Source organism: Nicotiana tabacum, chromosome 24 (assembly GCF_000715075.1).
Source record: "Nicotiana tabacum cultivar K326 chromosome 24, ASM71507v2, whole genome shotgun sequence".
Taxonomy (NCBI): domain Eukaryota; kingdom Viridiplantae; phylum Streptophyta; class Magnoliopsida; order Solanales; family Solanaceae; genus Nicotiana; species Nicotiana tabacum.
The window spans coordinates 100,452,049-100,524,137 of record NC_134103.1 but is presented as its reverse complement, the minus strand read 5'-3'; the positions used below and the strand labels follow the sequence as shown (position 1 = coordinate 100,524,137).

Here is a 72,089-nt window from a genome sequence, read left to right as displayed (position 1 = left end):
CAAAAATTAAAACTGACAGGTTAGCACCACACAACTGCACGAAAAACCTCCAGTCATAGCTACCGGTCAACACGTTTTTGGAAAACTTCTCCTTTTTGTCAAACTATTAACAAAATAGTTTTTTTATCTTCCTCCGAAACTAGTTTGAGTACGTCTACCTTTGGTTTTTTCTTCTTGCTCTATTCCAGCTTCCTCATCTTGCTTGCATAAATTGGAGTATTCCTCAGTCTGCTTTGCAATCTTGTAACTCTGTACCAAGGTGACTCAACTACTTTAGAAGGGCTCTCATTTTGATTTTGCATCTCCCTAAGGATCTTCAACACCTTATCCAATTTCTTATTCATAACCTTTTAACTCTTCACGCACGTCTATATCACTAGGCTAAGCATTGCACATCCCGCATGGTCCTCCTATACCAATATCAGAAAAATCACCAATCAGTGGTGAACCAGGAATACTCCCACCTAAAGGGTCATAATCATCAATGTCAGCTTCATCATTAGTCTCTAATCTCGCTACACCAGGTACTTTTTAATGGCAATCACCCATTCTAAATCAACCGCTAGCTGGTCGATTATAGGATCCGCTACCTCATCGTCGTATGGTACCAATCTCTTAATATAGTCCATATCCATATCATGTAGGGTAAGAATAAGGTAAAGGTTCACCTCCTGAAATATAGCATAGATATAAGTCATTATACAAGCAATACAAAACAATAGACACGAGGTCTATGATAATCTCCTACTTTAGTTGATTCTAAACTACTGGTGGAGTGTTATTGCACTCTTTATCCTACCACACCAGGATCATCAACTCTCTGCGTAAAAGGATCCTAATCAAGGTCAGATGTCACTTTCTTGTGTGCTATCTCAATATCCTTGACAATGGCATCGGTACGACCTTTGATTTCTCGGCACTACGACCAAATAGCGAAATTGTTTCGTACGCCCATGCCTATATTTTTTTGTGAACCAAAAAGTATTAATTTATGTATACAGTAAATAAAATAATAGTACTCAACTGCAAAGAAATCTGAGAAGGTTGTTTTAATACTTACCATGAATGCCCATGGGAAGCCGTGCAGGGCACAACTAGCCGATTTGGACTTTTTAGCAGAGATATTATTTTCCTTCCTCTTGCTCACATATGATTTGTACATTGGAAACATGTCCATCCTCATGTACTCAATTGTAATATCAAAACACTCCTTGCCCCATGGATATTTCATGAAAAATTCCAGATTGTTAGCAAATACGAATCCACTTTTTATCGACGCGCGCTATCTTATCCCTTGCAAGCAACACTGAATGGACAAACCATACCTATGAAATCTTAAACCTATCGATTGTGTCAAACCTCTTGGACTTGAACTATTTCAAAAGCAACTCTGCATCCACCCTTTTCCTGCTAGATTGACAAACTTTGTCGTAGAATGCTTGGCCATCATCCATCACTTTCTTCATTGCTTCTTTACTTGGTTTGGCACCATAGTTCAATCCAGTCATCATAGCAAATTTATTCAATCCCAAGTGAAGAGGCTTGTCTCCAACTAAAAATCACAACTTGTGCTTCTTCGCGCAATAAATTTGGCGAAGCAGCAGGGAATGACCAAGTTGTCTATTGAACTGTGTCTAGTGCTCTGAACGTTTTGCAAACTGACCAAACCAACTACTATTAAACTTTTCTATCAATTTGATTGTTCTAAGTTTATCCTTGAACTCGTGAAATACATTGATCCTAGACCTCACACTTGTCTTGGCCGGGAAACGTCTATGCTTTCTTAGAAAAGTCCTGAATCTGTATTTGGATGCGTCGATCGCCCTTACAAACACAGGAATTGACAGAGCATCCCGGTCACCTTCAATTGCTGCATTTGTTTTACTTTCTAGTCCATCTTCAAGTTGTTCATCATCTTCGTCATCTTCTTCATCATCTTCTTCTTTTGTTACTTCTTTTTCTTCTGCTACATCTTCTTCTTTTTCTTCTTTGGCATCTTTATCAACCTCCTAAACAGCGTCATCACCATTTTTATCATCATCCACACCTAAAACTTTATCATCATTGTCATTTTCTTCTTCAACAATTATTTTTTCAGAAACATGTTCTTCCATTTGAGTTTGTGTTGCGTTTATGTACAAGTCTTCTTCCTCCTCCTCAACTACACCCTCTAATGCTAACCTCCTTGAAACAAATTTTTTACTAACAGGTATGTCCTCGTCAACTAATCAAGACTTTGATCTTGTTCTTTTTTCACTGATAGACTGTGATGGCTCTTTGTTCTTTTTTCTCCTATCACGCTTAGAAATCTTAGCATTTCATTTACTAGGGGAAGTTTTAGAAGTATCTACTTTTTGTTTTCTAGTAGCAGTTTTTGAAGGCTCAGCAATTGCTTTACTTGGCATTGCTTCTTTTTCTGCATTTTTTCCCATGTTTGAAGGTTGTGAAGGCTTTGTCAAAGGAATCTGCTTCTTAGCAACTGATTTCCTCCTCATGTTACCTACATCAAAATATGCAATGTCACATTTAATAATTTTAAACTTATGATCAAAATAAGAAAAATAAGCCCCAATTCCAGCAAACATCTATGACGAGAAAACAATCGACCACATGTTTATCAATAAACATTAGGTCGGCAATTATGATGAAATTCGAATATGCAGAGCACAGAGCTAGTCCAAGAAGTAAATATAACCACTCACGCCATATAAGATATGGTTATTCATAACTCAATCGATCTTGAACATGCACATGAACGAATCATTCTACAAAATCCAAAATAAAAAATGTAAGAAACGGAAAAAGAAAAATTTAGGATCTACCAAAATTGACGCTTTCTTAGCTTTAATACAGTGCTTGTTGGGTCTATAGAACGATTACACCCAGAATCGCCGCTTGATTCTTGTCTAGTCCCGCTGGAAACCACATTCTCGATGGGTTGAGAGAAAGAGAGAAGAGAGAGAAACTTAGTGGAAAAATGAGAGAGGAAGCAAGTTTTTCAAATTTTATATGTGATCCACAAGTTTCTAAAAAATTAAAAAGGCCCCATCCACCCTAACCCACTCATTTAACAATTTTTCAAACTAAAAGAAATTGAGAAAGAAAATGGGAGGTCACTTGACCAATTCAAGTGGGAGGTCTTCTTGACAATTCCTCTCTAATATCATTATCTATTTATATCATTTAATATAATATAGATAAATGTGTATTTGTTAATCTTGATATAAATAATTATATTATTTTAAATTAGTACTCAAAATTATTAAATTATTTAAATTTATTAATAATATTTTTAAGTATTATATAGTAAATTTTCTAATATTTTTATTTAGTTATTTAAATTTAATTAATTAAGAAATAAGTTATATGTGGCTTTTATGGTTATGCAATATGGCTAAATTAGTTATTAGTTAATAGTTAATTAGTTAATATATTACATGTGACTAATTTTAAGGCTGCCACTTGGTTTAAGAGGAGGGCTTTTTCCTCTCCTTTTAATAATATATAGATTAATAATGTTTTTAAGTATTATATAGTAAATTTTCTAATATTTTGATTTAGTTATTTATTATTAACTAATTAAGAAATAAGTTATATGTGGCCTTTTCTAGTTATGCCATATGGCTAAATTATTATTAGTTAATAGTTAATTAGTTAACACATTACATGTGGCTAATTTTAAGGTTATCACTTGGCTTAAGAGGAGGGTTTTTCCCTATCCTCTTAATAATATATAGATATAAATTAATAATGTTTTAAAGTATTATATAGTAAATTTTCTAATATTTTGATTTAGTTATTTATTATTAATTAATTAAGAAATAAGTTATATGTGGCTTTTTCTGGTTATTCCATATGACTAAATTAGTTATTAGTTAATAGCTAATTAGTTAATACAATACATGTGACTAATTTTAAGGCTGCCACTTGGCTTAAGAGGAGGGCTTTTTTCTCTCCTTTTAATAATATATAGATTAATAATATTTTTAAGTATTATATAGTAAATTTTTTCATATTTTGATTTAGTTATTTATTATTAATTAATTAAGAAATAAGTTATATGTGGCTTTTTCTAGTTATGCCCTTGTCACGACCCAAAATTTCCCACCGACGGGACCGTGATAGCGCCTAACATTTCACTTGCCAGGCAAGCCAACGTTAGAGAATAATTAAAATAATTCCTTATTTTCATTCATTAAGTAACAATAATTAACTAAAATAAAATATAATAAGTGCGGAATATCATAAAAATTGTATTAATTACTACCACCCGGAACTGGAGTCACAATTCACGAGCATTCTAGAATTTACTACAAATAATAGTCTGAAAGAAATATAGCTGTCTGAATAAAAGAAAACAGTAGGACATAAAAAGATAGACGGGGACTTCAAGGTCTGGGAATGCCGACAGATCTACCTTGAGTCTCCGGACAGCGGACCAACAGCAAATCTCGATCAACCTGAGCCGGTATCAAAATCTGCACAGAAAGTGCAGAGTGCAGCATCAGTACAACCAACCCCATGTACTAGTACGTGTCGAGCCTAACCTCGACAAAGTAGTGACGAGGCTAAGGCAAGGCACCTACAATCAACCTGTACAATTTAACAGTGTATACGCAAATAACCGGAATGAAGAACTAAACAGGAAATGTCGGGAGGGAAAAACATACTGAGGGGAATACAAGATAAAGAACTACAACTGAATGATCACCAGAGCAGTCAATATACCATGAATCAACAGGAATAGTGAATACAGTAAGGAAAAATGCATGGCATCACCCTTCATGCTTTTACTCTCAATCTCACCATAAAATTAATAGAAACGGCACGGCATCACCCTTCGTGCTTTTACTCTCATATCGTGGCACGGCATCACCCTTCGTGCATTAACACTCACAATATGGCACGGCATCACCCTTCGTGCATTAACACTCACAATATGGCACGCCATCACCCTTCGTGCATTAATACTCACAATATGGCACGACGTCGCCCTTCGTGCATTAACACTCACAATATGGCACGGCATCACCCTTCGTGCATTAACACTCACAATATGGCACGACATCACCCTTCGTGCATTAACACTCACAATATGGCACGCCATCACCCTTCGTGCATTAATACTCACAATATGGCACGACGTCGCCCTTCGTGCATTAACACTCACAATATGACACGGCATCACCCTTCGTGCATTAACACTTACAATATGGCACGGCATCATCCTTCATGTATTAACACTCTCCCTTACCATAATGCAATGCATAAATAACAACAGGGAGATAGAATAACAAGTACAAACCGTACTTCAATATTTGGTTCCATAATATCAATCTCATCTTGAAATAAAAACTCAATTATCACCAGAAAATCCGTAAACATAATAAGAACGATAATTTGGATAACACTAGTATAACACGTAGCAATTTGGCATAGAAATGAGACAATGTTAGAAAAACAAATAAATGTGGAAAAACAGGTAAATTAGCGGTGCATTGGTACTCGTCACCTCACATATACGCCGCTCACAAGAATTTCACTTAGCAAGTAATCTAAGGTTCCTAATTCCCTCAAGTCAGGGTTAGACACAACACTTACCTTGCTCTGAAGACTACTTAATTCTCAATCACAGCTTTTCCCTTGGAATTCACCTCCAAACCACTCGTATCTATTCAAAAATGACTCAATAATATCAAATTTTGCTAAAGGAATCAATTACATTGCATAAATTTAGATTTCCTAAATTTTCCTCCAAAAAGTCAAAAATTAACCCCATGCCCGCTTGGTCAAAACCTGAGGTTCGGACCAAATTCCATTTACCCATTCACCCCGAAGCCCGAATATATAATTGGTTTTGGAATCCGACCTCAAACTGAGGTCTAAATCCCCAAATTTCCAAAATCCCTTCTTTCTACCCAAAACCCCTAATTCTACCATAAAAACCTTAGATTTTTGGTTGAAATCTTGTAAAATGTAGTGAAAAATTGAAAGAAATCAGTTTAGAATCACTTACCTAAGATTTGGGGAAGAGATGGTCTTTGGAAAATCACCTCTTGTATTTTAGGTCTTGAAAATTTGGGAACTGAATGAAAATTCCCGTCCAAAAGTCATTTTGTTCAACTGCAGACGTCGCATTTGCGACCTGAGCTTCGCAAATTGCGAAGGGGCTATCGCAATTGCGAAGCCTTCACAATCCCGCTGCCCTTCGCAAATGCGTGGAAAGTATCGCAATTGCGATCACTGACCTCGCAAATACAGACAAAATATCACATTTGCGATATATACCCCTCCCAGACTCCCTTCGCAAATGCAAAGAAAAGTTCGCATTTGCGAACACATGCTGGCCCAGCTTCTCTTCACATTTGCGATGAGAAGTTCGCAAATGCGACCTCAACAGTGATCACAAATGCCAACCATGACCTCGCATTTGCGAGGTCTGAGGCCTGCAACATAGCTGAAGCACACCAGCTATTTTTTTCTAAGTCCAAATCACTCTGTAGCCTATCCAAAACTCACCCGAGCCCTCAGGGCTCCAAACCAAATATGCACGCAAGTCTAAAAATATCATACGAACTTGCTCGCGCGATCAAATCGCCAAAATAACACCTAGAACTACGAATTTAGTACCAAATCAAATGAAATTCTCAAGAACACTTTAAAATTTCTATTTTCTCAACTGGACGTCCGAATCACGTCAAATCAACTCTGTTTCTCACCAAATTTCACAGACAAGTCTTAAATATCATAATGAACCTGTACCGGGCTCTGGGACCAAAATACGGATCCGATACTAACAGTGCCAAATATCAATCAATTCTTAAAAACAAATAATTTCCAAACTTTTAATTTTTATCAAAAATTCATAACTCAAGCTAGGGACCTCCAAATTCGATTCCGGGCATACGCCCAGGTCCCATAATTTGATACGGACCCACCGGGACCGTCAAAGTACGGATCCAGGCCCGTTTACCAAAAATGTTGAACAAAGTCAACTAAAATTAACTTTTAAGGCAAAAAATCTTATTTTCATTAGTTTTCAACATAAAAGCTTTCCGGAAACCTGCCCGAACAGCGCACGCAAATCGATGAGGGTAAAAATGAGATTTTTAAGGCTTAAGAGCGACGATTCGAGTTCTAAAACATAAGATGACCTTTTGGGTCATCACATTCTCCACCTCTAAAACAACCGTTCGTCCTCGAACGGACATAGAAAAATTCCTGGGCTGGTGAAAAGGTGGGGATATCTACTCCGCATATCGGACTCGAATTTCCAAGTAGCTGCCTCAATAGGCTGACCTCTCTACTGCACTCGAACTAAAGGGTAACTCTTTGACCTCAACTGACGAACCTGTCGGTCTAGAATGGCCACCGGTTCCTCCTCGTAAGTCAAATCCCTGTCCAACTGGACATAGCTGAAATCTAACACGTGGGACGGGTCACCATGATATTTTCGGAGCATAGACACATGAAATACCGAATGAACCGAGGATAACCCTAGAGGTAACGCAAGTCGATAAGCTACCTCCCCCACTCTCTCGAGGATCTCAAATGGCCTGATAAACCTAGGGCTCAACTTTCCCTTCTTCCTAAATCTCAAAACACCCTTCATGGGCGATACCCGAAGCAATATTCTTTCTCCAACCATGAATGCAATATCACGAACTTTACGGTCAGCATAACTCTTTTGCCTGGACTGAGCTGTACGAAGTCGATCCTGTATAATCTTGACCTTGTCCAAGGCCTCCTGAACTAAATCTGTACCCAATAACCGAGCCTCCCCCGGCTCGAACCACCCAACTGGCGACCTACACCGTCTACCATATAATGCCTCATAGGGAGCCATCTGAATGCTCGACTGGTAGCTGTTATTGTAGGCCAACTCCGCTAAAGGCAAAAATTGATCCCAAGAACCTCCAAAGTCAATAACACATGCGCGAAGCATATCCTCCAAAATCTGAATAGTACACTCAGACTGCCCGTCCATCTGAGGATGAAATGTTATGCTCAACTCAATTCGCGTACCCAACTCGCACTGAACTGCCCTCCAAAAGTACGAGGTAAACTGCGTACCTCGATCAGAAATGATAGAAACGGGCACACCGTGAAGACGGACGATCTCACGAATATAAATCTCTACCAACCGCTCCGTGGAATAGGTAACTACCACAGGAATAAAATGCGCTGACTTAGTCAGCCTGTCCACAATGACACAAACTGCATCGAACTTCCTCTGAGTCAGTGGGAGTCCAACAACAAAGTCCATATTGATACGCTCCCACTTCCGCTAAGGAATATCTAACCTCTGAAGTAAACCACCAGGTCTCTCATGCTCACACTTTACCTGCTGGCAATTTAGGCACCGAGCTATTTAGGCAACTATGTCCTTCTTTATTCGCCTCCACCAATAATGCTGCCTCAAGTCTTGATACATCTTGGCGGCGCCCAGATGAATAGAATATCGGGAACTGTGGGACTCCTCAAGGATCAACTCACGAATTCCATCTATATTAGGCACACAAATATGACCCTGCATCCTCAAAACTCCGTCATCTCTAACAGTAACCTGCTTGGTACCACCGTGCCGCACTGTGTCTCTAAGGACAAGTAAATGCAGATCGTCATCCTGCCGATCTCTGATGCGCTCAAACAAGGAATACCGAACGACTGTACAAGCTAGAACACGACTGGGCTCAGAAACATCTAACCTCACGAACTGGTTGGCCAAGGCCTGAACATCCAATGCAAGCGGTCTCTCACCAACTGGAATATATGCAAGGCTACCTATGCTGACTGGCTTTCTACTTAAAGCATCGGCCATCACATTGGCCTTCCCGGGATGATACAATATAGTGATATCATAGTCTTTCAATAGTTCCAGCCACCTCCTCTGCCTCAAATTGAGTTCCTTCTGCTTGAACAAATACTGCAAGCTCCAATGATCAGTAAATACCTCACATGGCACGCCGTAAAGATAGTGCCTCCAAATCTTCAGCGCGCGAACAATGGTTGCCAGCTCTAGATCATGAACATGGTAATTCTTCTCGTGAACCTTCACCTGCCGTGACACATATGCAATAACCTTGCCACCCTGCATTAATACCGCACCCAGACCAATACGAGATGCATCATAATATACTGTATAAGATCCTGAACCTATGGGTAACACCAATACCGGTGCTGTAGTCAAAGCTATCTTGAGCTTCTGAAAGCTCGCTTCACACTCGTCTGGCCACCTAAATGGGGCACCTTTCTGGGTCAATTTGGTCAACGGGGCTGCTATAGATGAAAACCCCTCCACAAATCGACGATAATAGCCTGCCAAACCCAGGAAACTATGGATCTCTGTAGCTGATGTGGGTCTAGGCCAGTTCTGGACTGCCTCAATCTTCTTAGGATCCACCTGAATACCCTCTGCTGATACAACGTGACCCAAGAAAGCAACTGAACTTAACCAAAACTCACATTTTGAGAACTTAGCATATAACTGGCTGTCTTTCAGAGTCTGAAGAACGATCCGAAGGTGCTGCCCATGCTCCTCTCGACTGTGGGAGTAGATCAAGATATCATCAATAAACACAGCCACAAAGGAATCCAAGTAGGTTTTAAACACCCGGTTCATCAAATCCATGAATGTTGCTGGGGCATTTGTCAGCCCAAATGACATCACTAGGAACTCATAATGCCCATACCGAGTCTGAACAGCTGTTTTAGGGATATCAGATGCCCTAATCTTCAACTGATGGTAACTAGACCTCAAATCAATCTTCGAAAATACCTTGGCACCCTGAAATTGATCAAATAAGTCATCAATTCTTGGCAACGGATATTTATTTTTTATAGTGGCCTTGTTCAACTGCTGATAATCTATACACATCCACATAGAGCCATCTTTCTTCCTTACAAATAATACTGGTGCACCCCAGGGCGAGACACTAGGTCTAATGAATACCTGATCAAGCAAGTCTTGTAACTGCTCTTTCAATTCTTTCAACTCTGGCGGGGCCATACAGTATGGTGGAATAGAAATGGGCTGAGTGCCCAAATCAATACAGAAGTCAATATCTCTGCCGGGTGGCATCCCCGGTAAATCTGCAGGAAATACTTCTGGAAATTCACGAACAACTGGTACTGAGTCCATAGAAGGGGCATCCGCACTAGGATCGCGAATATAACCCAAATAGGCTAGACACCCTTTCTCTACCATACGCCGAGCTTTCATATAAGAAATAACCCTGCTGGCAGAATGGCCAAGATTCCCTCTCCACTCTAATCGAGGCAACCCCTGCAAGGCTAAGGTCACTGTCTTGGCGTGACAATCTAATATAGCATGATAAGGTGACAGCCAATCTATACCCAGTATGACATCAAAATCAACCATGTCGAGAAGTAGGAGATCTACACGAGTCTCAAGACTCCCAATACTGACCACACACGAATGATAAACACAATCTACAACAATAGCATTTTCAACTGAAGTGGACACATACACAGGAGCACCTAAAGGATCACGGGGCACAACTAAATAGGAAGCAAAATAGGATGAAACATAGGAGTAAGTAGATCCCAGATCAAATAGAACTGAAGCATCTCTACTGCAAACTGAAATAGTACCTGTGATAACAGTGTCAGATGACTCAGCCTCAGGCCTGGCTGCGAAAGCATAACACCGAGGCTGGGTCCCACCACCCTGAACTACGTCCCTGGGACGGCCTCTAGTTGGCTGGTCTCTACCTCTAACAGCCTGACCTCCACCTCTAACTGTTTGGCCCCTACCTCTGGCTGCCTGACCCTTGCCTCTAGCTGGCTGAGCAGGTGGTGCAGCAACTGGTGCAGGAACCATGGTACGAGAACTCTGATACTGTGAGCTGCCTGTTGCCCGAGGGCAAAATCTAGCAATATGCCTCGGATCATCACAAGTATAACATAACCTCGGCTGCTGTGACTGCTGACCTTGAAACTGACCTTGTCGACATGAATAACCACCCTGATAACTTTGGAGTGGAGGTGCACTAATAGGACCTGGTGGTGCACTGTAGGCTAGCTGGTCGGAATAATGCATCTGAGGGCCACGACCACCTGAGGCACCGTGGGATGCCTTAAGCGCTGAATGAAACGGCCTGGGAGGATGGCCTCTACCAAAAGTACTCATGCCTCTAGATGAGGCATCGCTGAACTCACCGGAATGACGAGGCCTCTTGTCAGACCCCTGACCTCCCTGAGTAAGAACCATCTCGACTCGTCTGGCGACATTAGCAGCCGCCTGAAAAGAAATCTCACTCCCAGTCTCCTTAGCTATCTGCAATCTGATAGGCTGAGCAAGTCCATCAATAAACCTCCTCACCCTCTCTCTCTCTCTCTCGGTGGGAAGCAGAAGAATAGCATGACGGGCCAAATCCACAAAACGGGTCTTATACTGAGTAACCGTCATACCGCCCTGCTGGAGATGCTCAAATTGACGGTGACGCTCCTCTCTCAATGTGATAGGCAGAAACTTATCTATGAAGAGCTGAGAGAACTGGTCCCAAGTAAGAGCAGGCGACCCAGCTGGTCTGGTCAACAAGTAATATCTCCACCATTTCTTGGCGGAACCAGTCATCTGAAATATAGCAAAATCGACCCCATTGGTCTCAACTATACCCATGTTCCGCAGCAACCTCGTGAAAACTGTCAAGATACTCCTAGGGGTCCTCTGAAGGAGCACCACTGAAGTGAACAGGAAAGAGCTTGGTAAACCTGTCCAATCTCCATAAAGCCTCAGAAGACATAGCTGGCCCATCTCCGACCTGTGCCGCAATAACCGGCTGAACTAACCCGATTGGCTGAGCTGCTGGAGCCTGATACTGGGGAGCTATCTGCTCCGGAGCAGGAGTGGTAGGAGTCTGGGCTTCTCCTCCAGCCTGAGAGACTGGTGGTGCAATGGGAAATGTGCCAGTCTGGGCCACACTCTCCATAAGGCCCACCAAACGGACCAAGCGTTATGAAGTACTGGGGTAGCAATGAACCCCTCAGGAACCTAAGCTGGTCCGACAGGAACAGTCTGGGCTGGAACCTCCTCGTCAATCTCTAGCTGAGGCTGCTGCTCAGGCCCTAGGCTGAGCCCTGCCCCTGCCTCGGTCTCTGGCACGGCCTCGGCCTCGACCTCTGCCCCACGTAGGAGCTATCACTGAAGGCTCTGGTTGCTGCTCAGTTGAGGAAGCGGTACGTGTTCTTGCCATCTGCGAGAGAATAAGAGTAGAAGAGTTCAATCAGTATTGAGAAAGAAAAATCGCACGACAAGGAAGAATAGAAGTGAAACTTGTTCCTAAACTTCATAGTCTCTGGAAGATAAGAACAGACGTCTCCGAACCGATCCTCCAGACTCTACTAAGCTTGCTCGTGAATCGTGAGACCTAGGCAACCTAGTGCTCTGATACCAACTGTCACGACCCAAAATTTCTCACCGACGGGACCATGATGACGCCTAACATTTCACTTGCCAGGCAAGCCAACGTTAGAGAATCATTAAACCAATCCCTTATTTTCATTCATTAAGTAACAATAATTAGCTAAAATAAAATATAATAAGTGCTAAATATCATAAAAATTATATTAATTACTACCATCCGGATCTGGAGTCACAATTCACGAGCATTCTAGAATTTACTACAAGTAATAGTCTAAAAGAAATACAACTGTCTGAATAAAAGAAACAGTAGAACAGAAATGATAGACGGGGACTTCAAGGTTTGTGGACGCCGACAGATCTACCTTGAGTCTCTGGACAGCGGACCAATAGCAAAATCCCGATCAACCAGAGCCGGTATCAAAATCTGCACAGAAAGTGCAGAGTGCAGCATCAGTACAACCGACCCCATGTACTGGTAAGTGTCGAGCCTAACCTCGACGAAGTAGTGACGAGGCTAAGGCAAGGCACCTACAATCAACCTGTATAATTTAACAATGTATACGCAAATAATAGGAATGAAGAACTAAACAGAAATGTCGGGAGGAAAAAACATACTGAGGGGAATACAAGATAAAGAACTACAACAGAATGATCACCGGAGCAGTTAATATACCATGAATCAACAGGAATAGTGAATACGGTAAGAAAAAATGCACGGCATCACCATTCGTGCATTTACTCTCAATCTCACCATAAAATTAATAGAAATGGCACGGCATCACCTTTCGTGTTTTTACTCTCATATCGTGGCACGACATCACCCTTCGTGCATTAACACTCACAATATGGCACGCCATCACCCTTCGTGCATTAATACTCACAATATGGAACGGTGTCGCCCTTCGTGCATTAACACTCACAATATGGCACGACATCACCCTTCGTGCATTAACACTCTCCCTTACCATAATGCAATGCATAAATAGCAACAGGGAGATAGAATAACAAGTACAAACCGTACTTCAATATTTAGTTCCATAATATCAATCTTATCTTGAAATAAAAACTCAATTATCACCAAAAAATCCGTAAACATAATAAGAACGATAATTTGGATAACACTAGTATAACACGTAGCAATTTGGCATAGGAATGAGACAATGTTAGAAAAACAGAGAAACATGGAAAAACATGTAAATTGGCAGCGCATAGGTACTCGTCACCTCACATATACGCCGCTCACAAGAATTTCACTTAGCAAGTAATCTAAGGTTCCTAATTCCCTCAAGTCAGGGTTAGACACAATACTTACCTTACTCTGAACGCCACTTAATTCTCAATCACAGCTTTTTCCTTGGAATTCACCCCCAAACCACTCGTATCTATTAAAAAATGACTCAATAATATCAAATTTTGCTAAAGGAATCAATTACATTGCATAATTTTAGATTTTCTAAATGTTCCTCCAAAAAGCCAAAAATCAACCCCGGGCCCACCTGGTCAAAACTCGATGTTCGGACCAAATTTTATTTACCCATTCACCCTCGAGCCTGAATATATAATTGGTTTTGGAATCCGACCTCAAATTGAGGTCTAAATCCAAAAAAATTCCGAAATCCCTACTTTCTACCCAAAACCTCTAATTCTACCATGAAAACCTTAGATTTTTGGTTGAAATCTTGTAAAATGTAGTGAAAGATTGAAAGAAACCAGTTTAGAATCACTTACCTAAGATTTGGGGAAGAGATGGTCTTTGAAAAATCGCCTCTTGTGTTTTAGGTCTTGAAAATTTGGGAATTGAATGAAAATTTCCGTCCAAAAGTCATTTTGTTCGGCTGCAGACGTCGCATTTGCGACCTGAGCTTCGCAAATGCGAAGCTCGCAATTGCGAAGGGGCTATCACAATTGCGAAGCCTTCATATTCCCACTGCCCTTAGCAAATGCGAGGAAAGTGTCGCAATTGCGATCACTGACCTCACAAATGAGGACAAAATATCGCATTTGCGATTTATACCCCTCCCAGACTCAGTTCGCAAATGCGAAGAAAAGTTCGCATTTGCGAACACAGGCTGGCCCAGCTTCTCTTCGCATTTGCGATGAGAAGTTCGCAAATGTGACCACAACAGTGATCATAAATACCAACTATGACCTCGCATTTGCGAGGTCTGAGGCCTGCAACACAGCTGAAGCACACCAGCTATTTTTTTTTCTAAGTCCAAATCACTCTGTAGCCTATCCAAAACTCACCCGAGCGCTCGGGACTCCAAACCAAACATGCACGCAAGTCTAAAAATATCATACAAACTTGCTTGCGTGATCAAATCGCCAAAATAACACCTAGAACTACGAATTTAGTACCAAATCAAATGACATTCTCAAGAACACTTTAAAATTTTTATTTTCTCAACTGGACGTCCGAATCACGTCAAATCAACTCTGTTTCTCACCAAATTTCACAGACAAGTCTTAAATATCATAATGAACCTGTACCGAGCTCCGAAACCAAAATACGGACCCGATACTAACAATGCCAAATATCAATCAATTCTTAAAAATAAATAATTTCTAAATTTTTAATTTTCATCAAAAATTCATAACTCAAGCTAGAGACCTTCAAATTCGATTCCGGGTATACGCCCAGGTCCCATAATTCGATACGGACCCATCGGGACTGTCAAAGCACGGATCCGAGCCCGTTTACCAAAAATATTGACCGAAGTCAACTAAAATTAACTTTTAAGGCAAAAATTCTTATTTTCATTAGTTTTCAACATAAAAGCTTTCAGGAAACCTGCCCGGACTGCGCACGCAAATTGAGGAGGGGTAAAAATGAGATTTTAAAGGCTTAAGAGCGCCGATTCGAGTTCTAAAACATAAGATGACCTTTTGGGTCAACACAACCATATGGCTAAATTATTATTAGTTAATAGTTAATTAGTTAACACATTACATGTGGCTAATTTTAAGGTTATCACTTGGCTTAAGAGAGGGTTTTTTCCTCTCCTTTTAATAATATATAGATATAAATTAATAATGTTTTTAAGTATTATATAGTAAATTTTCTAATATTTTGATTTAGTTATTTATTATTAATTAATTAAGAAATAAATTATATGTGGCTTTTTCTGGTTGTGCCATATGACTAAATTAGTTATTAGTTAATAGTTAATTAGTTAATACATTACATGTGACTAATTTTAAAGGTGCCACTTGGCTAAAGAAGAGAGCTTTTTTCAATCCTTTTAATAATAATATATAGAATATAAATATAGATTGGTGCAGAGAAATAATAAATGTGAAAAAGGCTTTAAAAAGATAAAAATGGAAGCATTTTTTTTAATCAGATATGATCTATTACAAAGGACTTTTCATTATAAAGCTCATTTCACATGAGATCTTTCTATTACACGACATAGAAGATCCGTAATATAATACACATGAAAATTTTATAAGATCAGGGTAAATTTGCTAAATTTGTGGCATTGAATGAGATCTTATGTCTTGTAATATGAATTCCTTAGACAAGAAGCCAAGACAGTAGTAGCATTGATTTTGTTTTTACTCAAATGCTGGAAAAACCATAGTATTGGCATCATTAACTGTCGTGACTTCTAACTAATGATGCACCGACAAGCAAAGGTTTTGAAGCTAAATATGTAGATCGAGTTTTGCTCTTTGCCACTTGACAAAGTATGTTTACTCAGTCGAAAAACTTTATTCACGTACAACCTTTGTATCAAACAAATAAATATATTTATATGTATCGTAAATATCTATCACCTACAATAATAACTCAATAAACTTTCACAAGTGAAATTTGAGAACAATAGTGTATGCATACATTATTTTTATCCCGGAAATTAGAGAAGGTACTGATAGGCCTTCGGATTACGAAGACATATCTATCACCTAATTATGTTAAATTAATACTATATTGAGAATGAAGGGATATCCTCATCATTCTTTACGATTCTAGCCTTCTAGGGGTAGGTATTAGGCACCACACCCAACTTTCACAATCAAGATATGGCGTTGCACTTTTATAGATTCATAGTGCAATTATTTTTGTCTCCTAACAATACATATAATCTTATTATAGGTAATTTATAAATCTACACTTGGTGTAGACCATTTCTTGTAATTATCTTTTAATAACTGATAGTGAAGAAAAATGTGAAAATTTCAACAATTAGTTTGTACAGTCAGTCTATATAGTAAAATATATATATATTACTTAAATTTGTATAGGTTCATATTCAACTTCAAACATCTCAAACTCGAATTTCTGTAAGGTAATTTTTTTTTTCAACTTCAACTTAAAATTTGAATTTACTCCTGCATGATCAAATCACTTTAGAGTCAATTAAATTCAACCGTCTATAAAACAAATTGATTGGTCCCCATAAAGTATAATATATGATCTGTTACAGCTGTAATTATATTAATATAGTAATTTTTAAAGTTGACTGTTTATAAATTAATGAATATATAACACGCGTATTCACGTAATGGTTATTATTATATATTTAATTATTACATATTTTTACATTAATTTATTAAGTATTTAATTAGGTAAATTAATATAATTTGGAAAAATACCATGTATATATGAGTAAAGTTTTTACCTTGCTTATAAGAATTTTAATCAATTTTTATATTCCCATGCCAGATCTACCACACGACACCAACTTTTTGTACAACCCTTTCTATATAAACCAAATCATCTTCCGCTTCAAACTCGCGTCCTCCCTTTTCTTCTTCTTCTTCTTCATTCTACGACCAAGAACCACTCTTCACCGGTTCCTATATTTTGCTAAAGGTACGCTCTGTCGTTCGTCCTAATTCTGTTATTTAACCTTTCATTTCTTGTATTCCTGTTGCCATATTCCCTTTACAACACTTCATTTGAAGTTGGATTCTTTTTTGGTTTTGTTTTCCCCCCTCAAGATTCCGTTTTTGTTTCTTCCCCAATTGGTATGGATTTAGTGTTAATTCTTGAATCCAAATTGTTTTTTTGTGTGTTGGTTTAGTACTATATGGTTATGGGCCCATTTGATGTTATGTGTCATTTTTCCTCTTTAGCTCTTAATGGATTGCAATTATATACTACTCACCGTTTTTGTTTCGAGGTTTTAGGCTTCATGGCTTTTTACAATGTTCTAAATTAAGAAAGTGTCTTTTTTAGATCTGGTTATTTCAAATCTATTATGTGTAAAAGTAAATTTCTTTATAAAAAATGAAACGAGGTCATAAAACTAAAAACAAGTCTTGTAACGGGCCACAAAACCATTTGACCCTTTTGTCTCTGGGTTGTGAATCTTTATGCATGGATATTGAGTTTTAGATCTGTGTAATTATGGGATGGTGAGGGTAGAGGGGCGAGCCCATTATCCACTGTGTTTAGAACTGTGCGCCACTGTCCCTTGGGATCTGTTTTAAAAGAAAAATATGAGGTGGTGAGAAGTTGCAGATCTGTATTAAGGTCTTTGTTCTCTCGTTAGATCTGATTTGAGGTGGGTATTGGGTGTTTGTGAACCAACTTTTATTGCTTGATGTAATGCAGATCTGGTTTTCTGAAGTTCATATATGTTATATATATGATGAATAATTGCCTTATTTAACTGAGTGTTGATTTTTGTTTGGGAAATCAGCATTGTGTACTTGTTTTGCTTTTGTATCATTGTTTTAAGGTTTCATTCTCTGTTTGTTAGTTGTACTTGGAAAAGAGCCAAGCTCTGCTTTTTGTAATAATGCACTTTCTAATTATATACATTTAATACAACACGTGGCAATGCTCAACCACCCCCAACCACCTTCCAAAAAATTTATAAAAAAAGAAGAATGAATCTTTAAGCATTTTAAGTATCTTCATTAACCATCAACGACACCTGATTTGGGTCAGCTATATAATCCTTTATATCCATTCCCCTCTAATCAAGGGCGTTTTGGTGGAACCTTTACCAAAACTAGATCTATTCAAAGTGTGTGAATAAAGAATGAGTTTGGTTTAAGTTCATGTCTTATTGAGTGTTTTTTGTTGAAGCAGAAAAATGGCATCTCACATTGTTGGATACCCTCGTATGGGCCCAAAGAGAGAGCTCAAATTTGCTCTCGAGTCTTTCTGGGATGGAAAGAGCAGTGCCGAGGACTTGAAGAAGGTGTCTGCTGACCTCAGGTCATCTATCTGGAAACAGATGGCTGATGCTGGCATTAAGTATATTCCCAGCAACACCTTCTCTTACTATGATCAAGTGCTCGACACAACCGCAATGCTTGGTGCCGTCCCTTCTAGGTACAACTGGACCGGTGGTGAGATCGGGTTTGACACTTACTTCTCCATGGCCAGAGGAAACGCCTCTGTCCCTGCAATGGAGATGACAAAGTGGTTTGATACCAACTAGTAAGTGATACATCCACTTTTTCTTTTTATCGGATATATGATTATCTTGTCCGCGTGTTGATTTATGGTTTTTCGATGTTTGATCCAGCCACTTCATTGTCCCTGAGTTGGGACCTGATGTTAACTTTTCTTATGCTTCTCACAAGGCAGTAGATGAGTACAAAGAGGCCAAGGGGGTATGTTCTTTTATATATACTTTTTCATTTCACAATACATCTGATTTTTGAACTATTGAAAGGGGAATATAATTAATGGATGTGATCATTCATCATCATGGACTTCACTTTTTTGTTTTATTTAATTTTCTAAGAGAGCAGATACAAATTTGGATTTGTGGTCTAGACTCTAGAAAGACTGATTGTTCATTTCTTTTATGTTTTCATTTTGTTTTGGTGCATACTTGGTTACAACATTTACATTGTCTTGTCAAATCTACTGTGCTTATGCATGGAAATAAAAGATTAGATGATTTATTTATTTATCTTGATCTTTTTACTCACGCAGCTTGGAGTAGATACTGTTCCAGTACTTGTTGGTCCAGTTTCATATTTGTTGCTGTCCAAACCTGCTAAGGGTGTTGAGAAATCTTTCCCCCTTTTGTCACTTCTGGACAAAATCCTTCCAATCTACAAGTAAGTATTCTTTTTTCACGCCCTCTATATCTGAATGGACATAGTCTAACTTAAATTGTCAATGTAGGGAAGTTATTGCGGAGTTGAAGGCAGCTGGCGCTTCTTGGATTCAGTTTGACGAGCCTACACTTGTGTTGGATCTAGAGGCTCTCAAATTGGAAGCATTCACTAAGGCCTATGCTGAGTTGGAGTCATCTCTATCTGGCCTCAATGTTATCGTTGAGACCTACTTTGCTGATGTTCCTGCCGAGGCATTCAAAACCCTCACTGCTTTGAAAGGAGTTACCGGCTTTGGTTTTGACTTGGTCCGTGGAACTCAGGCCCTCGATTTAATCAAGGGTGGTTTCCCTTCCGGCAAGTACTTGTTTGCTGGAGTGGTTGACGGGAGAAACATTTGGGCTAATGATCTTGCTGCATCTCTTAACCTCCTGCAATCTCTTGAGGGCATTGTAGGAAAAGGTAATGTATTTCCTATCTCATCACTTGATAGTTGGTAGTGATTTTGTCAGCAGAAGATGATTAATTTTTTCATTCAATTATGCAGACAAGCTTGTCGTCTCTACATCTTGCTCCCTACTCCACACTGCTGTTGATCTGGTCAACGAGCCAAAGCTAGACAATGAAATCAAATCATGGCTCGCATTTGCTGCCCAAAAGGTTGTTGAAGTGAATGCTTTAGCCAAGGCATTGGCTGGTACCAAGGATGAGGTATAGTTTGTTCTTAACTAAATGGTCTTCATAAAATCACTTCGGAAAATGAGTCTTTTTTACTTTTACTCTCGGCAAGTTTTTCGCATATCACGGCTAAATGTGTTCATTGTACTTACAGGCATTTTTCTCTGCTAATGCTGCTGCTCAAGCTTCCAGAAAGTCCTCCCCAAGAGTGACAAATGAAGCTGTTCAAAAGGCTGTAAGTGTTGAACTGAAGGATCGTCTTCTCTTTCTAATGACTTGTATCATATTGTACTTACTACTTTTTACTCTTGTGTGATATCTCAGTCCGCTGCTCTTCAAGGATCTGACCACCGCCGGGCTACAAATGTTAGTGCTAGACTTGATGCCCAACAACAGAAACTTAACCTACCAATTCTGCCTACAACCACCATTGGATCCTTCCCTCAGACAGTGGAGCTTAGAAGAGTTCGTCGTGAATACAAGGCCAAGAAGTCAGTGTTATACTTATTTTCTGCTTCTTATTGTTGGTCTTGTTGAACATCTCTTCTCATAATTCATTTATTTATAGGATCTCTGAGGAGGAATATGTTAAAGCCATCAAGGAGGAAATCAAGAAGGTTGTCGATCTCCAAGAAGAGCTTGACATTGATGTCTTGGTTCACGGAGAGCCTGAGGTAGGACAATTACCTACTTAACTTGCATGCATATGCATGTATTAGCATTTTTTGTGTCCATATACACACGCTCGCATGCGTAAATATGGATTAGTAAGTTTGAATGCTTGATGTATGCAGAGGAACGATATGGTTGAGTACTTTGGAGAGCAGCTATCTGGTTTTGCCTTCACTGCTAATGGATGGGTTCAATCGTATGGATCTCGATGTGTGAAGCCACCTATCATCTATGGTGATGTGAGCCGCCCAAAGCCAATGACTGTCTTCTGGTCCTCAGCTGCTCAAAGCATGACCAAGAGGCCAATGAAGGGAATGCTTACCGGCCCTGTCACCATTCTCAACTGGTCTTTTGTCAGAAATGACCAGCCAAGGTAACTTTTAATTTATGCCCTCCTAATTTGAGTTTTATACCTTCTCCAATTATGTGTAATGTTGACTGCCATCATCGCTTTTTCTAGGTTTGAGACCTGCTACCAGATTGCTTTGGCCATTAAGGATGAAGTGGAGGATTTGGAGAAGGCAGGAATCACTGTGATCCAAATCGATGAAGCTGCTTTGAGAGAAGGCTTGCCTCTGAGGAAGTCTGAACACGCATTCTACTTGAACTGGGCTGTCCACTCCTTCAGAATCACCAACGTCGGTATCCAGGACACTACACAGGTTCGATTCTGATCTTGTTGTTTTAACTTCAGAACTTATTTTAAACCGATATCTGCTTGTTAATGAGCTTATCTTTTGTGGCTTGCAGATCCACACCCACATGTGCTACTCCAACTTCAACGACATTATCCACTCCATCATAGACATGGATGCGGATGTGATCACTATTGAGAACTCACGTTCTGATGAGAAACTCCTCTCAGTTTTCAGGGAGGGAGTGAAGTACGGAGCTGGCATTGGTCCCGGTGTCTATGACATCCACTCTCCAAGAATACCATCCACAGAGGAGATAGCTGATAGAGTTAACAAGATGCTTGCAGTTCTTGACACCAACATCTTGTGGGTCAACCCCGACTGTGGTCTCAAGACTCGCAAGTACACCGAGGTGAAACCAGCCCTGCAAAACATGGTGTCTGCAGCCAAGGCAATCCGCACTCAGCTCGCCAGTGCCAAGTGAACTGAATGAGCTAGAGGATTCTTGAATCAACTATAACATGGTGTTCTTTGAACTTGAATGAGAAATTTCTCTGTTGATTTTAGTAATTGTGCTTGTGATGAAATATTATTGTGTAGGTTAGTCTGCCCTCTGAGCCTTATGCTGATTTTTTTTCTTTGGAGCTATCTTTTTCTTGAAAATCATTTATCTACTGTATTTGATGGTTTTTGGATTTCTTTATTACAATACCAGCAAGCGGATTGATGTATTTTGGAGAAGAAATCAGAGAAATCTTGTTGTCAGTTTATGCTCACTTTTCTGCTTCCTTTTTTTATTTTATTTTATTATTACATCATGTTTAAATCGTTATTCGAGATGAACTTCCAGAGTTGCCATTCCAAATGTCAAATTTCCTGCAAACCATCATTTACGTAGTTCTCAGAATCAAAATTTAAGAAGCTTTATGTCTTCTCGCCTTACATTCACAAAATTATTTATTATTCAAAAAACAAAAAAAAAAAAAAAAACCTGTCCCAAAATTGTTAACGATTAAGCTTATGTTTTGACCATGCAAACCATTCTGAATGTGTTTGTTACTACACGTATCTTTTTCCAAAAGAGTTTTCCTGTAGTCTTCTGGAATTCAAATAGCAAACAACAACGTCAAACATGTGATAATCTCTAAGTTTTTGAGAGTGTATTCTCTGAAATCTTTTCTAGGATAAAAATAAAAACACATAAGAACATAACAGTATCAACACATACCTCGATAACAACAATAAATTAGTTCAGCTTAGTGTCTACACGAATATAATCATAAAAAGACAGTGTTACGCACAAATCATCTCGTATTTACACAAGATCTAGGGGAGGATCGCAAGTTAAGAGGATATGATGTAGGTTAGCTATAGACAAATATAAGTAAAAAAGAATGGCAATGTACTTCTAACTCGCCGAAGAAATTAGTGTTTCATATCAAGCCCGTGCCCCATAATTTAAGTGAAAGTACAAGAGGGGGGAGGGGGTGAATTGTCGATTGTTTTTTATATATCATAAGTAATTGACTAGTTTATCAAATAGTTGACTAAAGTAAAAGCAGAATAAAACTAAAGACAGAAGTAAAGTGCAGGAATTAAAGACACCTAAAAATTTTATACTAGTTCAGATTCAATGAATCCTACCCCGGTCCCCTTGGGTTGCACGTGTGTTCTCTCTTCAAAGCTCCTTGAATAACTTCGTACAATTATGTTGATGTTGTCTCCGAACACCAACTCACTCTTGGTTCTAAGTACACTCGTAATAATTGTGATACAATGCCTCACCAAGGTTTTTCTCTCTTTTTTCTCTCTACTGATTACACAGTAAACTATACTTAGATTACAATGCTTGTTTAGAGTAGAACAAAGAGCATGAAGTTGGTTTGATCAAAGTATATCATTATTTCTTGATAATTTGCAATATATACTTGAAGATTATTCAGGAATACACATTGAATGCTGAGATTACGCATTGAATTTCTCGTAGTAGATCTATAATCAAAAAAATATTTGTGATTGTTCCAAAAGAAAGGAAACAAAAGATATGGTAGTGTTAGGACAATTATAGTATGAGGTCTACCCAATACTAGATGCAGGGGCGCATATTTGGCTTGGTTGATTTCAGTAGATCGTTGAGAGATTTGCGATCTCAAAGGAATTGATCCTTGGAGTTGAATCTGTTATGATTCATTCCAAGAATAAGTGCGGAGCTTCCTTAGCTGGTTCATGATTGCCGGTCTTTCCTTCTTGTAAGTGAATCTTCCTTGTAAGTGGTCCTTAGATTGTTTCTTGATCTAAGGGATTGATAGCCTTCCCTTGCGACGCATATCTTCAGCAATCTAAGCAGGCGCAATTTCAGCAGTTTAGATCTCCTCAGATCTTGGTCCTTTCTTCTTTATACTCTGTCATCCTGGTTGTCGTATCTTATACAAATCTCTTTATTCTTAGGCCTTCCTTTCTTGTTTCTATTGACAGATCTTTGCATTCTTCCTTTCTTTTACTCCTTCATTTTTTGTCTTCTTTCGTACATCATTGATATACTTGCTTGCATCCTTCTTTGCATCTTGAATGATCCTGCAAATAACAATATGTTATTTTTTTCATCATTGAAATCTAGATCTAACAATCTCCCCCTTTTTGATGATGATAAAATAACATATATAAAAATAGTCTACTTCCCTGTTTACCCGTCTCTCTTCTTGCTGTAGCTGACTCCTCATTGATTGGGCATCACGTGGTAGTTGACTCCCCCCAACAGAACAGTCATGAAGATGTGTATACTTGCTGAATACTCGTAGCAGTCGACTCCCCCTCAACATGACAGTCATAAAAAATTGCTACCTGTACTGTAAACTCATTTCTCCAACTTTTGGCATCAGCAAAAAGGATTATAACAATATGTAATCATAAAGAAGCACTGCAAACTATGCAAACATAAGTACAGTGATAGATATGCAGTGATAGCGAGTGTCCTACAAAAACATCCAAAGACTGGTGAACCAGTCAAAAATAGCAAAACGAAAACAACAGAAAGAAAATATTGTATTAAACATTCACCTATTCACAACTAACGACGCAGAAAATGAGTGAGAGTATTGCAGATAGCCTCCTTCAGATGATTAAAGCTAGTATTCACTATAACAGATACCCCATCAATCTTGTCATGCACCTCCTTGAAAGCTTTGACTGCATTCTCTGCTAACTTGAGAATCTTGACCTTTATCTTTGATACATCTGACCATGTCTCATTAGAAATGTCATGGATGTCCCCAATGGTTGATTGAGTCGAGACAAGAAGGTCCTTGATGATGGTCAACTTGTTGTCCATATCAGTCAATTTCTCCACAAGCTCGCGATCACACACACCATGATGGGAACCAGATGTTCTAGCTTTGGATTCAGTATGAACAACCTTAATCTTTCCTTCTTGTTTCTTCACCCAGGTACCCTTAGCACAAACATACCCCATACTGCCAAAGCCTCTAGAATTGTAAGATTTTGTGACAGAGACAAAGGGGTAATTGGAAATAGTGATGTTATGAGGTTCTAAGAGATGAGTGATAACCATATCATAAGGAAGACTAGTGGGATCATCAACACTTTCAATCATATTATGACCCAAGAAGACAGTTTGACTTTACGCTTGGTCACTAGGCAATAAACAAGAAAGGTATCTTATTGAGAACATGTGGAGAATGAACCAATGCGAGGGAGAAGGGTTGTTGCTACAATGTGTGCGAGACCCAGATTTCAAAACTAACATTACTGGGGCCTAACTGGTTAGGAAGGGAATCAGAGGGAGACTCAGCTATGCAACGCTTTGCTTGATCAAAAGTAATTTCAAAATCTTCAGGCCATGTATTTTTGAAAAGCATAGAGAAACCAGAATACTTACACTGAAAAATCGAGTCAAACAGGGCACAATCTAGAATAGTGCGCTTCCTTAGAACTAGAGATTCCAACTTATCAGGCTTGGGAGAACGGAGATTAGCATAAAACACCCTAACTAGGGAATAGATTTTAGGGGGCGGTAGAGAGAGGAAGTTTGACCAACCTTGGAGATCAAAAAGCTCTTTTACCTTACAGTTGAGGCTTCCATATCATTTAAATCGATCACTCTGCCATGAGCTATAGGCTTGTCATTGAGGGCAACGAAGGTGTCTCTATTTGGAGTATCCCAGAAGTTAATGTCTGACTCTAGAGAGATCGAAAGGTCTACTTTAGGTTTCTTTGGGGTGAAAGATTCAGGAGGTTCTTCCATGGGTCGTTTTCCAAGGGCTTTCTCGTTCAGGCTACGAGTGTTGTCAGAGAGCTCTGCCTGAGAGGAGGCAAAGCCTTCAGAATGATCGGAACCTAAATCTACTGATTTTGGGGGCTGAGAGAAAGGTTTTGCCCTGAAACAAGTGCTTTTTCGAGTGGAGGCAAAGGGGTTTTTGAGCTTTTCGCCATTGATGAGTTTTGGATGAGGGTTTCTGAGCGATAGGACCGATGAATGAAGAATGGAAGTGATTTAGAAGGTTAAAAGGAATGAATTTGACGGTTGAGTACAGGAAAGGAAAATGCGTTAGTGAAAGGACATAATGATTGATTTTCATTTCTAGAGAGTTGTGACTAATGCGAAAAGGGAGGAAAAATGGAGGCGCACAATTAACTACTTCTTACAAAAAAACAGTAACCATATAAAGAATTAAAAATAACACATAAGTCCTAATTTTTTATACTAAGTGAAATAATGCCAAGTAATTTCCTTAGAGTACATAATCTATCTTCAAGCAAGGGCTTTGTAAAAGTATCTGCAAATTGATCAGTAGTGCTAACAAACATCAATTCTATATCTCCTTTAAGGACATGATCTCTAATGAAATGATGCTTAATATCTATATGCTTAGCTCTAGAATAATGCACAGGGTTCTTTGAAAGACATATAACACTAGAATTATCACAGAATATTTGAATAAGTTTAAATTATGGTTCATAGTCGACTAGTTGACAAGACATCCAGAGTAATTGAGCATAACATTGTCCAATAGCAATATATTCGTCCTCAGTTGTGGACAGTGCTACTGAACCTTGTTTCTTGTTGTTCCAGGAAATTAATATTTTTTCCAATAATTGACATGTTCCACTGGTGCTTTTTTTGGTCTTCTTTATCCCCTGCAAGATCAGCATCTGAAAAGCTTTCAAGCTTAAAATTGTTAGATGCCGGATACCATAGTCCATAAGAAATAATTCTGATAAGATAGCGAATTATCCGCTTTACTGTTGTCAGATGTGATTAATTAGGAGCTGACTAAAATCCGGCACACTTACACACATCGAACATAATATATGGTCGACTAGTAGTTAAATAAAGTAAGGATCCAATCATCCCACGGTACTTTGTTTCATCCACTGAATTTCCCTTCTCATCTTTGTCAAGACCTGTTGAAGGGCTCATGGGTGTACCAATTGCTTATGCCGAATTTTTGAATCAATTCCTTTGTATACTTGGTCTGACATATAAATGTTCCCTTCTTAGATTGTTGAATTTGAAGTCCAAGAAAAAATGTGAGTTCTCCCATCATACTCATTTCCAACTCACTTTGCATGAGATTAGAAAATTCCTCGCACAGGAGAGAGTTAGCTCTTCCAAAAATAATATAACCAACATAGACTTGGATAGTGAGATTACCTTCCGAGGATCTTTTGATAAATAATGTAGTATCAACTTTATCTCTTGTGAATCCATGATCAGTTAGGAATGAGCTAAGCCTTTCATACCAGGTTCGAGGAGCTTGTTTGAGTCCATACAAAGGCTTTAGTCAACTTATACACATAGTAAGAAAATTTTGAGTTTTCAAAACCAGGAGATTATTTTAATATACCTCCTCATCAATAAAGCCATTTAAGAAAGCGCTTTTAATATCCATTTGAAAAAGTTTAAAACCTTTAAAAGATGCATATGCAAGCAGTATACGAATTGATTCTAACCGGGCTACCGAAGCAAAAGTTTCATCATAGTAGACTCCTTCCCGTTGTGAGTAGCCTTGGACCACCAATCTGGCTTTCTGATTACCTTTCCATCCTCAACTTATTTCTGAATACCTATTTTGTTCCAATGATTGTAGTATTTGCTGGCTTAGGCACTGATTTCAGCAGATCGTTGAGAGATTTGTGATCGCAAGGGAATTGATCCTTGGAGTTGAATTTGTTATGATTCATTCCACGAATAAGTGCGGAGCTTCCTTAGTTAGTTCATGATTGCCAGTCTTTCCTTCTTGTAAGTGAATCTTCCTTGTAAGTGGTCCTTAGATTGTTCCTTAATCTAAGGGATTGATAATCTTCCTTTGCGACGCATATCTTCAGCAATCTGAGCAGGCATAATTTCAGCCGTCTAGATCTCCTCAAATCTTGGTCCTTCCTTCTTTATACTCTGTCATCATGGTTGTCGTATCTTTTACAAATCTCTTTATTCTTAGGCCTTCCTTTCTTATTTCTGTTGACAGATCTTTGCCTTCTTCCTTTCTTTTACTCCTTCTTTTCTTGTCTTCTTTCGTACATCATTGATAGACTTGCTCGCATCCTTCTTTACATCTTGGGTGATCATGCAAACAACAATATATTATTGTGTAGGTTAGACTGCACTCTGAGCCTTTTGCTGATTTTTTTCTTGGAGTTGTCTTTTTCTTGAAAATCATTTATTTTGATGGTTTTTGGATTTCCTTATTATAATACCAGGAAGCGGATTGGTGTATTTTGAGAAGAAATCTTGTTGTCAGTTTATGCTCCCCTTTCCTCTCCCCCCCCCCCCCCAAACAATCCCCACCCTTTTTTTGTTTTTTTAATTACACCATGTTTAAATCTTTAAGAAAAAAACTTCCGGAGTTGCCATTCCATGTCAACTTTCCTGCAAACCATCATTTAAGTAGTGCTTGGTCAGAATCAAAATTTAAGAAGTTTTATCTCTTATCTCCTTACATTCAGAAAAATATTTAGAATCACAATTATTCAAAAAAACCTGTACGAAATAGCGTGTGGTTAAGCTTATGTTTTGACCATGCAAACTATTCTGAATGTGCTTGTTAGTACAAGTATCTTTTTCCAAAAGAGCTTTCCTGCAGTCTTTTCTAAATCAAAGGCAAATAACAACCAGTCAAACATGTGATATATCTCTTAAGTTTTTAAGAATGTATTCTCTGAGGTCTTTTTTAGGATAAAGATAAAAACACATAAGAACAAAACAGTATCAACACATACCTCGATAGCAAGTTAACAACAATAATTTAGTTCAGCTTAGTGTCCTCGAATATAAGCATAAAAGAGCAGTTTTATGCACGATGCATCCCGCATTCACATAAGGTCCTGAAAAGGATTACAACTTAGGAAGATATGATATAGGCATCTTATTCCGACTTATCAGTGGTTGTAGATAAATATAAATAAAAAAGAATGGCAATGTACTTCTAACTCGCCGAAGAAATTAGTGTTTCATATCAAGCATACGCTCCACAATTTAAGAGTATGGAGACATATTATTTCCAATATGAGTGACACTATAGCTTGAAACATGATTAACAATGGTCATATTTGTATTCTCTTTTTTAGCTTTAATTTTGGGTATGATAAAATTCCTTATAAATGCTAACAACCTACTCCGTCCGGTCCCAAATAGTAATCGTTTTAGCAAACTAAATTTGCTTCGAAATATTTGACGTTTTAGAAAAATAAAATACAGTTGTTATTTTTTATTACCCTTACTACTCCAATTAATAAGATGAAACATTTAAGAGAAAATAATAACGATAAGTTAGACAAATAATCTTGTAATTAAAGCCATTAGTAATCTTATAAATAACTAAGGTATTCTTATTTTTCTTTTCTTTGAACTTTACGAGAACAATAGTGGAATATTTGCCAGGCTAATTCATTGGAGTTCACGTACTTAGGATTCAAAGTAATCAATCACTTTGTGATCCTCGGAAACCTCGATTAACTTTCTTGTTAAGTAAAGCTATAAATAGCCATACCAATTTTTCTTCTAACAACTCATCCTTAAAGTTTTCTATTTTAGTAAGCTCCTAAGAAAAAATTTCAATGGCTTCCAAGATTTTGTGTTTAATAATTATGATTGCAGGATTTCTGCCTGCAATCACAATGGCAACTGAGTATTGGGTAGGGGGTGACAAAGGATGGACCCTTGATGTTGATTATCAAGCTTGGGCCAAGGACAAAACTTTCAAAGTTGGAGACACCTTAGGTATGACATATTTAAGATATATATTGATAATGTAAATTATTTTTACACTGTTAGTGAACATTCAATTAGTTGCATCATACTTCTGTAGCTATCATAACTTTCTTATGGGTGCGAAGCTATATGTGGTCAAGGGTGGTTAACTGAACACATTTCGCCGAAAAATTATATTATGTTCAAGATAAAATATTACTTGTTATTAATAAAAAAATAGACTTTGAACACCCTTGCATAGTCCACTAGCAAAAAGTGTGAATTTTCTAGCTTCAGCACTGGTATCTTAGACATGAAACATGTATTCTTTTCACTTTTTCAATTTATTACTACATGCCGTTCATTTAAATGTCGTTTTAGCCAAATAAATTTGGCTGGAAATAAGTCTTACTTTAGGAAAATAAGAATGCATTAGTTATTTATTTTTTTTTCAAATTTATCGTTACTCCATTAGTGATTTATATAGTTTTCAGAAAAGTCTCTCAACAACTATTACTCATTTTTAGAACAGATAAAATGGCCATTTAGTCAAATAAACCTAAAACATAATGCTACTAAATGATTTTCCCTAGAGCCGTCAAAATGGACTTGATCCGTGAGCCGGCCAACTCAGCCTGCTTATTTGCTTGAGTTGGGCTAGGATTTTTAGCTCAATTTGAACAGTGGGTGTGCCACAGACCTTAAATGACATTTAAAATGGATAGGAGGTAGTATTAAAACAAGGTGTTACCAGTTAAATGGTGACTATTACTTATAACTTTTTCCTATCTTCTTTTTATTTGGTGCAGTTTTTAAGTATACCAAAGGGCATCATAATGTGTTCAAAGTGAACCAAACAGCTTTCCAAAGTTGCATAGCTGGTCCACAAAGTGAAGCTTTAACTACTGGCCATGATGTGATAACATTGGCTAAGCCTGGTAAAAAATGGTACATTTGTGGTGTTCCAACACATTGCTCTGACTTTAGCCAAAAGCTTGTCATCACCGTCGAAGATGGAGCTCCGGCACCGGCACCCGCCGCTCCGGCACCGCCAACTGAGTATTGGGTAGGGGGTGATAAAGGCTGGACCATTGATGTTGATTATCAAGCTTGGGCCAAAAACAAAACTTTCAAGGTTGGAGATACCTTAGGTATGACATATATAACCATTATATTCTATTATTCTTATACTTTTAACCCGTGTGACCTATATGTCACGAGTTGTGGAAGCAGCCACTAATGCTTGCATTAAGATAAGCTGTCTACATCACACCCCTTGGGGAGGGTGCAGTCCTTCCTCGAACTCTGCGTGAATACGGGATGTCTCGTGCACCGGACTGCCCATAATCTTATAAAGTGGTCAAGAAAGAAAATAAAGTTAATGTTCTTAAGAATTAAAGTTTTGTTTAATATAAAAGTGGATCCTACATTACATTTTGTATAGGGTCTCTGGTCTCAAATATTAGTCATTTCTGTAAAGTGTCATATTAGAAAAACAAGGTCTTTTATTACTTTTCTTCTGATCTACTCTTATTGCTGTCAGAGGCGGATCCAGGATTTAAATCTTATGGGTTCAATTTTAAGATTTTTAACATTGAACCCATTATATTTATAAAGTTATGGGTTCATATCTACTATTTTTGCAATTTTAATGAATTTTTACATACAAATTTTTACTCCGCGTCGAAAGTTATGGGTTCAGTTGAACCCGTAGCTAGTAAGCTACATCCGCCTCTGATTGCTGTGTTAATTTAGTGAGATACTTAAGGAGAGATAAATAGTAATTTAGACAAATACTCTTATGATTAAAACTATTAAATATCTTTTCTACGGAATATGCAAAAACCTTAAAAGATAGAAACATGAACGAAAAGTAGTAAAGGACTATCAAGAACTTTGTGGAGTGTCCGAAGTAACTTCTCTTTTATTGACTTAGTGCAATTTCTCTGTTCTATTTCTCTTCATTAATCAATAGGAAGAATGTAATTTCCACTTCTTTTCTTTTCTCAACTAGTTAATGGAATGCAGAATTATTATTCGACTTAAAGGAAGCTATATTTAACTGGTTAAATGGTGACTATTACTTGAACTATTTTCTATCTTTTTCTTTGTCTTTGATGCAGTTTTTAAGTATACCAAAGGTCATCATAATGTGTTCAAAGTGAACCAAACTGGTTTCCAAAACTGCATAGCTCCTCCACCAAGTGAAGGATTAACTACTGGCCATGATGTGATTACATTGGCTAAGCCTGGTAAAAAATGGTACATTTGTGGTGTTCCAACACATTGCTCCGACCATAACCAAAAGCTTGTCATCACCGTAGAAGGTGGAGCTCCGGCACCGGCAGCTCCGGTACCGGCACCGGCAGCCCTGGCACCGGCACCGGCAGCTCCGGCTCCGGGACCGGCACCAAAAAAGGATGACTCAAACAACTCATACAAGGTTACTACATCTGCGTACAAGATATTTGTTGGGGGTGTCGTTTTAATTTGGACAATTCTAATATAAGTTTGATCCATGCTGAGTGGCCTTTGGATGCTACAATTGTGTTGGAACACAAAACTTGCCTTCATCTAGGCCGGAATAAATGAATGAATAACTGGTAACTTTTGGGTAAAGATTGTATTTTGTGAGGACGGGATGGTCCTAATAATGTATAAGTTGTCGATTGGCTTTTAACAACGTTTCAACATGTATGCTTACTTGGAATAAAAACTCTGATTCCATCACGTTGGATCCATTTTTATAAGTTTGTTTCATTTGGTTTTTCTACTTGTATTTATACTTGTCAGCATCTTTCCTATTAAATATTTGGTCTAAGGGAAGAGAGGAGGTTGTGAGAATAGGGGAAAATAATCTAGTTATTGCTTTATCTTATGTTATTTGGTTCGATTAGAAATAGAATAGATGAGTCTGACTTGGAAGGAATGTTTTAAACATATAACAAAAAAAGAATTATTTTGAGAAAAGAACGCTCTCTCTAACCCACCTTCTTTCAATGTCCAACACATGAAGGTATTAGAACTTTAGAAGACATTGTTGAATCACCTAATTCGAAGAAAAAGATCAATCAGAAAGAATATATCATCACCAATATGAATTTTTTTCAAAACTGAAAACAGAGGAAAACTTTCAGTTTTTTATATCAACAACAAATGGTCATTCTCCTCTACTGCGGTTTCTAATGGTTCAGCTCTGCAAGTTCAAGCAGGTATTTTGTAACTCATCGCTTTACCAAAGGAAATTACCCATATAGTTAAATCCCGGTAATTCAAGTAAATGACAGCAGCAAAACTCAATAAATAGTGATACATTGATACACATCAATCCAAGTATTGTTCCAGATGACAAATTTAACCAACATACAATGACTTATTAAGTTGCAAACGAACGAGTAATATCCACTTCCTACGGCTTTGGAAGGGCATAGGGGAGATATGGTAAGTTCCAAGGAGAATGGCCTCACAATTACTGTAACCCCCGTCCTACGGCTGGGTTCAGGCCTTCTTAACCAAAAACTCATAGTTATCAACAAATGGTCGTGCAAATCAAATTTACAGATGAGCATGGAGAACACATCATCTCAAATATGGCTTAATTACTAAAATATTAAAACAACACTGTCATGGACTCTGGATTTTTGGTTTTGAGAGACGCATTCAGAAATCCACATTAAGTTCCTGATCTCCTGCTCTCTCAGCCTTATATATGCAAAAAATACACCATAGTGGAACTGCAATGAAAAGAAAAGAAAATATCAATCGGGAAGCAGATGGATGGTCCTTCTGCTTCTGCTCCCTATTCACTTTCTTGGAGGAACATTTTGGGGTGGGAAATTTTTTGAAATTGTCCTGTACAAGTAAGAGACATTAACAGTATAAGATTTTTATACAGAGAGCTCAAATGAACAAACCTGTTGTTCAAAAGCTAAGCAGAGGCGTTTGACTTCCTCTTCATAGAAAGCCTTGTCGAGCATCTGGCTCTCCCCATATGCCAACTTAGCAAAAATGGATTGGTAAGGGGGGTACTTTTCCATGACACCACGGACCTACAACAAGTAGTAAAAGGACACTTAGAAGACACGAAAAATATTACTCTCTCTGTTTCAATTTATGTGACGTAGTTTGACACGGCATGGAGTTTAAGAAAAAAAGGAAGAATTGTTTTGCTATAAGACATTTGAATTTTTTTTAGTTAAATGGTTTCCAAATCAGAAATGTGTTATTTCTTTTGGAGTAGACTAATAAGAAAAATGCGTCACATAAATTAAAACGGAGAGAGAAATAGCTTGTACCCTTTACACTACAAACAAAATTCTGTATTTGTTTTCTCTTCTTTTCCTCGTCTCTCCGCTCCCTTCAAATAGTATTTAAACCTTCCGCCATTGCCACCACTGCACTCCCCCCACCCAAAAAAGAATTAGGGAAAGGATTTCTTGCCCACTTCCAGGCACTATATGATGCTCCAGTCTTCTCCTTTTAAAGGCAAGGTGGGGGAAAGAGAACTGCATGCGATGTAGCACCCCAACAAGACTACTGATTCATCGTATCTAGCTAACTATTATTTAACCAACGCAAGCATATTTCACACGCATAAAAGAGCAACAAGAAGAATAAAGAAAAGTTGCTCATACAATACCTGATCGATGTCTTCGCATATAGCAAGTTCCTCATGACCGTATGGATAACTATTTAACATAGACTGTGTCAGAAAGAGATGTTTCACGGCATATGCCATCAAGAATATAAAAGACTGAGCTACATGAACTTACAGTAAGCCAAAATTAGAGTACAACTTCCTGCGGTCATCACGTGTTAGCTCAGTGCCGATGCTGCAAATGAAAAATGTTTGTTAATAGTAGAAACATTATGACAAGGTCCGATAAACGTTGTCCAGCAAGATTATGAGAAATTCTGAAACAGTGACATGCCTGTTTATGGTAATATTAACTGCTCTTCTGTCGGCCTCAAAAGCAAGCAAATCAGACATGATCTCTGCAGTAGCACCCCCTAGTTTCTATTTGCAAAATTTTCATATTAGACAAGTGAAGTGAGTGTTAAACTTTTATTAAAATGAAGAGTAGGAAAATATGATAGAAATTGTACAACAGATTGTACCTGGCAAAATCTATAGAAATCTTCAAGGTACGCCTTGTATAGTGTGTTTCTCATAATCTCAATGTTCATGTCATCCAAGTCCTGCTCAAAAGTAAGTCCCATATATGAAAGGATATGTTCATACATGGAAGAAAAAAGACTGATAAAAGCAACTGATGCATGATGAAAGATACTCCGAAATTATGAACCAATTCTACTTGGAATGCACAAAAACAGAAAAGATAACTATCATCCTCAAAACTGCAAGCAATCAATGACAAAATACTAGGGCCCTGTAATGCGGGGAGAGGATACTGGTTAACTACATATGAAGTGCATGGAGCTACAACCATTTACTTGATATTGATTCTTCAAAGGGACAGCATGAAATGAAAAGGCCGATACTCAAGAAAACTAAGGGGTCATTTGGTACATGGGATAAGGAATTAAGGATAATAATCCCAGGATAGAATTTGGGATTAACTTTATCCCATGTTTGGTTTGGGGTATTAGCTAATCCCGGGACAACTTGTACACTAAAATGGTGGGATTAGTTATCCCATATAAAAGGTGGGATAACTAATCCCATGGGATATCCCACTACAACTACATGGGATATTTTGGATATCCCACCATTGTACCAAACGACCCCTAAAAGCATATGCAACCTTTTCTTATTTGGAAACGGCAATAGGTAGTTTCTGATTACCATATCAAAGTTAAAAGAAAAGGGTGAAGTATTTGATACCTCGGAAGTAATGCACTCAGAGAAGTATGGGGCCAAGGGTGTGTCAACAAGCACCAGCCTGTATAGCTCCCTCATATTCTGGGCAACTGCCAGAGAAGCAATGCTGCAAAATATTAAAATGGTTAATACATATTTCATTTAGCTATAAAAATCCAAGGCATGCATTTGGAACAATACCTGTCAAACATGCCCAAAGGATGGCATTTCTCCAACAATTCTTGGACATCTCTCTCATGCAAAGTTCCGGTGACAATTAAGACAACATTATCAATCATGTGACCATATCTGAACCATGTGAAGGAACACCACAATTTAGATTCAATCACATTGCAGAAGTGGAGCTATGTTAATGAGCTTTAGATCATGAAGTTAATGAGCTATGTTTCAAATCGAATTAAACTTTCCAAGTCTATCATCTTCTCTGACAGTCTTTCCAACAACATAAGATAACTTGCAGAAATGGGAGAAGACATGGTGTAATAAGTATTCTCTGTGTGAAAAACATGAAGAGTCAGCCAACTATATGCTTTTAGATTATGAGGTGGCGAATGAGCAGCAGCAAATGTTCCTTTTGCTGTATGGGGCATCTTGTGTAATGCTAACACTGGGAGATTGCTAAACTATCTGGAGAGGCTGCCTAATCTGCATTAATGTTAGGGAACTTTAGGACATAACTCCTTTCTGCATCTCTTGGAAGCTCTGGGAAGAAAGGAATAGAATATGGTTCAAAGGGGTTAAGAACAAAGCTGGAAAGATAGACGCATTATAACTTTAATTATTTATTTGTGAAATAAAAATAACGTATATAGTATAAATGATCGTATCAATATCTTTAAGCTCTTTAGGGCTGTAACTAATTGTAAGGATGCGTAACACCCACGTTGCTATTTACGACTAAAATATTCATTAAGGAAGTAATAGTTGATCTTTCTTAAACAGCAGCACCAATTTGGTATTGTTTCATCTTTTTCTTAATACAAAATTTTTCATGCATTTTCCTGAATAGTGAATAATACATGAAAAAGTTAAGGGTATGAGACTAACTGTGTATGTGATATACAGCCATACAGCCTAATGCAACATAATAAACCGTATGTTAATGGAGCAGTAAAATGAGTTCTCAGTTCTATTATACAAAAATGTGTCCTTTAATGTAAAAAGGTAATATTTCAAATATCATGCACTGCAGGATAACTTGTTATCATATTTCTCTAAGATAATTCACCATGCATAGCAAAACAGAAAAGTGGTATATAGATAAAGAGACAATTTTTCCCAGCAACACAAATAATATGTACCTGATGTACTCCAGAAAGGTTGACAAGGGCTCGGTGGCTTGGCAGAGCATGTGGTTAAACTCATCGACAAGTTTAAGAGTGCATTTCTCCACAATCGTAGTTGTATGTAAAGGGGAAGGCTCTGCAAATTGCAAAAGGCCAGCAAAACTAGAATAAGGAAAAGTGTCAAAGTGCTCTCTGTTGAGCATTGCACAAGAGCAGAGTGCTTTGAAAAATTCCTAAAATATTGGCATTTAAACAACTGCCTAGTATAGGCTGCTTAGAATTCCTCCTGCCTATCCAGCATATTCTGGAATCTAGACATTTTGAAGACAAAATCATCTTGAGGAATGATTTCAGGCTATTGGCTTCCATTTCACAACATTGGTAACATGAACATTTTACCCACAAGGTTTAAAGAAATTCAATTAGTACAGAAAACATATACTCCCTCCGTTCCAAAAAAGGATGATCCAGTTTGAGAGTCAACCTTCTTAACTTTGACCATGAATTCAGACATAAAATCAATAAAAAATTTAAAATAAACTTTACATTTTTGGAAGCTACATAAAAAGTACTATAAATCACAATAATTAACAATTCAAAATATTTAAAAGTTATATGAAAAATCATGATCAAAGAACAACTCATTTGACTCTCGAAATCTGAAAAGTATCATTATTTTTTGGGATAGAGGGAGTAGGATAAAGTGAGCCGGTCAAAACAATAAAACAAAATTGATATCCCGAAACACTGAGAAACTTAAAATACAAGCGCTTGCTTCATCTCAAATGCTTATCACCTAATTTTTTTTGTTTTTTGAGATGCTTCTCTCAACTACACAATACTGTCCACCCAAAAAAATATTGAATTATGGAGTACAAAAGAACGTTGCCTCCGTCAAATGAGAATATCAGTCTAATTTGACAAGTACTCCAACTAATATTTCTATATCTATTCCAAATCCAATATCATAGGAAACAAGCTCCAATAAAATTTCTAAGCACAGGACAACAAAGTTTTTTGAAGCAAGTTGATCTTTTCAAATAGGAGATTCGGTCTTCACTTTATTTGACATCCAATAACTCATCTAGTGAGCATCACTGCATCAGGTAGCTTGTCTTCGTGGTAGATTATGAATTGGGGTTTATGGAGCAGCTCTAAAGCAAGGATAATAGTGTTCCATGATCATAATACACAACAGTACTGCACTAAAAGCAAGAATTAGATTCTTATTGCAACATAGGTGGCCAAACTAAAACCCTTCCTAAATGCATCAATTAACTCAATCCCTTTCCTCATAAAACTAATTTCACTTCAATTCCCAACTAAAGGAAAACCTCGTATCATATATGCCTTTCACATTGCCAACTAATCCCAGATAAAAGATGAGTGTTGTACTAGGTTGCCAGCCAGCGTAAAACTAGTAATTTAAAGTTGGTACCTCATAATAATGAAGATTTTCACGTCAAGGTACTGATAAATGCGAGATTTAGAGAACCTCTAGTGCCATAGAACCCCTAATTTGACTTAAATGACCAACTAGTGAGTATTGGATGAGTATAGAGAATTCAAATACTTCCATAGGACAAAAACAAACTGCCTCATATCTTTTTATAACAAATCTACGTCAAACTTCAAATTTATAAGATATCCACAATACAAAAATCAATTGGTTCCACTAAACCAGCTATACGCTGTGCATTATCAACGACTTCTACTGTACATAAGGTAAACAAATTTCAAGCCAATTCCGAAACTACAAAATCAAACTACCTCACTACCTTTTACATACAAATCTGAGTCAAAATTCAATTAATTAACGATCATAATTAGGAAGAAGAAAGTTTTACCGTTTTGGAGAAAAGGACCGTATTCAGTAGCGGAGAGGTGCATTTTGATGTCATCTAGGGTTTCGCATTGGCAGAGGTTGTTATAATCGGCGGCGGTGAGAAGGCCAGATCGATGACCTCTGACGATGGCTTCCAAATAGCCACTGTGAGTGTTGAAGGTAAGCGCTTCGAATCCGTACATATTTGTGCTGTTTTAGTAGAATGAATCCCCCACGAAAATTGGAAGATCCAGAATACAGATCTGAAGCGGAATTTGGAGATATTTTCTACAGAGAAGATGCTGAATTGAATTATGAGATGTTTTTTTTGTGTGTTAGTGGTCGATGCGTTGGGGGTAACGAACAAAGGAGATCGATCAACTTCTCAGCCTATCTCACGTGTTCCGTTGACAAAACGACATGTATATATCTATTCTATTTTTTTTATTCTTTTTATATCATTAAATCTAACTTTATTTAACGACCTATTTCAGTGATACAGAGAAGATGCTGAATTGGATGCATGACGTCATAAAACTATATCAAACAACACAATTTATTCAATTAATATATATATTAAAATAATACAGTACAATATAATAAAATAAAATACAATACATTATGAAACAATACATAATAACTATCCAAATAAGCTGTTAATTAGTATTTGATATTCGAAAGTCACTAGTCTTACTAATTCATATTGCGCGTGTGCCCCTATTTATGAGAATATTTTTTTATAAAATAACAAAATAATATTTAAAATATGTGTTTGAATTATAGAATAAAATTTAGATAAAAATATTTAAAATTATTAATGTTTGATCATCTATAGCTAACATCTCCAAATACCGGGAAAAGTGAGGATCCAATCCTATTTCATTGTTGAAGAAGAAGATTGTCTTGTTTATTTTATCATTCTGATAATTTAATTAATAAAGGTTGTCTCGGCTTTCTAATTGATAGTAACTGTGACACCTAGACGTGCCAAGAGGGCTAAAAATAAAAGGGATCTTTACGCGAATAGGCGGTCATATTCATTGTTTACTTTTATTAATTACATGCATAATTTATACATTGATTATACATAATTATACACATATAATACATAAACTAGTATCTATGAACGTGCGTTGCACGTTAATAATGGCACGTGATGGCTTAAACATTTATTTATATGAAGGAATAATAAATTTAATTAATGAGAGAAATTTTATGTATAATAATACAACAATTATCTAAATGCCGAAAAATATTATTACATTAGCATAATACAAGAATTTAAAATAAAAGAACATCATCAAAACGTACGCAAATGATCAATTTTATCATGTTAGTTAGATAATTATGTATTACTTCCTCTGGTCCACTTTAAGTGATTTTTTGGGTGCTTTCACACATATTAAGGAATTCACATTTTAACATTAATTAACAATATAATTGACCATATTAACCTTAAGTGAATTGGAGGGAGTATAGTTTAAAAGTATTTAATGGATGGTATCTTACCGAATATTTCTTTTTGAACGGAATTTTTTTGTAGTATGTTTCCTCCTAATGATTTGGTTACTCTACCTTAACCAGAACTCTTGTTGTCGATCTTGATATCCCTCTTGAAAGTGCAACATACAATTGTTCGTGCAAAAAATTATATTGCGATAAATATAGTCTAATATTTAGGATGTTTGTCCTTGTGCTTTATTTAGTATATTTGCAAAACATAAATATACTAAAAATTATTTTTACACAAATTTAAAAGGATATTCCTTAGTTTCGGAAGTCCAAAGTTGTATTCAGGGATAAGAATATACTTAGAAGCACATTGACCAGTATTGTCACGACCCAATTTCAGCTATAAGTCCTGATGGCGCCCAACAGTACAGCTAGGCAAGCCAACAAATAAATTAAACATATATCAATTATTTTCAGAATAATTTTCTAAGTAATTTTATTATTTTACTAGCAATATTAAAGAAATTAGAAAAAATACCATTTAACTTAAATCCAAGAAAATAATACAATTCCAAACTCTACCAATGTGTGTGCCAAGACCTGGTGTCACAAGTGTATGAGCATCTAGTAGATTATACAAAAATTATAAATACTGTCTGAAATAAAGTAGACAGAAATAAGTTTTTAGGAAGAGGCACTGGTTGCTGCAGAACGACCTAGAAAGCAGCTCACCACTACGCCTCTGGATAACGTGGATGTACGATGATAGGTCCTCCACTAGTATATGCCTCAGATCCTGCACAAAAAGTGCAGCAAGTGTAGCATGAGTACGTAAACAACGTGTACCCAGTAAGTATCAAGCCTAATCTCGAAGTGGTAGAGACGAGATGACCGACTTTGACACTCACTAAGAGTCAATAATAATAAATAAAATAAAAATAGCAATATCTAGATCAACATGATTTATAGAATTTACAATGATTTTCTTTAACCAGCAGAAATAATTAAATTCCTTCAAATGCAACAATTCTCAATATATTAATTAAATTCCTTCAATTACAATAAATTTCCAATTATCAACTGACCTCATTTATAGGAATAACAATAATTTCTTAACAAGTAGAGATAATAATTCTTTAAATTTTAAAGATTTCTAATTTATCAATTAGCTTTACAAGCTGCAATAAACTATCAAAGTATCGTGTAATTATTATTATTAGGCACGATTTCTGCCGAGGTCGTACGACCCGATCCAGAGTGTCATGTACACTGCCGAGGGACGTGCGGCGCGATCCATAGATGCATCTATCCTGCCGAGGCATTCGGCCCGCTCCACAAGGAAGGAGGACATTTTCTTATGTACCTCCGGAAGGAGAGTATTTTTATTATAAGATAAATTCGGGAGGATGAACAATTTCTTTTAACAATTAATTAATTTAAACATAAAATTAAGCATATGAGATTTTTATCTTTTAATATTTTTTCATATTTTTTTCTACCTTTCATAACAATTCACAATATATATACATCAATTATTTTAATTAATAAAGAATACAATTTACACAAGTAATTCATGCTTTGAGTTCTAAACTACCCGGACTTTAGCATTAATAGTAGCTACGTACGGACTCTCGTCACCTCGTGCGTACGTAGCCCCCACAATTAGCAATAATTATTACTTTAATTACCTATGGGGTATTTTCCTCCTCACACGATTATCCAACTCTGTCTGGCTCGAATCTAACCAAAATAATTCGATACAATCACTAAAAATTATAGGAATCAATTCTATAAGAAAATACTATATTTTTCAATAAAAATCTGAAATTAATTCAAAAATCGTCTGTGGGGCCCACGTCTTGGAATCCGGCGAAAGTTATGAAATATGAACGCCCACTCAACCACGAGTCTACCCATACCAAAATCACTAAATTCCGATAATAATTCGGCCCTCACATCCTCAAATCTAACCAAGAGAGTTTTCAAACTTTTCCAACTCAATTTGCCAATTAGATGATAAAAATAGTGATGGATTCGGGTAATTTAACCAATATTGAGTTAAGAACACTCACCCCGTTGTTTTCTCTAAAAATCTCCCAAAAATCGTCCAAATCCGAGCTCCAAATCATTAAAAATAAAAAATGGGACGAAGTCCCATTTTCAAAACTTAAACTCTCTGCCCAGTGATTTCTTCTATGCGATCGCGGACTTCCTCACTCGATCGCGAAGAACAATTTCAACACTGCCCAAAATTAACTCTACGCGATCGCATAAAGTCCCACGCGATCGCGAAGTTTAAACCTACAGGCCCACGCGATCGCAAACCATTTCACGCGATCACGAAGCACAAACATGTGGCCTTCCCTGCTGCTCCACTTACTCTAAGTGAACGCGACCTCCTCCACGCGGTCGCGAATACCAAATTCCCACACCTACGCGATCGTAGCCCTATTCACGCGATCGCGAAGAACAAAGATATCGCTGCATCAAATAAGTCTACGCGATCACATACTATCTCACGTGATCGCGTAGAACAAAGTCTCCTCTGCCCAATTTACACTACGCGATCGCAGACCAACTTACGCGATCGCATATAAGGAAATCAGAAGAAAAATACCAGCAGCTATCAGCAGTCTCCCAAAGGCCAAAAGTGATCTGTTAGTCGTCCGAAACTCACCCGAGCCCCTCGGGACCTCAACCAAATATTCTAACAAGTCCCAAAATATCATACGAACTTAGTCGAACCCTCAAATCACACCAAACAACGCTAAAACCACGAATCATTCTCCAATTCAAGCATAATGAAACTTAAGATTTCCAACTTCTGCATTCGGTACTGAAACCTATCAAATCAAGTCCGATTGACCTCAAATTTTGCACACAAGTCATAAATGACATAACAGAGCTATAAAAAGTTTTGAAACTGGATTCCGACCCCGATATCAAAAAGTCAACTCCCCGGTCAAACTTCCAAACTTAAATTCTTGTTTTATCCATTTCAAGCCTAATTTAACTAAGGACTTCCAAATAAAATTCCGAACACGCTCCTAAGTCCAAAATCACCATATAGAGCTATTGGAACCGTCAAATCCCGATTCCGAGGTCATTTTCTCCAAATATTGACAGAAGTCAAACTTAGCACTTTAAGGCCAACTTAAGGAACCAAGTGTTCCGATTTCAATCCGAACACTTCCAAGTCCCGAACCAACCATCCCCGCAAGTCATACATCATTAAAAGTACATACAGAGAGTTTTATTTTAGGGAACGGGATTCTAAAAATTAAAATGACCGGCTAGGTCATTACAAGTATCATAATTTTGTTCAAAACTTTTATATACCATATGTGTGCTATTACATAAGCTATTCGGTGTATCTATATTTTTTAGTAGCATGACAGGAATAGTTTTCTTCAAAATCAACCTATATAGAATGGAAGATCAATTTTAACTTAGTCTATTTTATATATATATATATATATATATATATATATATATATATATATATATATATATATATATATATATATATATACACACACACACACATACGTAAGAAATAATAAACTTGATAACAAACATGTATGGTAGAAGGCCATTTGATATTAAAGTATTTAAGTATTCTTCTTGGTAGTAATTATTGGTATCATTTTTTGGTGAGTCAAACACCGAAAAACATTTTGTCTTTACTATAAAATTTTACAATCAACTTTTTATTTAGTTAATCAGCATAGCTAAGATAACTTTTTAATTCTATCATGCGATTTGCACAAATTGCGTTTTAATATAAGGATAGAAGTATTTCTCTTATTAAATGCACTACTATTATCATTGGGATTGATAAGCAAGTATTCAGAAAGAACCAAATCATCTTTTATTGGATGATATTCTTCGTTTTCAACTAGAAGTATAACTTTGGCAAGCTAGCTTTTACAGTCTCTGTTTTTGTCGATTTTGGAACTACTGGTAGTACTTAATAGAAATCACCTCTCAAACCATTAATTTTTCACCGAACGGTTCATTAATATCCAATATATCTCTAGAACTCCGGGCAATTGTTTCGATCGTTTGGCACTTTGCCATAATTGCTTCATCCCATATTATCAATTTTGCTTTCCTTATAAATTTAGCACCATTGCTATGCTTTGATATATTTGTGATGGTTATGTAAGTTGTTTGAAGAGGTATATCAAATCTAAAATGGGTGACCTCACAATAAAATCGTTGTTGGTACATCACTTGATATTATTGCTAACAGTATCATGCCTCTTGATATGATATTTGCAAGTAATGCATGACATAGAAATATTATTTAATTCCGCCGGAGGCATCTACAAAGAATAATCCCGCTATACCAGGTCGACTCTTTATAATATAGTCTTGAAAAGCTTGTTCTTGTTTAGGATTTAGCTTTGATTGTGCTTCCTTAAACACTTGTATAGCATTTTGATTATTAATAATATACTAACCTTTTTACTTTATGTTATAATATTTTTAATCTCTAACGGTCTTTTTATGGAATAAATTTATGTACCTTAAGTTTTTTTTTATCTTGAATAAGAATTTTACTCATATGATGAATTTAAAAAATAATTGAATTGGATTCTCTTGCTAAATAATTAATTAAAAATTTTAATTATTGGTTTTAACATAAAAATAATTTATTCTATGTTGATTCAGATCTTAATATTAGTTCATCTCTTGTTTTGAATATTTTATCTTAATTATAATTTTATCCACCATAAATTTTATTTTCAAAGAGTAAAAGATTGATATGACATTTAACTTTTAGATCTTTATGTTTGTAGAATCATTAGTCGTATTGACTCTTACCAACCATTTTTTTTCCTTTCTCACACATTTATATTCTTAAATATTTTCTTAATTGTTGTTTAATAATTGGGTATTTTTCAGTATTACACAAAAAATATTGATCAAAAATATTATTTGAGTGGAAAAACAGTTCAGATATAATATACAAATATATTATTGTGGGGATATTTTTTTCTCAATTTTAACTCTTTATGCAATTTATTTAATATTACTTTTATTTTTTCTTGGTATTTGATATTATGGAGTGGTAATGTATTACCAATACAGAGGGTTCTTATGAAATTAATTTTATTAAACCTTCCTACATATTTGTAATAAGAATTTAATAGATAAAATTTTATTAATTATTAAATTTTAAATATTAAAAATTAGCATAGTGTCATGACCCAAAATCCATTAAAGGTCGTGATGGCGCTGGACACCGCTGTCAAGCAAGCCAAAAATAAATATTTGACAACCCATAATCACCCATAAATAGTAAAAGATGGAATTCACAGTATAAATAGTAATATTCTTAACAATTTCAATACAGAACAACCCATAATCATCCCAAAACCCTGTATCACAAGTGCATGAGCATCAATTAAGAAGTAAAACAAATAAAGTACAACATCTGTCCGGAATACAGCTCAGACAGGAAAAATACAAATAACTCTGAAGGAAACTCTGCTGGCTGCGGGTCATAATATGGAATGCAAATCACGTAAGTCCCCTCATGCATACGCGCCTCTGCTCTCACAAAGCTACTAGTCACATATGTACCTGCATAAAAATGTGCAGCAAGTGTAGTATGAGTACGTAATTAACGTGTACCCAGTAAGTATCTAGCCTAATCCCGGAGAATTAGTGACGAGGGGTCGACATCGACACTCACTAGTGGTCCAATGATATCAAGTACAGTAAGGAGGTGAGCAAATACAAGGCAAAGTAAATAAATGAAATAAACAAGTGTAACTATGTAGTACAATTATCCTCCTTACAATAAACTCAAGCTCTTAACTAGCAAATTTCTCCTCAACCGGAGCGCATATATATACTGGACCTCACCAAGTAGGATGTTATAATTCGAATCAGGGGGAAATTTATAGAAACCCCGGTTTTTCGCCAAAATATTACGCACGATTCCATGAGGATATGATATAGGAAATGCCGAGGTGTACGACCCTATCCAACATAAATATTAAAACTGTGCACTGCCGGGGGGTCGAACAACCCGAACCATAGATACATCTATTAAATTGCCGAGGCGAACGACTCGCTCCCATGAGAATGTGGTACATAAATCCTTCAGAGGTGAATGACCCGATCCCATAAGAGTGAAATACAAATTCCTACCGAGGCGAACGACCCGATCCTATAAGAGTGAAATACAAATTCCTGCCGAGGCGAACGACCCGATCCCATAAGAGTGAAATAAAAATTACTGCCGAGGCGAACGACCCGATCCCATAAGAGTGAAATATAAATTCCCGCCGAGGCGAACGACCCGATCCCATAAGAGTGAAATACAAATTCCTGCCGAGGCGAACGACCCGATCCCATAAGAGTAAGAAGCTTTGACGGGTCCTTGATCCCACTCACAAATAAACGTGTGAGTTGTAATTTCTTTAACAAAAACCTTTCAATGAAGTATATATATCGCGGAAACATGTCGTAAGAGGAGTAGAATTATTCGGTGACTAATCATGAACTCGTGAAGTCTCTACAATAACAAGTCTGGTCTTAAGTAGTAATGTAAAACAGAGGAATTTAATAGGTGAGATACTGCTAAATAATACAGCTATAGCATGATATGAACCTAAGCTTACCCGGACAATAACATGAATGTAGCTACGTACGAGCTTTCTTCACCTCGCGCGTACGTAACCCCCATAATAAGCAGCACACATCAATATACAACACCTAGGGGTAATTTTTCCCTCACAGAGTTAGACATGAGACTTACCTCACTCCGACGTTCCAAAACCGGCTCCAACACCGCCCTAACACCTCAAATCGGTGACCGCCGATCCAAAACTAGTCAAATAAGATGCAACCCAATCAAAATATACTCCAATACTCATAATTAATCAAATTATAATAATTTCCAACTCTGCTCGAAAAATCGATACAACAACCCTCGGGCCCACGTGCCCGGATTCCAAAAATATTCGAAGACAAACACTACCCATAGCACTACGAACTCAATTACATAATTTATTCTCAATTTCATGCCCAAATGCGTGATCAAAATCCAAGAATACCAATTTCTACAAATTTTCATGCTTGAATCCATGTAAAACCTATGTATTTAACTTATAATGTGAAGAAATCACTTACCCCATTATGGTTGATGAAGATGACACTCCAAAAGTGCTCCAAAATTGGCTCACATGGACGAAAGAAAGTGAAATGAGCCAAAATCCCATTTTATAAAAACCTCATTGCCCAGTGATCTTCGCACCTGCGGTGCGTTGGCGGCATTTGCGGTACTGCACCTGCGGTGCTTGGTCCGCTTCTGCGGAGGCCTTCAAGCCCAGGGAGGGCCGCTTCTGCGGACGGGAGCCCGCTTCTGCGCCCAGTCTCGCACCTGCGCCTTTCCTCCTTGCACCTGCGCATTCGTGAGTGCACACGAAATTCCGCACCTACGGTCGCTGGCCAAATGCTTCAGAGCTGCTTCTGCGACCGAACCCTTGCACCTGCGGGCTCGCACCTGCGGCCCAAAGCTCGCAGGTGCGGTTACACCAGAACTGATGCAACCAACAGCCCCTTTGAGTTTCCAACTCAATCCGCGCATCGTCCGAACGGTATCGGGGCCCTCGAGGCCCCGTCCAAACATACCATCAAGTTTGAAATCATAAAACGGACTTGTTCGAGCCTTTAAATCGCATCAAACAACGCTAAAAACAAGAATCACCTTCCAATTCAAACTTAATGAACTTTGAAATTTCAAACTTCTACAATCGATGCCGAAACCTATCAAATCACGTCCGATTGATTTCAAATTTTGCACCCAAGTCATAATTGACATTGCGGACCTACTCCAACTTCCGGGATCGGAATCCGACCCCGATATCAAAAAGTCCACTCTCAGTCAAACTTCTCAAAAACCCTTCAAATTTCTAACTTTTGCCAAATTACCCCGAAATGACCTACGAACCTCCAAATCCACTTCCGGACGCGCTCCCAATACTAGAATCACCATAAGGAGCTATTCCCCGACTCGGAATCCCAAACAGACATCGATAATATTGAACTACGCCTAAACCCAATATTTATGAAATTCTTCCAAAATGCCAACTTCCACGATAGGCGCCGAAATGCTCCCGGGTTATCCAAAACCCAATCCCGACATATGCCTAAGTCCAAAATCATCATACGAACCTGTTGAAACCTTTAAATCCCGATTCTGAGGTCTTCTACACAAAAATCACACTTTAGTCAATTTCTCCAACTTAAAGCTTGCGTAATTAGAATTTGCTTTCCAAATCAACTCCGAACTCTCCGAAATTAAATTTCGACCACGCGTACAAGTCATAATACCTAAAGTGAAGCTGCTCAGGGTCTCAAACCGCTGAATGACACGCTAGAGCTCAAAACGACCGGTCGGGTCGTTACATTCTCTCCCACTTAAGCATACGTTCGTCCTCAAACGCGCTAAGAACTGCTCTGAAGTTGGTCCGAAATCATTTTTTAACACCTCGTGCACCTACCCGTGCTACCACAACCCAGTTGAGCACATTTGCTCGAGCAAACCTGAAATTCTCCCTTTTATCTAGTCAAATAAGCCTTAGTGCCAAATTCCAACATCAGAAATTCTCTACAAGGCCTGTTTCCAACATACGAACACCATATCCATCACTACATGATGTACCAACACATGATTATATACCCTTACTGAATTCTTACCATGCACCGCGTAACTCATTTGCCTAAGGCAATCTTTCCAAGGCACAACATCTAAAATTTCCACTGACCCGAAGCTCGTGGTGTACCCCATGACCAATTAAGCCTTGCTTTAACTCTCGCAATACGGCCACGACAGAAAAGATGCATAGAACTCATAATCACCTGCCGAATCACAATTTATGGAGTCTCTCCTCTCAACAAGAACCATTACCTCATTCTGGAATGAATAAAAATATTTACTCTTTAATATGCTTCATATAAATCTGATCGCACTAATCCCATGTCCAATAATCTCGTCTCACCCAGTACAAGCTGCTCAGGCAATAAGTCACCTCAGACACTGCCAAAAGTCTCATAGGATGCCATAATGTGCCAACAGGCTACAAACTCGAATGTGATACATAAGGAAATGAACTCTGGAAGGATCTACTCAACCCACACAACTAATTTAAACAACCAAAAAGATGTTATAAACCTTCCTCAGGAAACGAGAAGCAAAACACACAATAATAGATGTGGGAAACTGTACTCAATAACACACTGTTGCGGCGTGCAACCCGATCCACACATGATACCGTTGCGGTGTGCAACCCGATCCAACCATGATACACATGGCGGCATGCCACCCGATCCAAACAATATATTTGTGGCGGCGGGCCACCCGATCCAACCAACATAATAATCTAAAGAAAACACATATCGAGCCGTAACGCTTATACTCACGAAATGCCCGAATATCAACCATAAGCACGCCAAGTGCATAATACAAATCCTAGGAAGACGGGTAGCGCCACACGCTACAAAACTCAAGCACAACTAAGGTGCGATATATGATCTGCATCTCGAGAGCCACCCTGCTCACATAATACCACAAACCATACAGGATCTCAATACGAGTGCGAATAATCAAACCACCTCACAACCCACCTGGTATAATATAGATTACACGAAATAACTGACGACTAAAATAACATCTAAGACCCGAAGATCCTTCTGAAAACAACGCTATGCTGAGATGAGCACATCGGGCCTGATATAGAGCCCACATTCACATTTAGATCCATCCACGGACCTCAAACCGATTCTGATCATACCATGCTTGGCTAAATAGTCTCTCAAGGACCCACAATGACCTATTCATGACACATAAGAACCACCGTCAAATCCGGAACAAACTCACACATTCGACAACTAAATGAACCGAGCGCCCTTCAGGCATAAATTCTCACATTAGCGATAGTACCACAATCCCCATACTTGATTTTAAATCTTTAATCAATTAAGTGACTACATGTCACACTTATACAATCTTCGTGTGGGATACACTCCCACGACCCTCCGCATCAGGTAACAAGTCTGCACATCTATACCACCGGTCATACTAATGCTGTAAAGCAAATCAAGAAGCTGCAAATCAGTACACAAAGCCTCTTACACATGACACCGATCTCAGGTAACGCTAAGGACAATACCAACTTACTCTAAACATTTGAATTCTTCACTGCTTATCCGAGCTCGTGACATTCTTGTCAACACCGAACCGCAACCTTGATCCTCAGCTTCTAATTTCCCCTGCCGCCCACTGTACCTAACATACCAATACATGAGAGTACCAAAATTCCGTAATAACCTCTGACCCACTAATAGGATAAACACTTTATCATATAGAAACCTTTTACTTAACTCATTTCAGGAGAACCATTGTAACACGTGACTGAATTCACATAACTGCAGAAAATACAAACCTCAAGTAGTGGTCTAAACCACCATAACTCTTTTGGGATCCATCTACAGGCCATAATACTCGAATGCCTCCGAATAAAATCAATTATGGCGGCCGTCAGGCCTCACTTGTACCGCCACAAATCACATGCATACCTCAACACGCTGAAGGAACTAATCATTGCCACCATCATGCCAATTCAACCATTGCTAACCGAATCCGACTTCTTCTAACTTACTCTGGACTTGCCTTAGGAATAATAATAACTCCATTCAAAAAATCATGAACCCAAATCCGCACTCATCCTGAGTGACCTTATTTCACGAGACCGCGTTGTCTCCAAAACCCACGAACCATCTCATATTATCCTTAATCGCTCAATAGCATAGCCAACTGATACTCCCGTTCTACAAGACTTTTCATGAATCTGGAGCTACTTATTACCTTCCTCCCATACTGCACCACATACCCAATGATAACATAGAACATTCCAAGTCCTTAGGCACCGTACTCAAATTCTTGATCCCACCAGGACCATTGTTGAGAGTCACCCACTCTGTCTTGGTCCCGAGTATAAGCCAAACTCTAGCGCTCTGCCAACATGTGAACATCCTATCAAAGAAGCACCCAACTGAATTCTTTCCCCTTGTACATTACTTCCACCAGAAGCAGAAACTCTGAGTCTTCTCAAAACTGAACATGAACCGATAAGGCCCAAGCGTAGCACACATTCCTCTAATCGTTTGCTCAAATTACCACTGATGTTTTATTTCCTTAGTTGTAATAACCCACCAATATGCCGATAACCAGAAACCTCACAAGTAGGCAACCATGCAATCCAATCGTAGATGGTGGGGCTCTCCCACTTAGCTTGAAGCTACAATTACATAACCCTGGGACCCGCCAAGGTTCCTTCTTCCCAATTGACATTAGCTAAAAGTCCAACAACACATTCCAAACTCGAAGTCATGTTGCATCCAAATAAAATCCATGGTCCTAGTCACTGCCCATCACGATTCCCAAATTGCTCTAAGCTTCCCTCAAGGCGTGTGGCTATCCTACCACAGAACCCATATGCTACCCCTGCCACTCTCCCACTTTGGTCAAACCCTCTCCTTTAAGCAACTCCTCGACTTCTACTTTTCTCACTTGACCTCCTAACAATTCAATCACCGCAACCTCCCACGTGTACTTCCTCGTCCTTCACTGCCCAATTGTTGCTCCAAACCCGAATCCATTTCTGTAACATCCGATCACGAGTTGCCACCAACTCTAAACCTCTTAGAAGATCATCTTTCTCGAGCCATCAATACTAGAAGTACCAATTTGATTCCGAAATCGCTACACTCCGTTATCTCTGACAACCGCATCTCAGGCATTATTTCACAACACCATGCCCCGAAGGCAAATTGAAGAAGACTATAACATCGGCGAACCTTAACACGTTTAACAAGGGCGATGACACCACATCATAATTGAGAACTCTACCCCACTCGAAAATATCAAGCCTCATCACTCCATCAATCCCAAACTTGAACAATCATAGTACGATTACCTTTCCTTGGCTGGGATTAAACGCTGAACCTCTACATCATGCGCTGAAAAATCCTCCTTTCAAGTCATTCACTGCCCCGACACATAGACAAGCATCCTACCACTACATCAATACTGTGAGATAAAAATGAACGAATCTTCATGAAAATCAATGCCAAATCTCAAAACCATAGGAAATAATGATGCTGAGTTGAAATGACAGGGCGGCCTTCCGCAAGGCAACGGTAATAGCCCAATCAAACACGCAGGCAGATACATCCTGCACCACCTCTGTAGTACCATGACAATTCCTCTATTCCCAATCTATAATAAGCGCTTCATGTCGCATAAGATTGAATAGGAAAGAAATAAAGGTACAAGCCTTAAAAGAATCAATTCGCACGATGAGGAATCAAGAAGGGAAGTCCTCCTAGCATCCTTGTAGCCTCTCGAAGATAAGTACAGATGTCTCCGTACCGATCCACACGACTCCACTAGACTCGCTCATGACTCGTAAGACCTAAGTGAACCTAGCGCTCTGATACTATATTATCACGACCTACAATCCTATTAAAGGTCGTAATGGCACCGGACACCGCTGTCACGCAAGCTAAAAATAAATACTTGATTTGGTTCTCATTTTAATATTTTTTTGAAATCATATTTTCCTTTGATTAAATAGTAAACGATAGAATTCACAGTGTAAATAATAATATTCTTAACAATTTCGATACAGAACAACCCATAATCATCCCAAAATCCTGTGTCACAAGTGCATGAGCATCAACTAAGAAGTAAAAAAAAATAAAGTACAACATCTGTCCGGAATACAGCTCAGACAGGAAAAATACAAATAACTCCGAAAGAGACTCTGCTGGCTGCAAGTCATAATATGGAATGCAGCTCACGTAAGTCCCCGCATGCATACGTGCCTCTGCTCTCACAAGGCCACTAGTCACATATGTACCTGTACAAAAATATGCAGCAAGTGTAGTATGAGTACGTAATCAACGTGTACCCAGTAAGTATCTAGCCTAACCCCAGAAAAGTAGTGACGAGGGGTCGACATCGACACTCACTAGTAGTCCAATGATATCAAGTACAATAAGGAGGTGAGAAAATACGAGGCAAAGCAAATAAATGAAATAAACAAGTGTAAATATGTGGTACAATTATCCTCCTTACAATAAACTCAAGCTCTTAACTAGCAAATTTCTCCTCAATCGGAAGTAACGACCCAACTTGTCGTTTTAAGAATTTATGCCCCGTTCAGTAACTTAAGGTCTCGAGCAGCCTCGCAATATGTATTATGACCCGCATGTGTGGTCAAGTTTGATTTACGGATGATTCAGAGAGATTTGGGACACTTAGTCCCTGAGATGGAAGCTTAAGTCTTAGGATTTTTACCGTAGTTGGAACTATGTAAAGACGACTCCAAAATATAGTTTTGTCGGTTCCGTTAGCTCCATTGGGTGATTTTGGACTTGGGAGCGTGTTCGGACTGTGAATCTGAGGTCTGTAGCCAATTTAGGCTTGAAATGGCGAAAGTCAAATTTTTGAAAAGTTTGACTGGGGGGTTGACTTTTTGATATCGGGATCGTAATGCGATTCCGAGAGTTGGAACAACTCAGTTATGTTATTTGGGACTTGCCTGCAAAATTTGACATCATTCCGGGTTGGTTGGATAGGTTTCGGCACGAGTTTTAGAAGTTGGAAGTTTTGGAAGTTCATAAGTTCGATTCGTGGTGCGATTTGTATTTTCGGCATTATTTGGTGTGATTTGAAACCTCGAGCGAGTCCGTGATAGGTTATGGAACTTGTTGGTATGTTTAGACGGGGTCTCGGGGGCCTAGGGTGTGTTTCGGATGGGCTATGGGCCATTTTCTTTTATATTTGAACTGCAGTTTTCTGTCATCTGGTTTCCTTCTTCGCGAACGCGAAGGGAGTCCCGCATTCGCGAAGAGGAATTTGAGGGACTGATGGTTTGGCCTTCGCGAACGCGAAGCTGTGGACGTGAACGCGAAAAAGGAACAGGGCAAGCCTTCACGAACACGACCCCGGCAATGCGAACGCGAAGAAGAAAGGAAGATTGGGGCCTGGGGTCGTTTGGCCTTCGCGAACGCGAAGCGTGGAACGCGAACACGAAGGGGTTGGTCAGTTGGTCATCGTGAAAGCGACGAGGAGTTCGCGAACGTGAAGAGGAAATGACGGGGCAAAAAGAGTTGGCTTTCGCGAACGCGACGAGGAGGTCGCGAACGCGATGAAGGATTTGAGGCAGTTGGGTTTTGGCCTTCGTGAACGCGAAGAAGGCCTATCTGGGCAGAATTAAAAGTCCCAAAAATGGGGGTTTGAGTTCATAACTCAAAATCAAATTTGGAGCTCGGTAGAAGGCGATTTTTGGAGAGATTCTTGGATGTGTGTTTGGGGTAAGTGATTCTTATCCAGTTTTGATTAATTTCCATGATTATGTCTTTTAATCCATCATTTAATTTGGATTTAATGGAGGAAAAATCAAGTCCAAATTCGTGTCATTCTTCCATTTTTGGACCAAGGAAGCTCGGGTGAGGTGATTTTTTGAGAGTTTTTCGAGGAAAACATTGGGGGTAAGAATTTCTAACTTGATTTTGGTTAAATTACATGAATCTATTGTTATTTTTATCACTAAATTAGTGAATTGGGTTGAAATATTTAGAAAACCCTCTTGGTATAAATTTAAGATTTGGAGGTCGATTTGTTATTGGAATTCGATAAAATTGGTATGGTTGAACTCGTATCGGAATGGGTGTTTGGATTTCATGAAAATTATGTCGAGTTCCGAGAGGCGGGTCCCGCGTTGACTTTTGTTGACTTTTTGGAATAAATTTTTAAGTCGACGTATTATTATCTGAAATTATTTCCGACGAATTTTAATGGAGTTATACAATTAATTTGGATAGATTTGAGCTGTCCGGAGGTCAATTCAAGCAAGAAGGCTATTTTGGAATATCGGCCTAACTTCAAAAAGGTAAGTGTCTAGCTTAACCTCGAGTGGGGGAATTACTCCTTAGGCATTGAGTCTTATGTGCCATTTGTGAAATGTGAAAAGCCGTGTACGCGAGGTGACGAGTACGTACTCGAGCTTATATGTGCAAAAATTTATTGAATTAAAGTCTTAGGCATTATTGTGTAGTAAATTGGAAAATTATGGAAACTTATTAAATCATCTGTTTGCCCTGCCTAAATCCTTATTGTTAAATTTGTCTTTATATGATAATTTGATGTGATTGTTACTTAAAATATTTATGAAATTTCGTGAGTATTGTTGGTTTAATATTTCTTGGAAATTAATTCCAATATGAATTTTCTTATGCAAATAATTAATTTAAGCAAGCTTAAGAATAAGTGTTAATATAATTATCTAATTTTGCATTAATGAAGGCTTTGCTTTATGCTGAGTAATTTCTATCTCTATTGATTATTTTTGAGTGTTATATATATATTGTGTGGAGCCTTGGGCTATTTGTTGTGAAATTAATTAATTTTGTTATATCTTCTGAATTTATTGTGTGTGGAGCCTTGGGCTATTTGTTGTGAAATTATTGATTTTTTTTATATCTTTGGAATTTGGTTGTGGCCATTGGGCAAATTGTGATATGAATTGATTTTATTATGTTGCCGTATTAATTTTTCGTGTAAATTGTTGTGTTGTGTGAGTTATTATTTTGGGGAGATAAGGGTGGCATTTCACCGTTGATATTATGTGGGTATAAGGGTGGCATTTCACTGTTGTTATGTTTGTTGGAATATTGTCTAGGTGGAGCGATAAGGGTGGCAATAAGAGCGATAAGGGTGGCTATTGATATTGTCTGGGCAGAGCGATAAGGGTGAAAATAGGAGCGATAAGGGTGGCTATTGTCAGGGACGATATGTGATGATGTGGAGTTCTAGCGTTGATGATTTTCATGTGATGTTTTGATTTTCTTATGTTTATTTTTATACCTTGTGCAATTTGTCTTGTTGTTGGTAAATTGATAACAATCTGATTTATGTTGAAATTGAGAGCCTGTGGCTATTGCCAGGTAGATTATAAAATAAATTGTGGGCACGAGGTGCGGTGAGTAAATAATGAGGATATTTGGCACGTGAATTGTCCGTGCGGTTGTGATATGAAATGTGGGCACGAGGTGCTGTGATGAAATGATAATGATATTTGGTACGTGAATTGTACGTGCGGTTGTGATATGAAATGAGGGCACGAGGTACCGGGAAAATATGATGATTTAATTATGGGCACGAGGTGCAAAATATGAAAATAGGCTGAGACCCATGTTTAAGAAAAATATGAAAATGGGCTAAGACCAGTATATTTATGATTATGAAATGAGGTGTCACATGGTGACTTTTTAATTGAAAGAATTATATTCAAAATATTTATTTAGAAGGATTTTTACTTAGAAAGTATTATATGAAAGAATTGTATTTGAAAGATATTTATTTGAGGAAATTATATTTGAAAAGATTTATTGAAAGAATTATATTTGAAAAAAATAATTATTTGAGAAAATTATATTTAAAAGAGAGTTATCTGGAAGAATTATATGTGAAAGACATTTATTTGAAGGACTTGATTTAATTGGGTGTAATTGTATTTATTAATTATTGAGTGATATTAATGGTACTTGTTGTCTATTGTGCATATAACTGGTTGTTCTATCCCTGCCTTTATTATTATTTGTTTTCTATTATTTTGTATATTATATTGCACAGGTTATTAGACTAGTGAGTGTCTTGACTGTACCCCGTCTCTACTCCATTGAGGTTAGTCTTAATACTTATTGGGTGCCGACCGTGGCGTACTCATACTACACTTCTGCACATTTTTGTGTAGAGCCAGGTATTGGGGATATCAGACTTGAGCAGAGTTAAAGCGCGATCGTAAGGATTCAAGGTACAGCTGCTTGGCCGTCGCAGTCCCTTGGAGTCCTTTCATTTCATTGTACTGTTAATTTGTAATCGAACAGTATTGTATATTCGGTCGTCGTGATCATTCCATGTATTCAGTTAGAGTTCGTGACTCAGTACTACCAGTTTTGGGAAGTTGCATATTCATATTTGTTCCGCTGTGAATTTTGATTATTTATTTAATTCAAAAAAAAAAATGGCTTCAAAAGGTAATTAAAATTGGCTTACCTAGTTTTAGAGACTAGGTGACATATGTATACTGGACCTCACCAAGCAGGTTATTATAATTCGAATCAGGGGGAAATTTACAGATACCCCATTTTTTCGCCAAATATTACGCACGATTCCATGAGGATATGATATAGGAAATGCCGAGGCATACGACCCGATCACACATAAATATTTAAACTGTGCACTGCCGAGAATCGAACGGCCCAAACCATAGATACATCTACTAAATTGTCGAGGCGAACGACCCGCTCCTATGAGAGTGGTGCATAAATCCTGCCGAGGTAAACGGCCCGATCCCATAAGAGTGAAATACAAATTCCTACCGAGGCGAACGACCCGATCCCATAAGAGTGAAATACAAATTCCTACTGAGGCGAACGGCCCGATCCCATAAGAATGAAATACAAATTCCTGACGAGGCGAACGGCCCGATCCCATAGGAGTGAAATGCAAATTCCTGCCAAGGCGAATGGCCCGATCCCGTAAGAGTGAAATACAAATTCCTGCCGAGGCGAACGGCCTGATCCCATAAGAGTAAGAAGCTTTGACGGGTCCTTAACGCCACTCACGAATAAACGTTTGAGTTGTAATTTCTTTAACAAAAATCCTTTCAATGAAGAATATATATCGCGGAAACATTCCATAAGAGGAGTAGAATTATTCGGTAACTAATCATGAACTTGTGCAGTCTCTACAATAACAAGTCTAGTCTCAAGTAGTAATGTAAAACAGAGGAATTTAATAGGTGAGAGACTGCTCAAATAATACAGCTATAGCATGATGTGAACCTAAGCCTACCCGGACAATAACATGAATGTAGCTACGTACGGGCTCTCGTCACCTCGCGCGTACGTAGCCCCCACAACGAGTAGCACACATCAATATACAATACCTAGGGGTAATTTTCCCCTCACAGAGTTAGACATGAGACTTACCTCACTCCAACGTTCCAAAACCAGCTCCAACACCGCCCTAACACATCAAACCGGTGACCGCCGATCCAAAACTAGTCAAATAAGATGCAACCCAATCAAAATATACTCTAATACTCATAATTAATCAATTTATAATAATTTTTCAACTCCGCTCGAAAAATCGATAAAGCAACCCTCGGGCCCACGTGCCCGGATTCCAAAAATATTCAAAGAGAAACACTATTCATAGCACTACGAACTCAATTATATAATTTATTCTCAATTTTATGCCCAAATTCGTGATTAAAATCCGAGAATACCAATTTCTAGGTTTTTCTTCAAAACCCCAAATTTCTACAAATTTTCATGCTTGAATCCATGTAAAAACCATGTATTTAACTCACAATGTGAAGAAATCACTTACCCCACTATAGTTGATGAAGATGGCTGTAATGACCCGGCCGGTCATTTTTAGAATTAGAGACCCAATCCCCTAATATTTGCTTTCTCCATATTTGTTTCTGCTTTTGGGACTTGCCGGAGTGATTGATTATGGAATTCAGAGAGTTTTGGGACACTTAGTCCCTAGTTGTGAGTTTCAGCCTTGGAGTTTGGACCGTAGTTGGAACTGTGTGAAGACAGATTCAAAATGGAATTCCGTTGACTCCGTTAGCTCCGTTGAGTAATTTTGGGGTTAGGAGCGCATCCAGAATGTATTTTGGAGGTCTGTATTAGACTTAGGCTTGAATTGGCGGAAGTTAGTTTTTTGGCGATTTCGGCCGAGAGTGGAAATTTTGATATCGAGCTCGGAATGGAATTTCGAAAGTGGCTGTAGGTTCGTAGTGTCATGTGCGGACTTATGCATGCAGGTGCGGATCCAGCCCAAGTAAGTGGACTTAGCACCTGCGATGGATTGTCCGCAGGTGCGTGACCACAGGTGCGGTCCTAGGTCCGCAGGTGCGGAAATTGCTGGGCAGAAAAGAGGATTTCGAGGGTTTGGAATTTCATAACACAAAATTCGATTTAGAGCTCGGTGGGAGACGATTTCTCGATGGATTTTGAAGGAGAACTATTGGGTAACTAATTCTAACTCTATTTTGATCATAATACATTAATCTATTGTTGTTTTCCTCGTCTAATTAAGGAAATTGAGGGTAAAAGTTTGGAAATGGGGGAAAAGGTTCCCCAATTGAAAATCTGAGATTTGAATGGGAATTTGACGTCGGATTTAAATGATTTTTATTCGAGTGAACTCGTGAGTGATGGGTGTTCATAATTTGTAATTTTTACCCGATTCCGAGATGTGGGCCCGGGGAGACTTTTTGGGCGTTTTTCCTAATTTCACGCTGTAGCTTCGAATTAATTAGCTAAATTAGTTACTTGTAGCTATATTTATATTATGCACTTAATTTGAATAGATTTGGGCCATTTGGAGTCGGATACTCGTGGCAAGAACATGATATCGAGTTGATTTGAGCGGTTCGAGGTAAGTAGCTTGCCAAACCTTATGTTGGGGACTTTTCCCTTAAGATGTTCGGTATTAATTGATGCGTGGGCGCCGTGTACGTGAGGTGACGATTACGTACATGGGCTATTATTGCAAAAAAAAGCCCCCATTTTTCCTTTCTAAATCATAACCTGTTTTTCCTTATTAAGTTGCACTAATACGTTTAATTGTTAAACTTAGACTAGAGAAGCATGCTTACGTGTTTTAACTGCCTATTTGACATTCTGTGCGTCATGCTTAATTAAGTCCTTACTTTCCTTATCTGTGTTTAGTATAAACTGTATAACTCGATGTCATACCTGCCATTTCATCTTGCGTTGCATATTTAAATTGGGACTACAGACGTATTCCAGGAAATCCCCCTGTACTACATATTTACTTTGGGACTACAGACGTATTTTGGGAGATCCCCCTGTACTACATATTTACTTTGGGACTACGGACGCATTCCGGGAGATCCCCTAGCACTGCATATTTACTTTGGGACTACGGACGTATTCCGAGAGATCCCCCAATGCTACATATTTACTTTGGGACTACGGACGTATTCCGGGAGATCCCCCTGTACTGCATATTCATTTGGAACTATGGGACGGTATCCCGGGAGATTCCTGATTGTGTTTACTTTGTTCTGAGCCAAGGACTCCCTTAACTGTTAAATTTTCGAGAATTCCTTTAACTGTGTTACCATAAATTTTACTTATATCTTTTTCTGTTTAATTTATTATATTTACTCCGGTAGGGTCTTGACCTGACCTCGTCACTACTCGATCGAGGTTAGGCTTGGCACTTACTGGGTACCATTGTGGTGTACTCATGCCCTTTCCTGCACATGTTTTCGTGTGCAGATCCAGGTGCGAGTTATCAGCCTCGGGGTTAGTGTGTGCTGCTGATTTAGGAGACTTCAAAGTACTACTGCTTGCGTCTGCAAATCTTCGGAGTCCCCTTCTACTCCCTCTCCTAGAGATTTTGTTTCTTTATTATCTTTTGACTTTTGCATAGAGCTACATAGAATATAGCAGCTTGTGACTTAGTGATATACCGGGTCTTGGGAAAATATTTTATATATGCCGAGTGGTACTACTCTTGGCTATTCACAATATGGTGTTTATCTTTAAAATGTTGTGTTTTCTTTATATTTTTGGTAATATTAGGCTTACCTAGTAGTAAAGACTAGGTTCCATCACGACACCTTACGGAGGGTTAAATTTGGGGTCGTGACAAGTTGGTATCAGAGCACTAGGTTCATAGGAGTCGCGAGTCACAAGCTGGTTTATTAGAGTCTCGCCGATCGATGCGGAGACGTCCGTACTTATCTTTGGGAGGCTATGTAACTGTTAAGAACAATCATATTTCTTTGATTTCCTTGTCGTGCGAGTTATTGACACCAAAAATTCTTAGATTCTATTCTATTCTTTCTCACAGATGGTGAGGACCCGTACTGGGAGGACCGACGATCAGGCACCCGAGCCCCCTCCCAGAGCCGCCAGAGGCCGGGGTCGGGGTAGAGGACAACCACGCGGTGCAACCCGATCACCTGCGAGAGCTTCGTCAGAGGAGCCCCCAACAGATCCAGCTGGAGGGCCAGCACCGGAGATCCCTATTGCTACTCCAGCCCTCCAGGAGACTTTAGCTCAGTTCATGAGCATGTTCAGCACTCTGGCTCAGGCTGGACAATTTCCGATAGCTCCCGCTATATCTCAGGCTGGGGGAGGGGCACAGACTCCCACAACCCGCACTCCTGAGCAGAGGGTCCAGGTTGACCAGTGGCTCCGGTTCAGCATGAGATCAAGGTAGCTGCTTCTGAGGCAGATCAGCTCAGACTTGAGAGGTACAAGAAGTACCACCCACCTAATTTCAGCGTACTAGCTTCAGATGATGCTCTGGGTTTTCTTAAGGAGTGTCATCGTATTCTTTGCACTATGGGCATTGTGGAGACGAGTGGGGTTTCTTTCACCGTTTTCCAGCTGAGGGGAGCGGCATATCAGTGGTGGCATGCCTATGAGTTGAGTAGTTCGGACGAGGCAGCGTCACTCACTTGGACTCAATTTTCAGAGATGTTCTTGCGTGAGTATGTTCCTCAGAGCCTTAGGGATGCTTGGCGCACAGAGTTTGAGCAGCTGCGTTAGGGTGCTATGACTATGTCAGAGTATGCAGTCCGTTTCAGTGAGTTAGCTAGCCATGCACTGGCTCTGGTTGCTACAGTCAGAGAGAGGGTTCGTCGATTCATTGAGGGACTCCACTCCAGTATTCGGACCAGTATGGCCAGGGAGTTGGAGATGGACATCACTTATCAGCAGGCAGTGAGCATTACCAGGAGAGTGAAGGGCATGTTCGCCCGGGACAGAGAGGATAGAGAGGCCAAGAGGTCTCGAGAGACTGGTTATTATTCAAGAGCTCGTGCGCCAGCAACACGCTATGGTATGGGTTTTGTGAGTCGCCCTGTTCATTCAGCTCTTCCAGCAGACAGCGGTGTTCCAGATCCTCTTAGACCTCAAGAGCCCTATTATGCACCACCAGTATCCAGTATGCCTCCTACTCGAGGTGCTATTACCGGCCAGTCCAGCAGGCCAGGTCCGAGTTAGTCTCAGCCGCCGCATCCCCCGAGAGGTTGTTTTGAGTGTGATGACACTCGTCACTTGGTTAGAGATTACCCTAGGGCCAGGAGGGGTGCACCCTCATAGACTTATCAGCCTCCATGTGCTCCACTGGGTCCTCCGGCCATTCTTCCAGCACCATCTGCCACCCCACCTCCTCAGCTAGCTCGAGGCGGAGGTCGGGGAGGTCGAGGTCGCCTTAGAGGGGGAGGCTAGGCCAGGTACTATGCCCTTACAACCCGTTTAGAGGCCGTTGCTTTAGATTCAGTCATCACAAGTATCGTCCCTGTCTATCATAGGGATGCATCAGTATTATTTGACCCAGACTCTACGTATTCATATGTGTATTCTTATTTTGCTCCACATTTGGGGATATCTCGGGATTCTTTGAGTTCCCCTGTTTATGTATCTACTCCTGTGGGAGATTCTCTCATTGTGGACAATGTGTATCGATCGTGTTTGATTGATCTTAGTGGTTTTGAGACCAGAGCCGATTTGTTATTACTCAGTATGGTAGATTTTGATGTTATCTTGGGCATGGACTGGTTGTCGCCCCATTATGCTTTTCTTGATTGTCATGCTAATTCCGTGACGCTGGCTATGCCAGGTTTGCCGAGATTAGAGTGGAGAGGTACCTTAGAGTATACTCCCTGCAGGGTCATTTCATTTCTTAGGGCTCAGCGAATGGTTAGGAAGGGGTGTGATGCGTATTTGGCCTATGTGAGAGATGTCAGTATTGATACCCCTACAGTTGAGTCAGTTCCAGCAGTGCGGGACTTTCCATATGTGTTTCTAGATGATTTTCCGGGTATGCCGCCTGATAGAGATATTGATTTTGGCATTGATTTGTTGCCGGACACTCAGCCCATATCTATTCCTCCTTACCGTATGGCTCCTCCGGAGTTGAAGGAGCAGTTGCCGGAGTTTCTTGATAAGGGTTTCATCAGGCCCAGTATATCACCTTGGGGTGCTCCGGTCTTATTTGTGAAGAAGTAGGATGGTTCTATGCGTATGTGTATTGATTATCGGTAGTTGAACAAGGTTACAGTGAAGAACATGTATCCTTTGCCTCGCATCGATGATTTATTTGATCAGTTATAGGGTGCCAGGGTGTTTTATAAGATTGACTTGTGTTCTGGCTATAATCAGCTGAAGATTCGGGAGCCGGACATCTCGAAGACTGCTGTCAGGACTAGATATGGTCACTATGAGTTTCTTGTCATGTCATTTGGGCTGACCAATGCCCCGACAGCCTTTATGCATTTGATGCACAGTGTGTTCCGGCCTAATCTTGATTCCTTCGTCATTTTGTTTATTGACGACATCCTGGTATATTCCCGGTCTCGGGAAAATCATGAGCAGCACCTGAGGACCGTGCTTCAGACTTTGAGGGAGAAGAAATTGTATGCAAAATTTTCTAAGTGCGAATTCTGGCTTGATTCAGTGGCATTCTTGGGCCACATAGTGTCTTGTGATGGGATCAAGGTAGATCCGAAGAAGGTGGAGGCAGTGCAGAGTTGGCCCAGACCATCATCAGCTACGGAGATCCACTGTTTCTTTGGTTTGGCGGGGTATTACCGTCGCTTTGTGGGGAGATTTGCATCCATTGCAGCACCTATGACCAAGCTGACCGAGAAGGGGTGCTCCGTTCAGGTGGACCGATGAGTATGAGGAGAGCTTTTAGAAGCTCAAGACATCCTTGACTACAACCCCAGTATTAGTATTACCTACAGGTTTGGGGTCCTACACTGTATATTGTGATGCCTCGAGGATTGGCCTTGGAGCGGTATTGATGCAGGATGGTAGGGTGATTGCCTACGCGTCTAGACAGTTAAAGGTGCATAAGAAGAATTATCCGGTCCATGATCTCGAGTTAGCAGCTATTGTTCACGCCCTGAAGATCTGGTGTCATTATTTGTATGGTGTTCCTTATGAGATCTACACTGATCACCGGAGTGTGCAGTACATGTCCAGGTAGAAAGACCTTAATTTGCGTCAGCGGAGGTGGTTGGAGCTACTTAAAAACTATGATATCACTATATTATACCACCCTGGGAAGGCCAATGTAGTGGCCGACGCCTTGAGTCGCCGGGCAGAGAGTTTGGGGAGTTTGGCGTATCTTCCGGCAGCTGAGAGGCACTTAGCCTTGGATGTTCAAGCCTTACCCAACCAGTTCGTGAGATTGGATATTTCAAAGCCTAGCCAGGTATTAGCTTGTGTGGTTGCTCGGTCTTCTCTTTATGACCGTATCAGGGAGCGCCAGTATGATGATCCTCATCTTCTAGTTCTTCAGGACAAGGTTAAGCGAGGTGATGCCAGAGATGTGACTATTGGTGATGACGGTGTAATGAGGATGCAGGGCCGGATCTGGGTGACCAATGTAGATGGGCTTCAGGAGTTGATTCTCGAGGAGGCCCACAGCTCGCGGTACTCCATTCATCATGGTGCCGTGAAGATGTACCAGGATTTGAGATAGCACTACTCGTGGAGGAGGATGAAGAAGGATATAGTTGGGTTTGTGGCCAAGTGTCTCAACTGTCAGCAGGCCAAATATAAGCACCAGAGGACGGGTGTATTACTTCAGAGGTTAGAGATCCCATAGTGGAAGTGGGAGCGGATCACCATGGACTTTGTAGTTGGACTTCCACGGACTTTGAGAAGGTTCGATGCTATTTGGGTGATCATGGATCTGTTGACCAAGTCAGCTCATTTTATTCCAGTGTTGACCACTTATTCTTCTGAGAGGTTGGCTGAGATTTATATCAGAGAGATTATCTGCCTTCATGGTATTCCAGTATCCATCATTTCAGACAGAGGTACACAGTTCACATCACGGTTTTGGAGGGACGTACAACAGGAGTTGGGTACTAGGGTGGGGTTAAGCACAGCCTTTCACCCTCAGATGGACAGGCAGTCCGAGCATACGATTCAGATTCTTGAGGCCAATACTTGCCACTTGCAGAGTTCTCTTACAACAACAGTTACCAGTCCAACATTCAGATGGCACCGTATGAGGCTTTGTATGGTAAGCGGTGCCGGTCCCCAGTGGGATGGTTTGAGCCGGGCGAGGCCTGATTGTTGGGTATAGATTTGGTCCAGGATGCTCTGGATAAGGTGAAGGTGATTCAGGAGAGACTTTGCACAACCCAGTCCAGGAAGAAGAGTTATGCGGACCGGAAGGTTCGTGACTTGGCATTTATGGTTGGTGAGCGGGTCTTGCTTCGGGTATCACCTATGAAGGGCGTCATGAGGTTCGGAAAGAAGGGCAAGCTGAGCCCGAGGTTTATTGGTCCTTTTGAGATATTGTGGCGAGTTGGGGAGGTTTCTTATGAGCTTGCCTTGCCTCCCACCCTAGCAGGAGTTCACCCGGTATTCCACGTGTCTATGCTCCGAAAGTATCACGGTGATCCGACTCATGTATTGGATTTCAGCTCAGTCCAGTTGGACAAAGATCTATCTTATGTTGAGAAGGCAGTAGCCATTTTGGACAGGCTGGTCAGAAAGCTCAGGTCAAAGAACATTGCCTCAGTAAAGGTCCAGTGGAGGGGTCAGCCGGTCGAGGAGGCAACTTGGGAGACCGAGCAAGATGTGCGCAGCCAGTACCCTCATCTTTTCACAGTTTTAGGTATGTCTTTATACTCGTTCGAGGACGAACGATTGTTTTAAGAGGGGGAGGATATAACGACTCGGCCGGTCATTTTGAGAATTAGAGCCCCGATCCCCTAATATCTGCTTTCCCCATATTTGTTTCTGCTTTTGGGACTTGCCGGAGTGATTGGTTATGGAATTCAGAGAGTTTTGGGACACTTAGTCCCTAGTTGTGAGTTTAAGCCTCGGAGTTTGGACCGTAGTCAGAACTGTGTGAAGACGGATCCAGAATGGAATTCCGTCAACTCCGTTAGCTCCGTTGAGTATTTTGGGGTTAGGAGTGCGTCCAAAATGTGTTTTGGAGGTCTGTAGTAGATTTAGGCTTGAATTGGCGGAAGTTAGTTTTTTGCCGATTTCGGCCGAGAGGGGAAATTTTGATATCAAGCTCGGATTGAAATTCCAAAAGTGGCTGTAGGTTTGTAGTGTCATTTGTGACCTGTGTGTAAAATGTGAGGTCATTCGGACTAGATTTGATGTGGTTCGGCGTCGTTTGTAGAATTTGGAAAATTTTAAATTCTTAGGCTTGAATCCGTGCTTAATTCATGATTTTGGTGTTGTTCGACGTGTTTTGAAGGCTCGACTAAGTTTGTATGGTGTTTTAAGACTAGTTGGTATGTTTAGTTGAGGTCCCAAGGGCCTTGGGGGTGTTTCGGATGCTTAACGGAATGAACTTGGACTTAGAGGAATATTTGGAGTTGCTGGTTCTGGTGTTTTTGCACCTGCGGTGGGGAGTCCGTAGGTGCGACCTTGCAGAAGTGAGGCTGGGATCACAGGTGCGCTTTTAGGCCAGGGATTCAGTGGTCGCAGATGTGACAAGTGAGCCGCAGGAGTGGAGCCGCATCTGTGGAAGGGCAGTCACAGATGCGGAGGTGACAAGGACCCAAGGTTCCGCAGAAGCGGACGATTGAGCGCAGAAGCGCATCTGCATGTGCGAACTTATGCGCGTAGGTGCGGACCCAGCCCATGTAAGTGGACTTCACACCTGTGATGGATTGTCCGCAGGTGCGGTCCTAGGTCCGCAGGTGCGGAAATCGCTGGGCAGAAAAGAGGATTTCGAGGGTTTGGAATTTCAGAACACAAAATTCGATTTAGATCTCGGTGGGAGACGATTTCTCGAGGGATTTTGAAGGAGAACTATTGGGTAACTAATTCTAACTCTATTATGATCATAATACATTAATCTATTGTTGTTTTTCTCGTCTAATTAAGGAAATTGAGGGTAAAAGTTTGGAAATGGGGCAAAAGGTTCCCCAATTAAAAATCTGAGATTTGAATGGGAATTTGACGTCAGATTTAGATGATTTTTGTTCGAGTGAACTCGTGAGTGAATGGGTGTTAATAATTTGTAATTTTTACCCGATTCTGAGACGTGGGCCCGGAGAGACTTTTTGGGCATTTTTCCTAATTTCACGCTTTAGCTTCGAATTAATTAGCTAAGTTAGTTACTTGTAGCTATATTTATATTATGCAATTAATTTGAATAGATTCGGGCCATTTGGAGTCGGATACTCGTGGCAAGAACGTGATATCGAGTTGATTTGAGCGGTTCGAGGTAAGTGGCTTGCCTAACCTTGTGTTGGGGACTTTTCCCTTAAGATGTTCGATATTAATTGATGTGTGGGCGCCGTGTACGTGAGGTGACGAGTACGTACATGGGCTATTATTGCAAAAAACAAAACCCCCATTTTTCCTTTCTAAATCATAAACTGTTTTTCCTTATTAAATTGCACTAATACGTTTAATTGTTAAACTTAGACTAGAGAAGCATGCTTACGTGTTTTAACTGCCTATTTGACATTCTGTGCGTCATGCTTAATTAAGTCCCTACTTTCCTTATCTGTGTTTAGTATAAACTGTATAACTCGATATCATACCTGCCATTTCATCTTGCGTTGCATATTCAAATTGAGAGTACGGACGTATTCCGGGAGATCCCCCTGTACTGTATATTTACTTTGGGACTACGGACGTATTCCAGGAGATGCCCTTGTACTACATATTTACTTTGGGACTACGGACGTATTTCGGGAGATCCCCTAGCACTGCATATTTACTTTGGGACTACGGACGTATTCCGGGAGATCCCCCAGCACTGCATATTTACTTTGGGACTACAGACGTATTCCGAGAGATCCTCCTGTACTGCATATTCATTTGGAACTACGGGACGGTATCCCGGGAGATTCCCCACTGTGTTTACCTTGTTCTGAGCCGAGGACTCCCTTAACTGTTAAATTTTCGAGAATTCCTTTAACTGTGTTACCGTAAATTATACTTATATCTTTTACTGTTTAATTTATTATATTTACTCCGGTAGGGCCTTGACCTGACCTCGTCACTACTCGACCGAGGTTACGCTTGGCACTTACTGGGTACCATTGTGGTGTACTCATGCCCTTTTATGCACATGTTTTCATGTGCAGATCCAGGTGCGTGCTATCAGCCTCGGTGTTAGTGCGTGCTACTGATTTAGGAGACTTCAAGGTACTACTGCTTGCGTCCGCAGATCTTCGGTGTCCCCTTCTACTCCCTCGCCTAGAGATTTTTTTTTTCTTTATTATCTTCAAACTTTTGCATAGAGCTACATAGAATATAGCAGCTTGTGACTTAGTGATATTCCGGGTCTTGGGAAAATATTTTGTATATGCCGAGTGGTACTACTCTTGGCTATTCACAATATGCTGTTTATCTTTAAAATATTGTGTTTTCTTTATATTTTTCGTAATATTAAGCTTACCTAGTCGTGAAGACTAGGTGCCATCACGACACCTTACGGAGGGTTAAATTTGGGGTCGTGACAATGACACTCCAAAAGTGCTCCAAAATCGGCTTACATGGACGAAATAAAGTGAAATGAGCCAAAATCCCATTTTATAAAAACTTCATTGCCCAGCGATTTTCGCACCAGCGGTGCGTTGGCCGCATTTGCGGTACAGCACCTGCGGTGCTTGGTCCCCTTCTGTGGAGGCCTTCAAGCCCAGGGAGGGACGCTTCTGCGGTCGGGAGCCCGCTTCTATGGCAAGCGTGCCGCTTCTGCGCCCAGTCCCACACCTGCGCCTTTCCTCCTCGCACTAGTGCACAAAATTCTGCATCTGCGGTTGCTGGCCAAATGCTTCAGAGTTGCTTCTGCGACCGAACCCTCGCACCTGCGGGCCAAAGCTCATAGGTGCGGTTAAACCAGAACTGATTCAACCAGCAGCCCCTTTGAGTTTCCAACTCAATCCGCACATCGTCCGAACGGCATCGGGGCCCCCAAGGCTCCTTCCAAACATACCATCAAGTTTGAAATCATAAAACTGACTTGTTCGAGCCTTTAAATCACATCAATTAACGCTTAAAACACGAATCATCTTCCAATTCAAATTTAATGAACTTTGAAATTTCAAACTTTTACAATCGATGCTGAAACCTATCAATTCACGTCCGATTGACCTCAAATTTTGCACACACGTCATAATTGACATTGCGTACCTACTCCAATTTTCGGGATCAGAATCGGACCCCAATATCAAAAAGTCCACTCTCGGTCAAACTTCTCAAAAACCCTTCAAATTTTAAACTTTCGCCAAATGACCCCGAAATGACCTATGGGCCTCCAAATCCACTTCCGGATGCGCTCCCAATACCAGAATCACCATACGGAGCTATTCCCAGACTCGAAATCCCAAACAGACATCGATAATATTGAACTATGCCTAAACCCAATATTTATGAAATTCTTCCAAAATGCCAACTTCCACAATAGGCGTCGAAACGCTCCCGGGTCATCTAAAAATAGATTCGGACATACGTCTAAGTCCAAAATTATCATACGAACCTGTTGGAACCTTCAAATCCCTATTCCGAGGTCATCTACTCAAAAATCACACTTTAGTCAATTTCTCCAACTTAAAGCTTTCGAAATTAGAAGTTTCTTTCGAAATCAATTCCGAACTTTCCGAAATTAAATTCCGACCACGCGTACAAGTCTTAATACCTAAAGTGAAGCTGCTCAGGGTCTCAAACCGCTGAATGACGTGCTAGAGCTCAAAACGACCAGTCAGGTCGTTACACATAGAAGGTATTGTAGTCTAAAAAATAGATTATTGCAGTTATGTCCTTTCCCTATGAGTTCTTCCATTTAATATTTTTTGGCTATTTTGGTCTATTAATATTGTGTTTATGCTTTTATAATAATAAAGGCTCTCCTTTTTCTAAATGAATTTGGATAATATAATACATTCTCAAATTAGTCCGAAATAAAGTTTATTGTAGTTATGTCCTTTTCCTATGTGTTCTTCCATTTAATATTTTAGGGCTATTTTGGTCTATTAATATTGTATTTGTGCTTTTATAGTAATATAGACTCTCCTTTTTCTAAATGGATTTGGATAATATAATACATTTTTAAATTAAATTAGTAATAGGATATTATAATATGTTTTCAAATTAAATTAGTAATAGAAATTTTAAAGAAATATATCCTAAAAGTAATAGAATTACATGACTAAAAATATGTCTCTACCCCGAAAGTAATTATATTAAAAGGAAACATAACGTGTTCCTAATACGTTTTTAAATTAAATTGGTAATAGGAATTTTATATGGATTAGACAACCTGAAAATAATTATACTAATAGGATTCCTAAAGCTAGTCATGCAGGATTCCTAACATGTAGTATTATGTCCTAAAACTAATAGGATTATAAGGCTAATATCTAGAATTCCGGTTATGTCCTTTTATTATGAGTTATTATGCTTAATATTATAAGGTTATTTTTGTAAACCGACATTGTATTCATGCTTTTATAATAACTAGTCTCTCCGCTCGTGAGATGCACGAATATCATTCGTCAAATATAATAACCCAACCGGTCATTTTAACTTTTAAAACCCCGTTCCCTAAAATAAAACTTTCCGTAGGTGCTTGTAATAATTTATTACTTGCGGGGATGGTTGGTTCGGGATTTGGAAGTGTTTGAGGTGAAACCGGAACACTTGGTTCCTAAGTTGGCCTTAAAGTGCTAAGTTTGACTTCGGTCAACATTTTGAGAAAACGACCCCGGAATAGAATTTTTATGATTCCAACAGCTCCGTATGGTGATTTTGGACTTTGGAGCGTGATCGAAATTTTATTTGAAAGTCCGTAGTGAAATTAGGCTTGAAATGGCTAAAATAGGAATTTAAAATTTAAAAGTTTGACCGGGGAGTTGACTTTTTGATATCGGAGTCGGAATCTAATTCCGAAAATTTTCATAGCTCCGTTATGTAATTTATGACTTATGTGTAAAATTTGAGGTCAATCGGAGTTGATTTGATAGGTTCCGACATTGAATGTAGAAGTTGAAAACTCTTAGTTTCATTAAGCTTGAATTTGGGGTATGATTCATGATTTTAGCGTTGTTTGATGTGATTTAGAGGTTCAACTAAGTTCGTATGATGTTTTAGGACTTGTAGGTATATTTTGTTGAGGTACCGAGGGCCTCGGGTGAGTTTCGGATGGTTAACGGATCAAAAGTTGGACTTAAAAAGTTGCTGCAATTTTCTCTTCTGCTGCATATTCTGGGCTGTGATCGAGCCTCAGATCGAGCCCCAGATATCGAGCCTCAGATCGAGCCCCAGATATCGAGCCCACAATCGAGGCCTGAGTCGAAGCCAAGGACGAGGCTCAGTATCAAAGCCTCGATCGAAGGCAAGGCTCGAGGGCATGATCGAAGATAAGGCTCGAGGGCTAGGATCGAGACCCATACTCGATGCCCTGATCGAAGGCTCAAGCTCGATGCAATGATTGAGGCTATGATCGAAGGCCCAACCTCGATACCTTGATCGAGGCCATGACCGAGGTCCAGGCTCTAGCCTGTGATCGAAGTCACGATCGAAGGTAAGGCTCGATGGCATGATCGAAGGTATGGCTCGTGGGCTAGGATCTATGCCCAACCCTCGATGCCCTGATCGAAGGCACATGTTCGATGCCGCGATCGAGGCCCTGTTCGAGGCCCAGTTCCGAAGTGCTGGGTAGTGTTATAAACAGAGGACATTCGTCCCATTTGCCATTTTTGGCGAACTTGAGCTTGAGCAGAGGTGACTTTTGGCAGATTTTCAAGGGAAAAATATTGAGGTAAGTGATTCTAACTCGGATTTGATCAATATACAAGAATATATCATTGTTTTCACAATTTAATTAGTGTTTTGAGATTGAAATTTGAAAAAGTTTAGAAATCTCATAGAAACGAAATTTTGAGATTTCGGTATCGATTCGAAGTCGGATTTGAGTGAAACTGGTAT

At 39.1% G+C, this 72,089-nt stretch overlaps 3 protein-coding genes across 3 annotated transcripts; 2 read left to right on the top strand and 1 right to left on the bottom strand.

Moving 5' to 3' along the window:
• The first annotated feature begins 17,022 nt into the window (after positions 1 to 17,022).
• Positions 17,023 to 22,178, top strand: LOC107791827 (5-methyltetrahydropteroyltriglutamate--homocysteine methyltransferase). Its single transcript, XM_016613967.2, has 12 exons — positions 17,023 to 17,207; positions 18,435 to 18,788; positions 18,877 to 18,964; positions 19,293 to 19,420; positions 19,488 to 19,879; positions 19,965 to 20,128; positions 20,250 to 20,330; positions 20,420 to 20,586; positions 20,664 to 20,769; positions 20,890 to 21,140; positions 21,228 to 21,429; positions 21,518 to 22,178. The coding sequence occupies exons 2-12, from the start codon at positions 18,439 to 18,441 to the stop codon at positions 21,884 to 21,886; spliced, it is 2,298 nt and encodes a 765-aa protein (XP_016469453.1). The 5' UTR covers positions 17,023 to 17,207; positions 18,435 to 18,438; the 3' UTR covers positions 21,887 to 22,178.
• A 7,252-nt stretch (positions 22,179 to 29,430) lies between these two features.
• Positions 29,431 to 32,358, top strand: LOC107791822 (blue copper protein-like). The gene is made up of 3 exons (XM_075247248.1): positions 29,431 to 29,638; positions 30,418 to 30,759; positions 31,732 to 32,358. The coding sequence occupies exons 1-3, from the start codon at positions 29,476 to 29,478 to the stop codon at positions 32,115 to 32,117; spliced, it is 891 nt and encodes a 296-aa protein (XP_075103349.1). The 5' UTR covers positions 29,431 to 29,475; the 3' UTR covers positions 32,118 to 32,358.
• Positions 32,359 to 32,904: 546 nt separating this feature from the next.
• LOC107791825 (V-type proton ATPase subunit d2) lies at positions 32,905 to 38,987 on the bottom strand. Its single transcript, XM_016613966.2, has 10 exons — positions 38,584 to 38,987; positions 36,752 to 36,872; positions 35,631 to 35,738; positions 35,454 to 35,556; positions 34,727 to 34,807; positions 34,540 to 34,625; positions 34,381 to 34,440; positions 34,248 to 34,296; positions 33,523 to 33,657; positions 32,905 to 33,342 (listed from the first exon to the last, which is right to left on the bottom strand). Exons 1-10 carry the CDS (start codon positions 38,762 to 38,764, stop codon positions 33,211 to 33,213), a joined length of 1,056 nt encoding a protein of 351 aa, XP_016469452.1. The 5' UTR covers positions 38,765 to 38,987; the 3' UTR covers positions 32,905 to 33,210.
• Positions 38,988 to 72,089: the final 33,102 nt, after the last annotated feature.

Bases quoted from the DNA above. Each gene is read 5' to 3' on its own strand.
- LOC107791825 (XM_016613966.2), bottom strand. From the start codon at position 38,764: ATGTACGGATTCGAAGCGCTTACCTTCAACACTCACAGTGGCTATTTG. The intron at 35,557-35,630 runs GTATTGTTCCAA...AATATTTTGCAG, and splicing joins CCTTTGGGCATGTTTGACAG to CATTGCTTCTCTGGCAGTTG. The intron at 34,441-34,539 runs GCATGTCACTGT...TTTCATTTGCAG, and splicing joins GTTAATATTACCATAAACAG to CATCGGCACTGAGCTAACAC.
- LOC107791827 (XM_016613967.2), top strand. From the start codon at position 18,439: ATGGCATCTCACATTGTTGGATACCCTCGTATGGGCCCAAAGAGAGAG. The intron at 19,880-19,964 runs GTAATGTATTTC...TCAATTATGCAG, and splicing joins TGAGGGCATTGTAGGAAAAG to ACAAGCTTGTCGTCTCTACA. The intron at 20,331-20,419 runs GTAAGTGTTGAA...GTGATATCTCAG, and splicing joins ATGAAGCTGTTCAAAAGGCT to TCCGCTGCTCTTCAAGGATC.
- LOC107791822 (XM_075247248.1), top strand. From the start codon at position 29,476: ATGGCTTCCAAGATTTTGTGTTTAATAATTATGATTGCAGGATTTCTG. The intron at 29,639-30,417 runs GTATGACATATT...TATTTGGTGCAG, and splicing joins CAAAGTTGGAGACACCTTAG to TTTTTAAGTATACCAAAGGG. The intron at 30,760-31,731 runs GTATGACATATA...TCTTTGATGCAG, and splicing joins CAAGGTTGGAGATACCTTAG to TTTTTAAGTATACCAAAGGT.